Source organism: Rana temporaria, chromosome 5, assembly GCF_905171775.1.
Source record: "Rana temporaria chromosome 5, aRanTem1.1, whole genome shotgun sequence".
NCBI classification, from domain to species: Eukaryota; Metazoa; Chordata; class Amphibia; order Anura; family Ranidae; genus Rana; species Rana temporaria.
Genome location: NC_053493.1, coordinates 339,089,584 through 339,161,672, shown reverse-complemented (window position 1 = coordinate 339,161,672; position 72,089 = coordinate 339,089,584). Strand labels below are relative to the sequence as shown.

The 72,089-nt window shown below is 43.8% G+C and overlaps 2 protein-coding genes across 2 annotated transcripts in view; both read left to right on the top strand.

The window, feature by feature from the left end:
* RPL7 (ribosomal protein L7) overlaps positions 1-1,401 on the top strand; it is a 9,939-nt gene extending 8,538 nt beyond the window's left edge. Inside the window, exon 7 of the mRNA XM_040354420.1 lies at positions 1,347-1,401. The gene's annotated coding sequence lies outside the window, so the exon portion shown is untranslated. The remainder of the gene's footprint in view (positions 1-1,346) is intronic.
* Positions 1,402-15,015: 13,614 nt separating this feature from the next.
* On the top strand, positions 15,016-42,963 carry LOC120941142. The gene is made up of 5 exons (XM_040354418.1): positions 15,016-15,401; positions 25,656-25,813; positions 32,135-32,273; positions 37,754-37,809; positions 42,015-42,963. The coding sequence occupies exons 1-5, from the start codon at positions 15,259-15,261 to the stop codon at positions 42,137-42,139; spliced, it is 621 nt and encodes a 206-aa protein (XP_040210352.1). The 5' UTR covers positions 15,016-15,258; the 3' UTR covers positions 42,140-42,963.
* The last annotated feature ends 29,126 nt before the right edge of the window (positions 42,964-72,089 follow it).

The following is a 72,089-nucleotide window of genomic DNA, read 5'->3' as shown; positions in this document are numbered from 1 at the left end:
CTGCTGTCTGCTATATAGTGCAAGCACCTAGAGGGCACATACTTGCAACCGTACACACGGGCCAGATATTGGCTGAAACTGGCCAACTTCTGTTCAAGCATGCTTGGCATCCCAGCAGCCCCTGTCGGAACACAATAGCACAGCGGGGAGAACGCTGTACTAACATTGCATAGTTGGCACAGAGACAACCCCCCCCCCCCCCAATAGATGGGTAGAGTTTTGAACGAAATTCTTAGTATGCTCTAAAAAAAAAAAGTTATTAATTTTTTCTAATCAGAAGTGGGTCAATTTGGCATTTTGTTTTCAAACGCAGTAATGAGAAAAAGGAGCAGGATAGAAAACTTTTGCATGGACATTGTATGGTTTTAGTTTCACATTTTCGGAGTATTTTTGTATGATTTTCTTTTTTTTTTTCCCCTAAGAATTTTCTGTGTGTGTGTGTGTGTGTGTGTGTGTGTGTGTGTGTTAGAAGCAGGCTGACCAAAACAAAGCATTCCTTAATCCACACATCCATGAGGTGGATGGGGGGAAAAAAATTCCCACCCCTGTCTGGACAATGTAATCTGACAGCGGGATACGCTGATCAGTAGCTGCAGCCAAAGATTTACCTTTCTCTCTCATTGCATTGATCTAAAGTCGACTTCTGTTTAAAAAGGGGATGGCTACATACACACTGATGGAGATTTGTCTGGTCCCTGCTGAACCATTCAAATTTAAATGCCCACACTTAATCCTGCTGATTTGGTAGATTCCATTTTTTCTAATCAACAGAGCTGCATGCAGCAATGCCTAGGCAAGCTGATAAATTCCCTAGATATTGGGACAGTGCATTGTGTGATGCAGTCATTTATTTCACTGTCGAAGTAAAGGTGTATATGCTCACTGCATATGCTGTTTTGCTATCCTCTACATGTTGCTACATTTAATACTTCTGTGCTTTACATGGGTTTGCTGGGACTTGTGTGTATGTGTTGTCGGTGTCAGAATGGATGGATAAAGCCAGTTTCTGTGCACACATACTAGAATTGGAACACGGATACATAGAAATGTACGATCAGTGAATAGCATTACTATCCAGTTAAATGGTATATGAATTATCCAAGTTGTTGGCTTGGCATGCTTTGTTGCCAGATGGCTACATCTGTAACATTACCGTGTGCGACAAACAAATGTCAGATTCGCTTCAGGTTATTTTCTGATTCCAATGCTTTTACCATAACATGCCAAACCCACTAACGTGTATGTATGTTCTCAACATAGTGATCTGGGGGGGGGGGTGCATTGTCATGTTGCATAAAAACCAAGTTTATGGCATATCTTTAACTGATTCCTTTCTGTATTTGCAGGTTTTCCATGGATGTTTCCCTTCCCAGTCTGTTAATAAAATCTACATACAAAGTCTTCAGAGTTGTGTTTTATTTTGTGCAGCATATGCAAGTTTAAATATTGTGCAATCATTTTGACTGTGTGGTTGGGTAAATGACAAACATGCCATACTTTCCTCCACTGTGCAGTTCGTTTTGCACAGAGTGGTCCGATTCTTGTCTTCTGGGGTCCCTCGGCAGCTGTCTCGGCTCCTCCCCGCAAGAGCTAACCCCCCCCTGTGGGGGTTGTTTTGCGGGCCTGATGCCAAGATAGCCATAGCCGCCGACTATCACTCAGCCCTGGCGTGCCGCATCATTGATTTAATTGACAGCAGTGGGAGCCAATGGCTGTGCTGCCAGCAATCATCCAATGAAGTGTCAAGCCAGTGTGTTCACGATGCAGGACTTTTGAGTAAGTAAACAGGGGGCTGTAAGTGTCGGATGTTTTTTCAGCTTAATGCATAGGATGCATTAAGCTGAAAAACCGTGAAGCTTTTTAACGCCTTTTTATTAGGCAAAATGTTTACTGCTGTCAGTTTGACTTTTTTTTTTTTTTTAAAGGGGTTGTAACAAAGGATTTTTTTTTTTTTTCTTTACCTTGGTGCAGTCCTCCTTCACTTACCTCATCCTTCAATTTTGCTTTTACATGTCCTTATTTCTTCTGAAAAATCCTCACTTCCTGTTCTGTCTAACTCCACACAGTAATGCAAGGATTCTCCCTAATGTGGAGTGTCGTGCTTCCCCCCTCCCTTGGACTACAGGAGTGTCGGGACGCTCTACGTTGCAGATAAAGGATCTGTGTTGGTGGGCGTCCTGACTCTTCTGTAGTCCAAGGGAGTGGGTGAGCACGACACTCCACACCAGGGAGAAAGCCTTGCATTACTGTGTGTAGTTACAGACAGAAGAACAGGAAGTGAGGATTTCTCAGAAGAAATAAGGACATTTAAAAGCAAAATCGAAGGATGAGGGAAGTGAAGGAGGACTGCACTAAGGTAATGGAAGCTATTAAGGGAAAGAAAAAAAATTGTACCTTTACAACCCCTTTTAGGTACAGAGTTGTCCTAAAGGAAGCCTGCAGTAAGGTTTTTATGTAGGATGCTTTTGTTGAACTCAGAAAAACATGTCATGACTTCTGGGTATGCAAACAGTTACAAAGAAGCATGTTAATGCCATACATTCTTGTAGCACATGAGGAAGTGGTAGGAGGTAAGGTTGTGATGACATGGAAGGTCATATGTTTGGTTCATGTGGCATGAGTGGTGCAAGGATGAGGTAGGAGTACCAGTGCTATAAGGTATTTTTGTGTGTAGACAGTAGGGTATACATGGGAGAAAGAACCTAATGAGACATTCCTGGAGTAGGGGGAGGGCTGAGAAAATGAATGTGAAAGGCATATGCCAGCTAGGTCACCCCAGTTATTTGCTTTACCATTGCAAAGCTACCCCACATTTTGTATTGAGGTCTCATGTACCCCCAACTGCTCCAGAACTCTCCTGTTATCTTAATCAGTACAAGTACACAGGGTTGTTTTATAGTATTTTCTAGGAAGGCTTTTTTTTTTTTTTTTTTTTTTTGGAAAGCAAAAAAATGTGTTCAGATGCTGGGTTTAGAGGCATTTCAAGCGCGGTAACCGTGTTTTGTTTATAGGTGTTGGTTAGCATTGTTTTTTGAAGTAGTTGCCTTTAACCACTTACCCCCCGGACCATATTGCTGCCCAAAGACCAGAGTACTTTTTGCGATTCGGGACTGCGTCGCTTTAACAGACAATTGCGCGGTCGTGCGACGTGGCTCCCAAACAAAATTGGCGTCCTTTTTTTCCCACAAATAGAGCTTTCTTTTGGTGGTATTTGATCACCTCTGCGTTTTTTTTTTTTTTGCGCTATAAACAAAAATAGAACGACAATTTTGAAAAAAATGAATATTTTTTACTTTTTGCTGTAATAAATATCCCCCAAAAATATATAAAAAAACATTTTTTTTCCTCAGTTTAGGCCGATACGTATTCTTCTACATATTTTTCGTAAAAAAAATCGCAATAAGCGTTTATTGATTGGTTTGCGCAAAAGTTATAGCGTTTACAAAATAGGGGGTATTTTTATGGCATTTTTATTAATATTTTTTTTACTAGTAATGGCGGCGATCGGCGATTTTTTTTTTCGGTATTGCGACATTATGGCGGACACTTCGGACATTTTTGACACATTTTTGGGACCATTGGCATTTTTATAGCGATCAGTGCTATAAAAATGCATTAGATTACTATAAAAATGCCACTGGCAGTGAAGGGGTTAACACTAGGGGGCGGGGAAGGGGTTAAGTATGCCTGGGTGTGTTCTTACTGTGGGGGGGGGGGTGGCCTCACTTGGGGAAACACTGATTTTCTGTTCATACATTGTATGAACAGAAAATCAGCATTTCCCCTGCTGACAGGAACGAGAGCTGTGTGTTTACACACACAGCTCCCGTTCCCCGCTCTGTACCGAGCGATCGCGTGTGCCCGGCGGCGCGCGTGCGCCCCTAGTGGCGGCTAAAGGGTAGGACGTCCATTTACGTGGTCTCGCCTAGGAGAGCCACCTTGTGGACGTAAAATGACGGTGCGGCGACGGCAAGTAGTTAACTAGAATAGATTTAATTGCAGATTATGGCTCAAAGGTGCCAGAAAATTGCAGGACCATTCACAAAGCGCAGTCTGCCATTTATCATTTCACGCTGGTCTGTTTTATGATGTGTGGCTCAGATATTTTTCTGCCACATTGAAGCTGGGATGGGATCCCATCCTGACCCAGCATTCACTGTGGAAAGGCCTCAACTGCACACAAGGTTGTGCAAAGTTGGAACCAACCACTCTCGGGTCAGAAGCTGTGCTAGGCAGCAAATTACCTACACCTTCCTGGGTTTCAGCCCAGCTGTTGGTGGTGAAGTAAGACCTGACCACACGAGAGCTCCAGTGAGGTTAACCATGGGTTCACACAACCACGACTAGCCATAACTAAACAACCTGAATGAAAGAAAAAAATAAGGAAATATCACATTTAAAGGGGTTTGTTTTTTATTTTCTAAATGGGTTACTTTTAAGCTTGTGCATTGTTGGTTCACTTACCTTTTTTTTTCTTCAATTTCCCTTCTAAATGTTTTTTCTTTGTCTGAATTTCTTACTTCCTGTTCTTCAGTAAGCTGTTCTAAATGAATTTCCACCGCTTGGATGATGGTGGAAAGCTACTGAGGAGAAACAGGAAGTGAGAAATTCAAACAAAGAATAAAACATTTAGACGTGAAATTGAAGGAAAAGGTAATTGAACCAACAATGCTCTAGCTTAAAGTAACTTTTACAACCCCTTTAAGGCTTCATGTACACTGCTGCTCCTAAATGGATGTTTAGGAGCAGTTGGGTGTTTTTTTTCCCTCAGCTGCCCCTGAACTCGTCTCAATTATCTTATCAGTACATAATTCACAAACGTTCACAGGGTCATTTCTAGGCAGTTGAGTTTTTGGAAAGCAAAAAATGCATTCAGGACAGATGTTCCAAGGCATTTGAAATGCCTGTACTGTAACAGCTTGTAAACATGGTAACTTGTGTTTTTACCGTGTTTCAACGTTTTAAATTTTTGCTCTTTTCTTTGTTTATCACGCAAAAAATAAAGACCGCAGAAGTGATCTAATGCCAGCAAAAGAAAGCGCTATTTGTGGGGGGAAGGGGATGCAAATTTTGTTTGGGTACAGCATTGCATGTCCACCCGTTAAAGCAGTGCCATATTGTAAAAAGTGCTCTGGCCATGAAGGGGTTAATCTGTGACTGAAGGGGTTAAATCATTCAGGAGAGGTTTTAAAACATCCCATGTACATTAAATGACATGCTAAAAATATTGAGACAGGACTTGAAAGCACTGCTGAGGTGCCTAAATTCAAATGTGGTTTTCTAGCTGTTAGAAAAAGGAAACAATTGATTCAAAATTGTTGGTGCCCCTGGACAAGTTGTCTATAAACGTTGGATCTGCCAGGGCCAACAATGCTACAGCTAAACTGGCCCTGAGACGTGGTTCTTCCATGGAGCCCAGATAAAGTCAAAACATTCCTGGGAAACCTTATAACAGGTGAAATTTTAATATCGTGCAAAAGTTCATTTATTTCACTAATGCAACTTAAAAGGTGAAATTAATATATGAGATAGACTCATTACATACAAAGCAAGATAGTTCAAGCCATGATTTGTCATGTGTGAGGATTATGGCTTGCAGCTCATGAAAACCCCATATACACAATCTCAAAAAAATTGAATATTACATGCAATCAATAAAACAAGGATTGTACATAGAACAATATCTGACCTGAAAAGTATAAGCATGCATATGTACTTGGTTTGGGCCCTATTTGCAGCAATTACTGCCTCAATGCGGCGTGGCATGGAAGCTATTAGCCTGTGGCACTGCTGAAGTGTTATGGAAGACCAGGATGCTTCAATAGCGGCCTTCAGTTCTGCATTGTTCGGTCTCGTCTTTCTCTTGGCAATGCCCCATAGATTCTCTGTGGGGTTTGGGTCAGGTGAGTTTTCTGGCCAATCAAGCAGTCGTTGAACCAGGTTTTGGTAGTGTGGGCAGGTGCCAAGTCCTGCTGTAAAATGAAGTTGACATACCCATAGAGCTTGTCTGCGGAAGGAAGCATGAAGTGCTCCAAAATCTCATGGTAGATGGCTGCCTTGATCCTGGACTTAATGAAGCACAGTGGACCAACACCAGCAGATGACATGGCTCCCCAAATCAACACAGACTGTGAAAACTTCACACTGGATTTCAAGCATCTTGCAGTGTGTGCCTCTCCATTCTTCCTCCATACTCTGGGTCCTTGGTTTTCAAATGAGATCCAAAATGTGCTTTTTATAAGAAGAGGACTTTGGACCACTGAGCAACAGACCGGGTCTGTTTTTCTTTAGCCCAGGTAAGACGCTTCTGACTTTGTTTGATGTTCAGGAGTGGCTTGACAAGAGGAATATGACATTTGAAGCCCACGTCCAGGATTCCGTCTGTGTGGTGGCTCTTGATGCATTGACTCCAGCCTCAGTCCACTCCTTGTGAAAGTCCCCAACACTTTTGAATGGTCTTTTCCTGACAATCCTCTCCAGGCTGCGGTCATCCCTGCTGCTTGCGCACCTTTTTCTTCCACACTTTTCCCTTCCACAAAACTTTTTAATAATGTGCTTTGATACAGCACTTTGGGAACATCCAACTTCTTTTGCAATTACCTTTTGAGGCTTTCCCTCCTTTATGGAGGGTGTCAATGATTGATGGTTTTCTGCACAACAGTCAGGTCACCAGTCTTTCCCGTGATTGTGATACCTACTGAACTAGACTGAGAGACCATTTAAAGGCTCAGGAACCCTTTGCAGGTGTTATGGCTTAATTGGCTGATTTGAGTGGGACACTTTGAGCCTAGAATATTACACCTTTTCACAATATTCAAATTTTCTGAGATTGTGGATTTGGCATTTTCATGAGCTGTAAGCCTTAATCATCACAATTATGACAAATAACATAATGAGTCTAACTCATATATTAGTTTCACTTTTTAAGTTGCATTCGTGAAATAAATGAACTTTTGCACGATATTTGAATTTTTCGAGTTTCACCTGTAGGTAGTGATTCACTCCTTTGCTTCCATAATCTCTGTCACCTTCCCAATCCAATCCTGTTCACTTGGTTCACTTTCCTCACTGTGTTATCTGAGTGCAGCAAAAGCTGAACACAAGCTTGTGGAACCACAGGTGCAAGCCCACCTACAGCAGTAAATGATTCCCCTGAAGAAGTCACGTGGAGTGTGACGTAACGCTGTAGGGAGATTGAGGCCGACAGCGCAGACCGGGAGTAGCGAAGGTCGCAGTAAGACAGTGTGATTACACTGCAATTATACCCTGCTTGCTTTATCTATTTTAATTGTAAGAGTCCACTTTTTTACAGTACATTAAAAGTTTACCGAAAATACTACACTATAGTAGTCTCCTCTCCTCCTTTTGGGTTTGGGCTGGAGCGATCCCCCACCGCCCCCCTCCCCGTATTTCAGCTACCAATTTTAGGACACCGGATCGTGGAGATCAGTGGACCATTCGTTTGGACACTCCACAGATGCAAGGAGGCTGACATTATTCTTATGTGCCTAATACACAGATCCGGGAGGTGAGAGTTTTGGGAGACAGGTGGAGGATCACCATTATGGTTCAATACTACAACTAAACCAGGGGTGGACCGGAAATTTGGACTGTCAGGAGGTTTTTTAGCCTCTCATCCATGGGAATAATCGCATATCTATTATCTTCACTTTTTTGCATTATTGAACCATTTCCATCACGGACATTGATGGTCAAGGAGGCACGTGTTGCACTTTTATATAGAGTCGTTGCATTCAGCAACAGTTCACGTTTTTTGTTTTAAGTCACTGGTTGACAGGAGCACTTTTACATTTGTTATTTATATTTATTTATGATGATATTAATATTTATCTATACACATTTGTATTATATTGCCTATTAGATTTATCAGCACCACGTCACATGGTGTTAGCACTATCTATATGTATGTATTGACTTTAGCGCTAATCATTTATGCATATTCATTTTTATGTTCGGTGAACGTTACTAGATTCAGCAGCTTTGGTTATTTATTGCAGTGTTTTTCAACTCCAGTCCTCAAGGCACACCAACAGGTCATGTTTTCAGGCTTTCCATTATTTTGCACAGGTGATTTGATCAGTTTCACTGCCTTAGTAATCACCACAGCCGTTTCATCTAAAGGAAATCCTGAAAACATAACCTGTTGGTGTGCCTTGAGGACTGGAGTTGAAAAACACTGATTTATTGTACCTCTACACATTTATCCACATACTCACAGTAGCGCAAGAGATTTACCTTATTCAGGCTTGCATAGTGAGCCTATAGGGTGGATCGACCCTGGCTGAAGAATCGAGGCCTGTCGGACTCTGTGATCTCTACCATGCTGCGGGCGCGTAAGTCTACTTCACGGAAGATTTACCATCGTACGTGGAAGGCTTAGGCCCCATACACACGATAGAATCTATCCGCAGATAAATCCCATCGAATGGGTTTCAGCGGATAGATTCTATGGTGTGTACACTCCGGCGGATATTTATCCGCGGATATTTCCGAATTCCAGCAGATAGATATTCTGTGCATGTCGACAAATATTTATCTGCTGGAATCGGATCCCACGGATGGATCCGCTCGTCTGTACAGACTCACCGGATCCATCCGTCCAAAGGGATTCCCCGCACGCGTCGTAATGATTTGACGCATGCGTGGAATTCCTTATATGACAGCGTCGCGCCCGTCCCCGCGTCATAATCACGGCGACGGCGCGACACGTCATCGCCAGAGGATTTCGGCGCGGATTTCAATGCGATGGTGTGTACACGCCATCGCATAGAAATCTGCTGAAATCCTCGAGAGGATTTATCTGCGGATACGGTCCGCTGGACCGTATCCGCGGATAAATCCTCTCGTGTGTATGGGGCCTAACATCTATGTGTGAGGAGATGAATTGGCACCCCCGTACATACCTGATGTCCTGGATTCTGCTGTTCTTACAGCGTGGAGTGGATCAGGCTCTCGCCTTAAGTACGATTAAGGGTCAGATTTCGGCCTTGGCTGTTTTCTTTCAGTGACCCTTTGCGGCGCACTCTGGTGCGTACGTTTGTGCAGGGGGTTCGGCATGTGGCCCCTCCTGTGCGTCCTCCACTGCCTCCATGGGACTTGAATTTAGTCCTCTCAGTGCTTCAACAGTCTCTGTTTGAGGACATTAGGGAAATCCCTTTATTGACTCTTTCCCAGAAGGTGGTTTTTCTGGTGGCAATTACATCGGTCAGATGGGTTTCTGAATTAGCGGCCTTGTCTTGCAAGGCCCCTTACTTGGTCATCCACAGGGATAAGGTGGTGCTGCGGCCGCAGCCGTCATTCCTTCCTAAGGTTGTTTCGGCCTTTCAAATGTGTCCTCGGCCGGCGAATTCAAAGGAGGCTGCGTTGTATTCGTTGGACGTGGTTCGAGCCCTATGGGTGTACCTGTCTGCTACGGCTCCGTTTCGGAGGTCGGATTCACTGTCCGTGTCGGTAACTGGTCCTAAGAAGGGTCTGGCGGTCTCGTCGGCCACCATTTCTAGGTGGATCAGGTGGGTCGGGCTTTAGGCCTATGTCCTAAAGGGGCGGGCGCCCCCCTTCCCTGTTACGGCGCATTCGACCAGGGCGATTGGTGCCTCTTGGGCTTTCCGCCATCAAGCGTCTGTTTTACAGGTGTGTAAGGCAGTGACCTGGTCGTCAGTCCACACCTTCTCAAAGTTTTACAAGGTGGATGTGAGTGCATCTTCAGATGCCTCCTTTGGCCGCAAGGTTTTGCAGGCAGCTGTTTAAAGTTCCTTCGTTGAGGAACTCTGGTTTGTTTGGGGTGAAGGTGGTTTGCTGTGTTTTCCCACCACTCAATTTTTGACACTGCTTGGGGACGTCCCTAAGGTCAATTGCTGCTGTTTCCGTCCATGAACGGAAGAGAAAATAGGATTTGTGTACTCACCATAAAATCTATTTCTCTGAGTTCATGGACGAACACAGCACACACCCCTCTTTTGTTTGTACTGCTTGTTTACGAACTGAGGCTGCAGAACCGAGAATGGGGGATGTACCCGGGGGAACCGCCCCCTGGGAGGTACTGTGCTGTGTGGAGTGTTTAACACTTAACATGCTGTTTTTCTGCCTAGTCAATCTCCTAAAAGGGAGGATAATACCCTAAGGTCAATTGCTGCTGTGTCCGTCCATGAACTCAGAGAAATGTTTTTTTACGGTGAATACAAAAATCCTATTTTTTTTACACAGTTGTTCATTCGAAGATATTTCTAACATAGCATGCACATAGCAAAAATTACACTCCAAAATACATGCATCTACTTCTGAGTATGGCAATACCACATGTGTGAGACTTTTATACAGCCTGGCCATATACAGAGGCCCAACATTCAGAGGGCACCTTTAGGTGCTCTAGGGACATAAAATTACAAATCTAATTTCCTGACAACCTATTACATGTTTGTAAGGCATTACAGGGCACTGTAGTGGCACTGATGTGACATGAAAGACCACGGATGAGGCCAGATGTGGCACAGATGAGCACTGATGTGGTGTGGATGAGGCACAGATGGGCATGAATGAGGCACAGATGGGCATGAATGAGGCATTATTAGGGCACAGATAAGCTAAAATGAGGCATGGGGTGAGTGCTGCTGCATTCTCCCTCTCCTTGCACGCTGTACCGATTGGTATGTACAGCGTGCGAGGAGAGAGCTGAACCGGATATGATGCCAGTTTGTTGACAAGTGATCGCTCCGTTATTGGCCCTTTACCGCGATCCGTGATGCGCTGGGTCTGGTGAACGCAGCGAGCATGGACACTTCCGTGTGCGTGCAGGAAGCGTGGGTCTGGGAGGACGTCATTGTATGCCCTACCAGAATTAGACGACTATGCTGTAGCTGTCATTCAGCTAAAGCCTGGTTGGCAAGTGGTTAAAGGGGTTGTAAAGGCAGAAGGTTTTTTATCTATGCATTAAGATACAAAGCCCTCTGTGTATGTAGGTAGATGTACCGGCGCAAAAGGGTTAAATTAAATTAAATATATATTTTGTGCTATACTGATCGATAGATTCACAGACAAGGGATACGAAAGAACTAGACTCGAGAAAACTAGAGATATAGTCGGACTAATGGACAGAAGTAACATTCTGGAGAATAAGTGACAGAGGGACAAAAAGAAGAAGAAGAAAGATCTATCCTTTATTTTTATTTTTTTTTTTTTTTTTTTAAGTGTATTTTGTGCGTGTACTCGAGAGAGGAGCCGGACTGCAGGAGTTGGGAGTAGGCAGGCCTCCCCCAGAGGCAATCTGCCACCTTTCTCCATGCCCCGGGTGGCAATGGCGGGTGTGTGAGGGGGTCCTCCCACACAGCCCACCCTACCTGCTCCGCTTTGAAGCCCAACGGGGCAGAGGGACTCCCTATAAGGGAGTGAGAGGATTAGCCCGCTCAACCAGCCCCGTTAGTCCTTCGCCTCTCTTTTAAGAGACCGCGTGGTCAAAGTGCGTGTGTGTTAACCCAATTTCGAGTGCGTGTGTAGGTGTGGTGGTTTTTGTGGGAGGGGGGTGGGCGTACTAAGCGCAGGCTTACCTCGCATAGCACACCCACCGGGAGTCGGGCTGAGACCACCAAACTCAATTCACATGTAGCCGAGACCGGGAACCGAACCCCTAGCTGGAAGAAAGAAAGATCTATCCTTTATAACAGGATTCAACACAGAATACAAAAAGCTGGAAGAAATTATACGAAAGTTTTGGCCAATAATACTTGAAGATCCACAATTGAGAGATATTGTACCCAACAAACCAAGGTTCCTGTACAGAAGGGCGAAAAGAATCAGAGACACTGTCGTAAGAAATGTCCCTGACCCCCCCAAAAAAGATTTTGACATTCTTAGACCAAAAAGTTTTTTTCAGATGTGGAAGGTGCAAACCTTGCCGCACAGTTAGTGGTCCTAGAAAAACCACAGAATTTAAATCAAACATAACCAATGAAAAATAAAAAATAAACAAACTAATAACCTGCAGCAGCACTCATGTAACATATGTGTTAGAGTGCAACTGTGGTTTACAGTATGTGGGTAGGACCACACGAAAGCTATCAATAAGACTGGGAGAGCATATTCGGAATATAAAAAAGGGATACAAATACCACAGTGTCTCCATGCACTTCAGGGAAAAGCACAACAGAGACCCAAGTAAATTAAAGATTTGCGCAATAGACCAAAAAGAAAAAAACTGGAGAAATAGTAATCTGACGAGAGATTTCAAAAAACAAAACTTATTGGATTTTTAAATTAGACACGATGAAACCAAAAGGTATGAACATAGAATTAGATATAAATTGCTTTTTGGAGAACTATTGAATACGCCACCTTGTACACGTGCACACCTGTGGAATAAAACCATTTATTTACTTATTTATTTATCCTAATTATTTTTATTTTTATTTTATTTTCATCTTTATTTTCATTTTATTTTTATTTATTTTTATTTTTATTTATATTAATTTAATTTCATTTTATATTTTTTTATTTATTTTCCATTTTCATTTTCATTTTATTTATATTTTATTTTTATTTATATATTTATATTTTCATATAGATATATATTTTTTTTTAATATTTTTAAACTTCCACAGATGGACATGTGCTTACACACATATTTATAAAAATATAGGGTATTTTTATATGAAAAAAGGGGGATATTTTTAAGTTTATGAATAAACACCTGTCAAACAGTACTACACCATATGAGCTTTTTTCTTTCTGGGAGTGAAAAAATCAACCACAGAAAGTAGGAGCACAGAGAGTCGGGAAACAGCAGTGGAAAACCGCACACCATATGGTTACATGCAGTTTATTTTCCTAAATCTGGTGAGAATATAGCGTAATAGGAGGTGGTGGTGACACTATAAGGTGGAAAAGTCACGAAAATTGTTCGCAGCAACGCACTAATTCTGGCACTAACTGAAGACACGCTTTTAGAGCTTCTTATTATTGCATGATTGCACTGGACTATTTTGTATTTTGCATATTCGTCACATTTTTATTTTTATTGTTTATATTTTCTATCAATTAGCGCATAGGCGCATTAGATTTTGTAAGGGCTAGGAGTTTATCCATCTTCACATATATATATTTTTCATATCTCAAATATATATATTTTTTTATTAATTTTTGTATTAATTTTGTAAAGTACATGGTATCTTTTTAGAGGTGGTGAGGAAATTATCACAATTTACATTATATATATTATTTTTGTAATTTTGTATATCACAAGGTCAGCGCGGGAGTACAATTTGTACGAACAACATTTCTTAATAAAGCCCTCTGTGTGCAGCAGCCCCGCTAACACTTACGTCACGTCACGCCCGGTACCCAGAAGTAAACAAAGCCGCAATCGCAGCTGTCGGTGTGAGATCGGTGAATGTTTTTTCACCGATTTCATGCTTGTAAAGCCTGGAGGAGAAATGTGGGGTCTTATTGAACCCACATCTCTCCATAAAGAGGACCTGTCACACTGATTCCTATAACAAGGGATGTTTACATTTTTTTTTTAAAACGCCCCTATCCCCGGTAGCTCGCGAGCAGAAGCGAACACGCATGCAAGTCCCACCCACATATGTAAATGCCGTTCAAACCCCACATGTGAGGTATCATCGCATGCGTTAGAGTGTGTGCAACAATTCTAGCACTAGACCTCCTCTGTAACTCGAAAATAGTAACCCATAATTTGTTTTAAAGCGTACCGAAGTTTGGCGCCATTCCATGAGTGTGCACAATTTTAAAGCATGACATGTTAGGTATCTATTTACTCGGCGTAACATCATCTTTCACATTATATAAAAAAATTGGACTAACTTTACTGTTTTGTTATTTTTTAATTCATGTTTTTCAAACACCAAAAAAAGGTGTTTGAAAAATTGTTGCACAAATACCGTGCGAGAAAAAAAAGTTGCAATGACCACCATTTTATTCCCTAGGGTGTCTGCTAAAAAAAAAAATATATATATATATATATATATATATATAATGTTTGGGGGTTCTGATTAATTTTCTAGCAAACAAATTTTGATTTTACATGAAGGAGAGAAGTGCCAAAATAGGCCCGGTTGTCAAGTGGTTAAAGTGGGAGTAAACTCCCATGCACGATTTGTACCTATACTATAGGTAAGCCTATAATAAGTATTATATCGCTATAAACTTGCACCGCTCAGCAGATATTTACTGTAGATACAGCCGGTGATGTCACCAGCACATGCACTCTGAAGCAACGGCATACTGTGGCAAATGGCAAACCCAAAAGGAAAATTGGGTGAAGATGGCAGCGGTTACAGCGCGCCTGATAATAGAATCACATCTGTGCAGGATAATTTTTACATCACTCACATAACCAAATAAACTATCAAATCTAACTTGCATTTCTAACGTCTAGCTGAAATTAAAAGAAAAAAGTGCATTGATGTTATTTACACCTACAGAGTTATTCAATAATATTATTATTATTATGCACGATTTATATCGCGCCAACAGTTTACGCATCGCTTTACAATGTATAGGGGGGACAACACATTTACAGTACAGTTCAATACAAAAGGTACAAGAGGGTCCTGCTAGTAGAGCTTACATTCTAAAGGGAGGGGGTGGTGGTACAAAAGGTAATAGCTACAGAGAATGATTTGATGGGGGTGGCTTGGGGGAATATTATGTATTCATGTGTAGGTGCAACCAATCAGAATGCCTCCTGTACTGGGTGAACATTGGTTGCTTTGGGTTACTGCACCTAATAGAAATCCTACCAAATAAAGCTGAAAATGACTGGACAGCACTGACCTGCCTAGTAACAGATGGCACCGTGCCAGGCTGCCTTTTCAGCTTGTACAACCAACCATTGCCAGCACATTGTGCTCACATTGTAATCCTAGCCAATGTGGTTTAGCTTGCTTTTGCAGTTTGTTTATTAGGTCACTAGGAGACAGCCAATGCCACTTTGGAACAAAGGACTTTATTCTTAGAAACAATCTCTCCGTTGCTATATTTCATATTTATTTTTCGCTTCTGTATTCTTCTGCAGCCATTTACATTGTAGAGGATGCTCAATGCTAGGTCATATTGTTATATCCTTCTATACCCCTTGCAGGGAATGGAAGAGGATTCTTTCAGGCAATGCAGGGGCATCACTGCAAATATCTACGTTGGATGTCTTGTTCCCCATGGACTCTAAATAATTATTTTCTGCTCAAACACATTGTGGTTTGAAGAAAAGATCTGTGAGCGTTATGTTGCATGCTGCTGCTTTGGAGTTCCTTGTCTCCTTGGTGTCTTGTAATGTTGTCTCTCCTACTGGAAGTGCCCAAATATGAGGAGGTGGAACAACTGGACGCAACAGCCCATGCATGGGAGGATGGGCTTTCACAGCATCTCTCAAGGTAAACTTTCCACTTATGCTTTGTACACATGATTGGAATTTCCAATGGAAAAAGTTAGATGGAATTCTTTCATCGGATATTCCGACCGTGTGTGTGCCCTATCAGACTTTTTTCCGTTGGAATTTAGAAAGAGAACACTGACGGAAAAAAATTCTAAAGAAATTAGTTTCGTCTGTAGGGAACTCCGACGGAGAAAAAAACACGCATGCTTAGAATCAAATCGACGCATGCTCGGAAGCATTGAACTTAATTTTTCTTGGCTCGTCGCAGTGTTGTACGTCACTGTGTTCTTGACGGTCAGAATTTGGTGTGACGGTGTGTATGCAAGACAGCTTGAACCGAATTCCGTCAGAAAAATCCGTCAGAGTTTATCCCAACGGAAAATCCGATCGTGTGTACAAGGCATAAGGTGCATTTATGGGGTAGACAGAACTTGGTAGGAATAGTGCCAACAGTTTTTAAAGGGGAGGTTCACCCTAAAAACGACTTTCTAGTATTACATTGGCCCCCCACATTACAATACAATTATGCCTATTATGTTTTTTTTATGCTGTACATACCTTGGTACAGCTAATTCACCCGTGGCTTCTGGGTTGCGAGTCCCGCGGGAGTGGGCGTTCCTAACATGCTGGTGATTGACGTGATGACAAAAAAAGAGCTCCCCCCGTCGCGTAAGCTGCGTCACGTTTGGCGAAAGGAGCCGAACGGTGAGTCGGCGCTATACTGCGCCTGCGCACCGCCATTCGGCTCCTTTCGGCAATCGTGACGCAGCTTACGCAACGGGGGGAGCTCGTTTTTGGTCATCACGTCAATCACCAGCATGTTAGGAACGCCCACTCCCGCGGGACTCGCAACCCGGAAGTCACGGGTGAATTAGCTATACCAAGGTATGTACAGCATAAAAAAAAACATAATAGGCATAATTGTATTGTAATGTGGGGGGCCAATGTAATACTAGAAAGACGTTTTTAGGGTGAACCTCCCCTTTAAATTGTATCTATACTAAACAAAACAAATAGTTACTATATCGCAGTCTACCAGTCCTTAGATGTAATGGCTACACTGGTTTCCTAATTTTCAGACTTTTCTCCCTTTATTTTTACCTGGGGAAGGCTGGCACTATTGGTTATAGAGAGCCGAGCCCCCAGCTGGTCACCTAGCAACAGTAATGCTGTATAACCTTCTCTGTTGACATGCTGATCGGGATGTGATCCAGGTGATGCTCCCAGTCAGATCTAATAAACACAGTATTTATTAGCATCAAGAGTACAGCCACATATATATAATGAACTGTATGCTCAGCAGCCATGTGGGCTCTATGCCTGTAAAGTGTGGGCTTTGATCAATAAAATCACTGATATTTAACACTAGGATTTGACTAGGAGCATCACCTGGATTGTATCCCGATCAGCATATCAGAGAAGCTCTACTGCTGCTAAGCAACCTGCAGGGAGCTCAACTGTCTACAACCAATAGAGATGGGCTTGGGTGTGTTTGGTATCCCACATGCCCGATCCCGCCAGGAAGCCGACACTCCACAGTGCTAATCACAGGCAGTGAGACATTTCCTGATCTGTGCAGCTGCGGACCGGGGGAATGTCTCTCTGCCTGTGATTAGCACTGTGCAGTGTGGGCCTCCTGGCAGGCTCTGGCATGTGGAGTTTTGAACATGCCCATCTCTAACAACAAATTGTGCTGGCCCTCCTGTACATCAGCCCCAGAAAGTAACCAACACTGAGTTCCAATGTGCTGCTGCCACTGCCATGGAGACACAGACCAGCCATGTGAATAGCCGGGTAAGGACAGCAACGATGGTTGTTCCAGCACTGGTCCACACTGGGAGGATTCCCCCAACCACCTATAACGGGGATAAGTAATTAGCGGACCTCCAGCTGTTGCCAAACTACAAGTCCCATCATGCCTCTGCCTCTGGGTGTCATGCTTGATGCTGTCAGAGTCTCGCTATGCCTCATGGGACTTGTAGTTTGGCAACATCTGGAGGTCCGCTAATTGCTTATCCCTGACCTATAATGTGTAGATGGGGGAATTGGATCATTTCTTTTTTTTTTCCATTCAACCTAATAGTTGAATGAAAAAAGTGATCAATGTATGGGCTGCCTAAGAGCTAACACTAGCCATAGACAGTTTATATCTCAGCTGGTTCAGCAGGAACTGGCTGAGATTTGAACCATTAATGGGCAGATTCTCTTATGATTATCACTAGTGGTTGCTATAGCCACTAGTGATAATCACTGTTTGTCGGGAGAATACAATTGCTGGGCAGGAGGGATAATCCCGTCACCACTGTCTGTGTTTATGGGGGAATCATGCAAGTTTCTTTCCTACAATCTGTGGATGCAGGAAAGAAATTTGCACCTTATATTATCTGCCTAACTGAAAGTGAAAGTAAATTGTAAATGTCTTGAAAGAACAGGAGAGGGGGAGGGAGACAGATGGGGGAGAGAAGGGACGGAGATAATGCAGTTCAGTGATTACAGTGTACTGCAGTCTGCAGTGCACACACTTACCCATGGTCCAGGCTAGAATCTCAGGCATCATTTACACACAGCCAGGAATGTTGCTGATTTTCATAATTTCCCACCCACACATCCCCTCTTTTCAGATACAGCACACTGGGATAGTGTGGGCGGGACTGAAAGGAGGAGGGGTGTCTTGACTATTTACAGGCTGGTTCTCCTGTCCTTGCCCCCCCACCCCCACAGTGCTCATGGAGTCCTTCCTGCAACTCGCTCTTCTCCGTGCCAATGAGGATGCAGGGGAAGGAGCAGATCGGGCGACTGTGGTTGTGTGAGCACTCGCATTATGCAGTGTCAGCGAGCAGAGGGAGGGGGGAGGAATCCCCCGAGGAGCTGACTGGGGATACTCTCCCTTTCAGGAGAGACTGTGTTACTCCAGCGGCGGCCCGAGCAAAATACAAAACAAAATACAAAAAATATATATATATATATATTTTGGGGGGCACATGTTGGGGCACAGCATAATGTTGGGGGGGGGGGGGGGGGGCGGGGCCCCCTCTGCCCCCCCCCCCTAGGGTCGCCATTGAGTATTAAACGTCAACAGCCAAGAAAAAGATTTTCCTGCTCCAAACAAGCAATCTGGGAAGAAGTTTTTCCATCCCTACAGGCAGAAGTAGAACAAAAAATGCAATCAGCAAGGCCAAAAGAAAGGCTAGCCTTTCAAAAAAAGGAAGGGAAAAAGGATTTTTTTTCAGCCCCAACAAAGAAAAGTCTCATTCCCAGTGACTCGAGCTGCCATTTGGAAGGAAGATTGGGGGCCTTCCTCCCGCAGTGGCAAAAAGCCACCCAAAACCCCCTTCATACTGGAAATTAAAAGAAATGACTACAGAATATAATTTACAGACGGTAAAGACCCCTCATTAAGATTCTTTGCTGAGGGGGCATGACCGGAAGCCGACCAAGACGGACGCTCAGCTTGAGAGCTCTCCTCCAGCCCGCTGCTATCGGCGGGCTGGAGTGATTTGCAGTGATTTGCAGCTTCCAGACACATCAGCCAGTTATGGTATATGCATAGTTACATTGGTTCCAGTCAGACCAGTGTGACTATGAATAAAATATCCATACCTGAAATAATTTTTTTCACTCCTTAGATGTGATGGCTGCAAGAGTTTTCCCAACTTCTTTCTATATTATTTGGCATCCCAGTTGGTGCACATCCACGATTGGCTGTGCCCGACTTCGGCCAATGCCTGTGCCTCCACGGAGGGAGCCATCGCATCTTCTCTGGAAACCCTACATAATATTATCTACAGAAGCCGTGTCCCCGATCGCCCCGGAACCTCCCTACTTGCCACTTCCCTTTCCACTTTTCGTTATACTGTCACAAAAGTATCCAGGCACACCTGGCTGAAATCTCCCAACAACCCTCTGTGGTTTAACCCTAATCTGCAGGAACTATACTCCCTTCCTGATCCCAATCGCTGGTACTCCAAGGGGGTTAAATATTTATGCCACCTGTACAATGCTCAGGGCTTTAAATCTTTTACTCAGCTACGTTTAGACTTCGATCTACCAAGATCGTACCTATATTTTATTACTACCAGCTCAGGCACGCTATCCGTGCCCAGTTTGGCTCCCTGGATTATCCCACTGACCTGCCCCCATTGGAAAAACTGCTCAGACAGCCAGATCCCACTAAACTTGTCACCACCTATTATGCAGCCCTAATGACTGACTTTAACCCAAGGTTTCACAAAGCTCAGATAAAATGGACCTCTCTGGACATCTCCCTGGTAGACGAGGACTGGTCAGAATTTTGTGATACGTATAAAATCTCTGTTATTGCTTCCTGGGACCGCATCATACAGGTCAAAATTTTCCATCAAACCCACCTCACTCCGGCTAGGTTACACAAGATGGGTCTCCTGCCCTCGGCTGCCTGTTTCCGCGGCTGTGGCCGGGAGGCCGATTTCTTACACTGCTTCTGGACATGCCCGGTAGTCCAGAACTTCTGGGAAGAAGTGGGTGCTTTCATCTCATCGGCGCTAGGCCTCCCAAAGATAATCCACCCCAATAACTGCCTATTGCACCTATCATCACACACCTAGAGACTGCTCCGTGTACATTTCTTCTATGTTAAAAAAGCTATTTTACTGTCCTGGAAGGGCGCACAGACCTCTCTGAAATCCCTCTGGTTGAAACCTATTAGAGATGTTATCCCACTGTATAAACTTACTTTTGAACTCCGGAAACGAAACAAAACCTTCCACAAAATTTGGGGTAGATGGTTGGCTAGTCCGCTAACCCTCTCCCAGCACTGATTGTACTACTGATTGTACTACTGATTGTACTACTCTTGCTTGACCATTGATGGGCCGTGACTCACGGATCTCTAATGTCTGGACCTCCGCTTTTGCTATATCCAGGTATTCTACCTGAGCCTTTTACCACTGTGCCTACTTTATATTTTGCACTGATGTCAGTTTATTTTCCTATGTTTGAGTGTATTGATTAATGTTTATGACCAGGTTGTCTGGTGGTATTGTTGTTGTTTTTTTTTGTATGTTTCTTTCTGTGTGTTGGTTTGTCTTACACCTAATAAAAATATCTTTAAAAAAAATAAATAAAAAGCTTAAGTAGCCAAAAGTAATAAATCAAATATAGTTCACCCAGCTCTGAATAGCTATGTGAGATATCAAATTATTGATAGCAGATATATATATACAGTAACAGATAAGGCCATAATATGTGCAGTCCATTAACATATGTGACAAATGTGCAAACCAGGCTAGTAGAAAGATCTCTAAAACCGCCCTACTGATGTCTCATATTGTACATATCCTAAAAAATAAGTTCATAAGTTCATAAGAATCCCAAAGGTCTCCAATTGCAGGTATAAATAATAAGTGCTGGAAGGCAAGTGGTCATAGACAGTTTGTGCAGTGATAAGGTGATCCATACTGACAGGGGTGAAATCCTGTGACTTTGGTGATCCCCTGTATGTGTGCCCACTCACCAGATGATGGCGCCCCAGTAGGGACAGACAGCGTATAAGGTATATCCTCAGCAAACTTCGGTACCGCCTACTGGTTGCTCACCCAAACTGTTCAGACCTTCTCTCCACCTCCGCAAAGGCAAAAAAAATGGGCAATAAAAGTTCCTCAAAGTAAACACAAATAGGCTCCCATGGTGTAGTAATTTAAAAAAGGGAAGTTTATTTCTAAAAAATTACAGCAATGAAGCCACTAAAAAACAGGTTAACAACTGCTGTTAAGTGTACAACAGATAGTACACGTGAATAGTCAAGCACTCCAATCTAATCTCTCAGATTTATGCCATCTTTTTCCAAAAATGCAAACCAAACTGGGACTCTGCAGAAGTTGCTTGAGCCAAAGACCTGGACTTGGCTTTATCCGAAGATGACTGGGAGCAAATTAACATGATTCTTCTCAAATCTTCCATTAATATAAACATACTGGAAAGGAATTAGAAACTCCACAGTCAGTGGTACTGCACCGCAACACGATTACACAGAATCTCTACAGCTATCCCTGATAACCGGTGGAGGTGCCAGCAACAAATCTGGTGGTCCTGTCCACAGATATGCCCATTTTGGACGCAAGTTCACCACCTGATCAGGCTATGACCTTCCCTTCCCGCCATTTTTACTACACAGAACAACTATGTCATGTAATACATATAAACGCTCTCTCCAATTTCACCTGCTTAATGCTGCAAAGACACTAATTCCCAGACTCTTGAGATCGATGAGAACACCTGAGAAAATAGATTGGTTTAGGACAATGGGCCATATTCTTAGAGATCTCCGGCGGCGTAACGTATGTCCTTTACGTTACTCCGCCGCAAGTTTAACTGGCAAGTGCCTGATTCCCAAACCACTTACCTGTAAACTTGTGGCGGCGTAGCGTAAAGTCCACCCGCGCAAGCACTCCTAATTCAAATGATCCTGGTAGGGGGCGTGGATCATTTAAATTAGGTGCGCTCCCGCGCCGATCGTAATGCGCATGCTCCGTCTGGTAAATTACCCGACGTGCATTGCGCTAAATGACGTCTCACGAACGTCATTTGTTTTGACGGTAACGTAAATGGCGTCCATTGCCATTCACGGACGACTTACGCAAACAACGTTAAATTTTCAAATTTCGACGCGGGAACGACGGCCATACTTAACATTGAGTACGCCACCTAGGGGGCATCTTTATCTTTACGCCACGTATCGCTTATGGAAACGACGTAAAATCACTACGACGGGCAAGCGTACGTTAGAGAATCGGCGTGACTAGTCATTTGCATATTCTATGCTGACCGCAAAGGAAACGTCACCTAGCGGTCAGTGTAGATATTGCAGCCTAAGATACAACGGCGCAGGCCGTCGTATCTTAGGCATGTTTAAGTGTATCTCAGTTTGAGAATACACTTAAACATAGGACGGCCTTAGAATCGGACTTACGTCGGCGTATCTCTGATACGCCGGCGTAAATTCTTTGAGAATATGGCCCAGTGTTTCTGAACTCCAGTCCTCAAGGCGCCCCAACAGGTCATGTTTTCAGGCTTTCCATTATTTTGCACAGGTGATTCGATCAGTTTCACTGCCTTAGTAATTACCACAGCTGTTTCAATTGAGGGAAATCCTGAAAACATGACCTGTTGGTGCGCCTTGAGGACTGGAGTTGAGAAACACTGGTTTAGGAGAATAGACCAGGTAGCTGAGATGGAGAAATTGGTACACATAAGCAAGGAAAAGATGACCTCGTACATCAAGACTTGGAGCAGCTGGATGCTTTTTAAACCTACAGATTTATATAAACACCCTGCTATCTATTTTCAATACATACAGTAGCTCTGCTTTTGCCATCATTGGAATTATCTTAATTCCAAATGAGGAGCACCTGCTTATGGTAGCTCATGGCGTTCCACTCTGGGAGGTCCCGCCCCCAATTTGTATCCTTGCTTTCTCCCCGTTACCTAACACCCTGCCCTAAACACCCATTTCCCTTCTTCCCCTCTTTTTTTTCTTTTATCCCCCTTCCACCTCCCTTTCCTAGGACTTTCCCTTTGACATGTTTCAACTCACCGCAGTGCTGCAGATAAATCTGACTCCAATTAAATATCCTTGTCTTGTGTCAAAGCATTTAACGGGGTTGTAAAGGAAAACATTTTTTTTCATAATAAGCATCCATTACCTGCAGACATTCCTCTTTTCACTTCCTCATTGTTCGTTTTTGCTCAGAAGTTGCTCTATTTCTTCTCTGTTCACTTCCTACTTGTCTGATTTTACTGACCACCGTGATGGGAGGCTTTACTGCGGTGGTCAGTAACATGCTCACCCCCTCCTGAGAACTACATCTGTGCGGCAGGACGCTCTCTATGTGTTAGAGACTTCAAGGAGGTGTGAATTACTGGACGTGCCGCAATGCATACTGGGAAATGTAGTTCTTACATGAACGAGCGCCGCAAACCAGGAAGTGAATGAGAGAACAGAAACTAGAATGCCGGAGGTGATATAGATGAAGGAATTTAATAGGTATTTACTCATTTTTTTAACAGAATCATTACACTATTCTGTCTGTCTACCTTGCAGACATTCATTTTAGGCAAAAAATGTTGTTCCCTATTTTTTCTCCCCACCCTAATCAGACCTAAATACTCGTGTTCCACAGATCCGCAGGTGACTCGTGGAGGCATTAAAGGCTCTCAGCTATTTTCTGTATCCTTACCTAGTTTGAAACAGATAAAACACTGTTTATTTAACTAGCGTTCACCTACCATCTGCATTTGACTGATAAGTAAATGTGCTTTTGAAACATTCTTCAGACACAACTGGTATACTAGATCTTATCTGTATGAGTGAAAGATTTGTACTCTTGCCTTTGATGTTTTCAATAAAACCACTTGTAACAAAAAGATCAATGGTGTTATAATTTTTTATATATATATTTACTGTTTTTTTTGTTCAGAACTGATCCTTTTTTTGAAATTAGTCTAGCCTAGGTTGCTGCATGTGTGCTTTTTGGTTAGTGGTTCAAAGTAATTAATTCCACTCAGGGCAGCCATCAGGAATTATGGGGCCCCTTACACAGCTTCAGGCATGGGCCCTCCTGGAGCAGAGAACCGGGGGGGGGGGGGGGGGGGTGCTGCAATATATAAAAAAAGGGGGGTTGCCATCCGGGACCTCTGGGCCCTTTAATAAAAAAAAAATATATAAACAAAAATAAACATTTATAAAAAAAAAAAAAGGGGGTTTGCCACATGGGGCCCTGGGGACCTCTGAGCCCTTTAATAAAACAAACAAAAAAAAAAAAAAAAAAAAATAAATAAAAAAGAAAAACAATTATAAAAAAAGGGGGGGTTGCCATCGGGGCCCTGGGGACCTCTGGGCCCTTTATTATTATTATTATATATATATATATATATATATATATATATATATATATATATATATATATATATATATATAAATAAAATATATATAAAAAAATATATAAAACATAAATAAAAAAAGGGGGTTGCCATCCGGGCCCCTTACAAGTGTACTGCCTGTACCCCCCTGATGGCGGCCCTGATTCCACTGCAAACAAGCCTTCACCTTTGAGACCATAGCAGCAATAGGTGTGGGCAGCCTATTGCATTAGGGTATGCCCCCCAAAGCTCAAACACACATGTCTTTCTCTGCAGCCTCAGCTGCACTGGACAGTGAATTAATGGGAAGTGCTGAGCAGTTTTCTGTTCATTCACAAACTGAAGCATAATAAAAACAGTTTACTATGCTTCTGTTAAGAATGAACACAATGAGTGAGTGTGCTCACTGTGTTCATTTAGAAAAGGAAGAGGAAGGCAAATGAAATATTTACTAGCCCTTTCCCCTGCTCTCCATTCTCAAACGTCCCCTGCAGCAGCCAAGAGGTGGGAGAGGAGAGGAGGAAACCAGCAGCACTGCTGGGGGTAAAAGGTGCAACAAGGGGGAAGCCAGGTCAGTAGGGAGAATTAGCACGTAGTGATTAGGGTGTGCCCAGGCACACGCCTATGCATAGCATTATACTGTAGGTACTCATAATGCTGCTCAAAACCTTCAAGAGGTCATCTAAGGTAGAACTTTATTAAAGTGGAGTTCCACCCATAAATATAACATTACATCAGTAGTTTTAAAAAAATGTCATTAGTCCTTTACAAATTTTTTTTTTTTTTTCGTTGATGCCTTCAAATTGTTGTTGCTAGGCAGAATAGTTAATCTTCCCACTTCCTGCACCTAGGTGCTTAATGCTTCCTAACCTACACCGCACAGACTCCTGGGAATGTAGTGGGTGTAACTTTCCAGGAGTCTGTGCACTCCCCAGTCTCAAAGAATCATGTGACTTGGACAGCACAGGTGCTGAAACCTGATCTGACACTGCTTGTGCAGCACTGAGCATGTGCGAGATCTTCAAGGCTGAAATCCAGGAAGTCATACAGTCTGGCTTCATGATGCCCACACTTAAGATGGCCCCAGTTAATTTCTATTTTATAAAGTGTCTAAATGCTGTAACAACCTAACAAAATGGACCTTAGTTTACAGACTAACTTTACTAGAATCCATTAAGCTTGTGTATTACAGGGGTATTTATATATAAAAAGTGAAATTGTGGCCGGAACTCCGCTTTAAGTACATATGTGCAAACAAATGACTTGATTTTGTTATTTACTTACTGTTAGCAAATTCTTGCTAAGCAATGTACTGTATTGCTCATTACTCTTTTTTTTATTTTTTATGTATGGCTAGGTTCAAACTATCTGGCCATCCATTAAATTATGGACATGACATTCCAAGAGTTCTCCCTAGACTCCAGTGTCAGCTTATGACTATTTCACCACACTGTGCCAACTCTTGCGTTCGCAAGCTCAGCTGGAGTAGTACTCTGTCAGCAATTCAGAGTAATGGTAAGTACCTGCTATGAAATGTAGTTGTTACTTTTAAAATGAAGTAGATTTTGGATACTATTGATTGGGGCTGGGTTTTATTGTAGCTTATGTGATGCAATAGAACTGAAACAATGTGTATGTTCTATGTATAACATATGTAGCACACCCCCTAGGGAGCCACAAGTAGATTGGGATTCCCCACCCTGCACAGCCAGGCACACCACATCTTCACAGGCAATCCAAGTCAGAGAACAGTCCAGTGCTTTGTTTTTGTTATTTATTGAGGGATTGGATAGGGATTTGGAAATTATGGAATGCCCATTTGACTTCAGAACAACTTAGGAGCAACTTTCCTATACACAGGCCCAGATTCAGCATAGTTTTGCTCCAAATTTGCGCAGGCACAGGGCAACGATTTTGCCCTGCGCCCGCGCAAATTTGCGCCGCTGCCCTCGATTCACGGAGCAGTAGCTCCGTAACTTGCGAGGGCGCACCGGCAAAATTGCCCCGGGTAAGCGCGCGCAATTTAAATGATCCCGCCGGGGGCGGGAATCATTTAAATTAGGCGCGCTGCCGAGCGTAGAGCGCATGCTCCGTCGGGAAACTTTCCGGACGTGCATTGCGGCAAATGACGTCGGAAGGACGTCATTTGCTTCAAAGTGAACGTGAATGGCGTCCAGCGCCATTCACGAAGCACTTACGCAAACAACGTAACATTTGAACGTCGCGACGCGGGAAGGGCGGTATACTTTAGCATAGGCTGCCCCTACTATTAGAAGGGGCAGACTTATGCTAAAGTTGTCGTACGGAAACTCCGTACTTTGCTTGCGCCGGGCCCGCGTAAGGTTGTGAATCAGTGGTAGTATGCAATTTGCATACTACACGCTGATCACAATGGGAGCGCCCCCTAGCGGCAAGCGCAAGAATGCAGCCTAAAATCTGCGTGGCATAAGTGCCTTATGCCGCGCAGATTTTAGGCTGCAGTCGGTGTAACAAGGTTCCTGAATCAGGAGCATTCGTTACACCGGAGCAAGTAAGCAATTGCGCCGTGTAACTTATGGTTACACGGGCGCAATTGCTTCTTGAATCTGGGCCACAGTCTATATACACTCCTCTGCTTCCTCCAGTACTAACTTCCATCTACTGATCCCAGCACCACCTCTTCAGGCACCGCCAAGCTGACCCTTTCACTAGCCCTCCTGGCAAACTTCCCCACAGTCCTCTCTAGACTGAACTGCATTTTCATTTTTTTTCCACATTTTCCAAAACCTTCTGGAAAAAAATGAACCATTCAAAGACTCATAATGCTTCATAGATTATACGTTGGGGTGTGCGCTTTCCAAAATGGGGTCATTTTGTGGACAATTCCATTGTCCTGGTGCTCCAGGGCCTTCAAAAGTGTAATTGGTGGTTCAGAAAGGATATGTGCAATTTATGCTTGTAGAACGCCTGAAAGTGCTACTTCAATGTTGGGCCTCTGTATGTGGCCAGGCTGTGTAAAAGTCCCACACATTTGGTATCGCCATACTCAGGAGGAGTAGCGGAATGTATTTTGGGGTGTAGTTGCAACTATGCATATGCTGTGCGAGAGAAATAACCTGTTAATATGACCAGTTTGTGTAAAAAAAAAAAAAAAAAAATCGTAATTTTCCTAAGAATTGTAGGAAAAAAATACAACTTCAAAAAACTCACCATGCCTCTTCGTAAATACCTTGGACTGTCTTCTTTCCAAAAAGGGGTAATTTGGGGGTATTTGTACTTTCCTGGCTTGTTATTGTCTCAAGTTTGTTGTAGTTTGTAGACTCTATAACTTTCACAAAGACCAAATAATATACACTAATTTGGGTTATTTTTACCAAAGATATGTAGCAGTATAAATGTTGGCACAAATTTATGAAGAAAAATTACTTATTTGCAAAATTTCACAATATAAACTAAAAAAAAGTTTAGTTTTTTTACATTTTCGCAGTTTTTTTGCTTATAGCGCAAACAATAAAAAACCCAGTGGCGATTAAATACCACCAAAAGAAAGCTCTATTTGTAAGAATAAAATTATAAAAATTTGGTTTGGATACAGTGTAGCATGACTGAATAATTGTCATTCAAAGTGTGAGGCCGCGTACAGACGAGCGGACCTGTCCGATGAAAACGGTCCGCGGACCGTTTTCATCGGACATGTCCGCTCGGAGATTTTGGTCTGATGGTTGTACACACCATCAAACCAAAATCCCCGTGGACAGAGAACGTGGTGATGTATACGACACCAACGTTCTCTGACGCGGAAATTCAAAGCTTCCACGCATGCGTCGAATCAATTCGACTTCATGCGCGGGTTCTCGGGCCAGCGGACATGCCTGATGAGTCATACTGACCATCGGACATGGTTCCAGCGGACATGTTTCTTAGCATGCTAAGAAACAGTTGTCTGCTGGAAACCTGTTCGACCCGCCGGAAAATTGTCCGATCGGCCCTACACACGATCGAACATGTCCGCGGAAACTGGTCCGCGGACCAGTTTCAGCAGACATGTTCGGTCGTGTGTACGAGGCCTGAGAGCACCGAAAGTTGAAAATTGGTCTGGGCGAGAAGGTGCATAAGTGCCTGGTATGGAAGTGGTTAAACAATCATCATGATGGCAGTCAGTAAACTGCTACATTAGGAATGGAGGAGACTGCTGGAAACATCTGGAAGGACACTGGAGAAGCTAAAATGGTAGGGCTTGCTGGAACCCATTTATATCTAACTTTGTGTGTACATTATGTATTTCTGCTTAAGTCTAAGCTGTCACTTGTGGGTGGAATTGGCTTTTAATTCTGTCATATTACTTCAAATAACAGACGGTTTTAACGTATTTATCTGATAGGAACTTCTATTATTTGTATGACAAGTACATTATACTCTTTCTTCTGGCTTTAAAAACAGACAGTCTGGCCCCATTGGATTATAAATTCTTTCTTCAGTTAGATAATAAAAATTTCTAATTACCTCATAGTCCCAAAAGAAAAACAAAATGCCACATACTGATATAACAACGTCATATAACATCTCAGCGTGGTGTCAGAGTACTGACGTCTTCTTATACAATCTCTGGTCTCCTGAGGGTTCTTCTGTCCAGCGAACCCTCCCATAGACTTGGCTCTACCACCCTATTGTCTACTTCATATTTCAGAGATTGCAATATCAGTACTTGTGCAATAAAATGGTTTAGCGATAGGCTGTCCTTAACATTTTGTGTAGTCATTTGTGTCTAATTCAGCAAACCTCTATTAAACATTTAGAGCTTGTTTACACCACAATTCCTGTGTTCATTGTGTCGTTCCGCATGTGCATTTACATGCATTTGTATGGTGTTTATAGTGTGTTTGTGGTGTTTTCTTGCATTATTTATGATCCTTTTTTTTATGACTTTCATTATATGTGTTTGCAGTGTGTTCACATGTGCTCTGGTATGTTTATGTGCAAAAAATAAATAAAAAAATGCAGTGCGCTGTACTGTTCAAATGCACATGAATTACTGCAATGGTGTAAAGTATGCTCATTGAAATATAGTACATACATTTTTTTTGTATCGCTCTTAAAAATGAATATAGCTGATGGAAATGAGCCCTTAAAGGTGCACTCCAGGCAATTAAAAAAGACACACAATAATACAGTTCTGTATTCAGTAATACATTCTTAAATGTATTTTTTCAATGTAAGCAGTGCAAGTACCTGCATTTGACTTGCAAACCCTGAACAGCAGGGTTCAGACTGGGTGGGGAGATGAACAGGGCTGTCTTTACCGCAGGGCAAACGGAGCAGCTGCCCAGGGCCCTGTCACTGTTAGGGGCCCAAAGCAGAGCCGCCCGTTAAGCTCGCGTGCTGCCCGCAAATCGGTGCTGAAAATCCCCAAACAGACAGACAGTCTGTCACTGTCATCAGCGGCGCGCAGCCAGTGCCAGTTGTGCATTTTTTTTTAGATCGAGGAGCGGGCCATGGGTGGGCGGGGCCTTGAGCTCCACTTACGCTCTGGCCTACCCCTTGCTATGCGTGCAGAGTGTTCAGTGTACCTGATCCGAGGAGTGGAAGAGCGGGGGAGGAGTGAGACCACAGAGTGGAATGCTGCCTGGTTCCTGCTTAGTCAAGTGAAACTAGGCTAGCAGTGTTTGTGGACTGTGGAGAATTGATCAGTGGCTGGAGCTGAGCTTGCCAGGACAAGGTAAGGTCTTCTTTCTCCTCTCCTGGCTCCCGCTCCCTATCCCCATGCCATGCCATGTGTAAAATAGAAGGTTTGGTCAGTGTTTTAAAAAGTTCTTCTATTTTACACATGGCATGCAGGTCTGGTCAGTGTTTTAAAAAGTTCCATGTGTAAAATAGAAGAACTTTTTAAAACACTGAACAGACCTGCAGTCCAGGCTGAGTGAGGCCTCAGAGGACACAGCATAATTTACAGCACATGGCATTACTGTATGTATTTAATAGCTTGATGGGCTTTTTTTGGGCCTGGCTGGTTTACATGTGTGTGTTTTGGTAGCCCACATTTGCGCAGGCACAGCAGCCCATTCATTTGAATCAGCTGCCATGCCTGTGTTTCCTGCAAAAAAAAAGTGCATGCATCATGTAATAGGCTGCACACACCTATGCCCATCAAACAATGAAATACAACACTGTCTGTCCATTCTGCTTTTGCACCATGTGACTTATCTGCAGTTCCTGCACCGGCAAACTTGCTGCATTTTTAGATGTTTAGGTCACGCTTTTAAAAACACAGGGCCAGATCCACAGTGAGAGTACGCCGGCGTATCTACTACGTCACCACGGATGTATTCCATGCGGATTTCGATCTGATGGTGTGTACAGCCATCAGATCCAAATCCGCCAGAGGATTTATCCGCTGGAAACGGTCCGGCGGACCGTTTTCAGCGGATATCCTCTCATGTGTACGGGGCCTTACGCCCGTCTACCATCCAAAAAAACTTTTTCCCCCATCCATCTGGGTGGATCGGAGGGCCTATAGAGTAGCCGTGACTGTCGTCCGTCTGCGCCGCTGATTGTGGCCCGTGACTGGTTACCAAGTTGCTTAAGTGGCCCTCGCTCTTTAAAAGGTTGGGCACCCCTGGTTTAAAGGATAAGATTCCCCCTTTTCCTGTTAAAGCCCACTTCTTTATGGCTGTGAGTTCTTTTACTATTTCTGTACTAGTCCCCTCTTTCTCAGGTCTGTAATGTTCTGACTTGGTCTTCTGTACTAATTTTTTAAAAATGTTTAAAGGTGGATACTTCATCCTCAGCTGATGCCAGTATTTATATTCAGTGTTTATATGTATATTCCCTGGGCTAGATTCAGGTAGGGGCGTGCATAGTTACAGCGGCGCAGCGTATCGTATTTACGCTACGCCGCCGTAAGTTAGAGAGGCAAGTGCTGTATTCACAAAGCACTTGCCTTCTAAGTTACAGCGGCGTAGCATAAATGGCGTAGCGTAAATGGGGCCGGCGCAAGGGCGCGTAATTCAAATGTGGATGAGGGGGCGTGTTTTATGTTAATTCTTGGTGACCCAACGTGATTGACGTTTTTTTCCCGAACGGCGCATGCGCCGTCCGTGGAATTTCCCAGTGTGCATTGCTCCAAAGTACGCCGCAAGGACAACATTGTTTTCGACGTGAACGTAAATTACGTCCAGCCCTATTCGCGAACGACTTACGCAAACGACGTAAAAAATTCAACGCAGGAACGACGGCCATACTTAACATTGCGTGCGCCTCCTAATAGCAGGAGTAACCTTACGCCGAAAAAGCCTAACATAAACGACCTAAAAAAATAGCGCCAGGCGTCCGTAAATTTGTGAATCGGCGTATCTAGGTCATTTGCATATTCTACGCCAAAAACGACGGAAGCGCCACCTAGCGGCTAGCCTAAATATGCACCCTAAGATACGACGGTGTAAGAGACTTACGCCAGTCGCATCTTAGGCTAATGTCGGCGTATTTTGCTTTCTGAATACAGAAAGAAGATACGCCGGCGCAGATTTGAATTTACGCGGCGTATCTATAGATACGCCGGCGTAAATTCTCTCTGAATCTAGCCCCTTGTGTGGGAGAAAACCTACAACCTGGCAAATATGTGAACAATGAGCAAGAGAACTCTGCACCACACATTTATCCCAGCATTTGCATTCACTATCATAAGTTCCTTATTAGCTTATTGAGGTGTTACTTGGAAACAGCATGATAATACAGAGTGCCATACTTGTGTTGCTGGGTTACAATGAATGCTAAATCCGCCTTTCTATGAAGTGTATACTAGTAGATAATCTGTTGTGAAAAGTGGAGATCTTGTTTATTTAATGATTATGTCCTATTTAGGATTATATTCTGTCATGAGTAACCAGGACTCAAACACAACTGATCTCAGCTGCAGAGTTCCAGGCACCAAAATGAATCGGTTCCCTCATTTACGAGACTACAGAGGATATATGATGTGTTCCCATCTCAACACTAGCAGGTAATTGAGGCATAGGCTTTTTACAGTTCAGGAGTCTCTTATTCAGTGTATACAGTATATTTGAACTAAGTTGCTGCTGTGTGAATACTTGACTTGGTTATTACATGTATATGGGCCGCCAACAACTCTCGACTAGACGGTCATCTTTTCATAAATAATTTGGATGGCATGGAATACATCCAGCATGCTAAACTTCCAAGTTATACTAGACAACAAGTCACTGTCCTATCAGAGGCCTAACTATAGGGGTTGCAGGGGTCACACATGTGACCCTGCCCCATGCTTCAGGATATGAGGGGTGGCCGGGGTGGGAATTGATGCCCTCCAATTTCCTCCTGCAGCTGTGAAAGCCAGTTTCTCCCCCTCTCCCTCTTGCCAGCATTCAGCAAAAATGGAGAGGATCAGTTCCTCTATATGCCCCCCTCCTATCCAGGTTACCTGTTTTCTGCTGCTTCTGAGTCCCTGTGTGCTCCCCTGCATCCCGCCCCCCCCCCCTCCCCACGCCTGCCGGCTTTTCCCCTCCCCTCTCCTGCCAGATGCTGCAGGGGATGCTTTCAAGATGGAGAGTAGGAAAAGGGGCTGGTACATATATCATTTGTCTCTTCTATTTCTAAATGGACACAGTGAGTAATCGGTACCGATCTGTAAATCTTTTTTTTTGGTCTTAAAATCCATAACAGGCCCGATTGAATTTGTGCTCAAAACTGATGAGATGTTTGTTCCAGACGGGAAACGTTGGAGATGTACTCTCCCCTAGCCCACGATTTAAAGGAGTCCCATAGCACAGTTGGAGTGGCACTATCCTGGTTGTCAGTCCAGTAGTTGCAAATAGAGGCAGTCGTTTGTCATTTGCCTAAAATCTGGACAGCCCCATAGCTTAGACTCAGAGGGAACGGTCAGAGCAAGGGAAAGACTCAGTGGGGCGTGATCAGAAATGCCCCTAGGAAGCACAGACACATCCCGGACATAGACCATATCATTGTCAAATTGAACCATAAGTTGCATAATGTGATGGAGAATAGGAATGAGCTGAACACCCCCGCGTTCGGTTCGCACCAGAACCTTCAAACGGACCGAACGTTCGCGCAAACATTTAGAACCCCATTGACGTGAATGGGACTCGAACGTTCGAATTCAAAAGTGCTCATTTTAAAGCCCCATATGCAAGTTATTGTCGGAAAACGTCTTTGAGAACCCAGGTCTTGTCCCAGGGAACATGTATCAATGGAAAAAGGTTTTAAAAACAGTAGTTTTTTCTGGAGCAGTGATTTTAATGAGGCAGCATCATTAAAAACACTGCTCCAGAAAAAACTACCATTTAAAAAAAAATATTCCATTGATATATGTTCCCTGGGGCAAGACCCGGGTTCTCAAAGACGTTTTCACAGGCATAATATAGACACCCAGCAGGTACAATATTTAAAGGAATTTTTCATTTATTTTTATTTTTTTTCTTTAAGCATCATGATGCTTAAATAAAAAAATAAAAATAATGAAAAATTCCTTTAAATATTGTACCTGCTGGGTGTCTATAGTATGCCTGTGTAGCTTTATGGTGCACACTGCAGAGGACACAGGCAGTACACCACTTGAGAATACTGCAGCTAGCACAATCAACTACCTGCCAGTAAATTAGGAAGAACTGATAAGCTATACAGTGTATAAATATGTACAACACCTGGGATGTATATATATTCTCTACACACTGTAACATTAACTGACTAACCTGCCTGCCTGCCTGCTCTATCTACCTAGAAAAAATTATACTCTCTCTCTCTCTCTGACTGATCTCTAACCAGCGCCGGAACACACTATACAAGGCCGACCTGCAGGCGGCCTTTTATAGTGTGGGGCGTGTACTAAACCCCCTGAGCCATAATTGGCCAAAGCCACTCTGGCTTTGGCCAATTACGGCTCTCTGTACTGACGGCGCTGTGATTGGCCAAGCATGCTTGGCCAATCATCAGCACGCAATGCCGCAGTGAATTATGGGCCGTGGTGCGTCATTCGAATTTAGCGCGAACGACCCGTTTTGTTCGTATTTCGATGAACGATCGAACATACGATGTTCGAGACGAACATACGCTCGACTCTAACACGAAGCTCATCCCTAATGGAGAACCTGGACCGAGGCCGGCGGCAGGACATAGACCCCCACAGCACCACAGTTTTTCATACATATGAGCGTAAATGATTACATATCTACCATCTGGGTCCGTTCTAACTTCAATTAGCTGAAACGGCAAGGTTTTTCTCATTAGGATGCTGACCTCATGAGCATATGTGGAAAAAGTGGCATGATAGTGTAGGCCCACCCATGACTTTTTTAGACAGATAGTTTTAGAGCTCTAGAGGTGCGTCTCCTGTAGAACACAGACGTGCAGGTGGTGCTTTTGAAGAAAACGGAACACCAGGGACCTCTTGATGGCAGAGTTCAGGCCCCTGACATTCCAGGAAATCTCTGTGAATTGAGACATCGGCTGAGTAAAGCATCAATACAGAGTGAGAGACCCACACGCAGGGTTAGCATCCCAGCCAGTACACAGTACACAAGCATAATGCATAACAGCACATCGATAAAGACTATAGATAATCTAGTGACATACAGAGCACCACAGGGACAAAACAAAGCACCTTTAGAATCAATAAACATAACTCCACACAGAACCTGAAACAATTCCACCCCCCACCCCACATCCCCCACCCCAACCAAGGAATGCTTGTTCCCAAAACCATGTAAAACCCAATGATGAGAGGTGTAGACCAGTGGGTGCAGTTCGTAGTGAATTTAGTCCGCCAGCTGAAACAAGAAAAAGTGGATACTCCCTTGTATTAGGATCATGCAATAATAAAAGAGAGAAACGGGCATTTCCTGTGTGAAAAATAAAAAAAATGTTAGTCATATACAATAAACACATTCGGAAGGATAGCACTGTTCCGGGTAAAGGTACAGTTCCCCTGGAGATAGGAACACACAGCGCACAGATCTTCAGTATGTTGCATGAACAAAACGTAGAGCAGGGTAAACACAACAGGTGCAGACCCACAACTTGTTGAAATTAGCAAGAACTGGTAATGGCACATCAACATGACGGTGAATACCAGTGATGGGGTCAGGTCCTCAGCGGTATGTAGATAGTGACTCCAGTCAGGCAGATGCATCTCTTGGTGAAGAAAAGAATCTGGTGGTTTCTCTGTCTTGGACCCTCAACCGGGCCGGGAAAAGAACACTGTACCGGATACCACAGGTGCGCATTGTCGCCTTAACCTGGTCAAACGATCGTCTCAGCTTCTGCGTTTCAACCGAGTAGTCAGTAGTTTGGTATTCTGGAAGGCTAGATCCTTCTGGAGCTGTGCAGCACGAAGTACCTCATCCCTATCCCTAAAGTTGAGGAATTTGAGGATAAAGGTGCAAGGTGGAGTTCCAGGGGGCCCAGGTTTAGGAAGGAATGCAGTGAGCTCTTTCTACTGCATAGAATGGTGAGAATTGAGCTCCAGGCAGAAGGGTACGCAGCAGCTGCTCCACAAATTCAGTCGGCCGGGGTCCCTCCACCCCCCCCCCGCCAGACCTACTGTGCGGAGATTATTTCTCCTGTTGCAATTCTCGGCATCCTCAGCCTTGTACTCCAAAACTCTTATCTTGGGGCCGGATTCACAAAGACTTACGCCGACGTATCTACTGATACGCCGTCGTAAGTCCAAATGTGCCCCGTCGTATCTATGCGCTGATTCTCTAAATAAGATACGCCTAAATTGTGGCAAGATACGACCGACGTAAGTCTCCTACGCCGTTGTATATTGGGTGCATATTTACGCTGGCCGCTAGGGGCGCTTCCGTTGATTTACGCGTTGAATATGTAAATGAGCGAGATACGCCGATTCACGAACGTACTTGCGCCCGTCGCTGTAATCTACGTCGTTTACGTAAGGCGTTTTTCCGGCGTAAAGTTAAACCGCCAAAAAGCTGGTCTAAGTCGTTTAGGGTATGGACGTCGGAACTGCCGTCGGATTTTACGCCGTTTACGTAAGTCGTACGTGAATGGGGCTGGGCGTAAGTTACGTTCACGTCATACGCATTGAGCCGCCGTATCTTAGGGAGTATATGCAAGGTGATTCTGAGCATGCGCGCGCATGCACCGTTCGTACGGCCATGCATTCACATGGGGTAGATTCATTTTAATACAACACGCCCACTACCTGCCTACTTTGAATTAGGCGGGCTTATGCCGGCCTATTTACGTTACGCTAGCGTATATATGGGAGCAAGTGCTTTGTGAATACTCAGCTTGCCTCTCAATGTTACGTTGGCGTAGCGCATATGAGATGCGCTACGCCGGCACAAAGATACGCAAATGTACCTGAATCTGGCCCTTAGTGTGTAGGGAGTGGAGACTGTTGGTGTGCTCGCCCCCGGTGTCCTCAGTATGGCCCAGACGCTGCTCTGCAGAGGACAGCCGGGACCTCACTTTGTCCATGTCCTGCCTGAACAGACACATGTCCAGCTGGACGGCATCGACTTTGGTCATTAGCGTGGCAATGGAGGTCTGACAGTTGGCAATATCAGCTAGGCCCGGCTGGGCAGAGGGGGCCTGCCCTCTCCGCTCGGTCTGCGACACCATATTGGCTGTGGAGCGTGTACGGGTCCTCACGCGGTCAGCAGAGGCCAGGGAAATCTCTGGTAAAGGGGGAAAATGGATCTTCTTACCCAGTCCTTTATTTAGGACCCGCGGCACATGTGGATGACAGCAGCCTCCGGATGGCAATTGTGTAAGCCAGATTGCAGGGGATTAACCCGGTTCAATAGCGGAGCTCCAGCTTAGACATCCACTCAGTTCGCCATCTTGGCCACACCCTCACAACGACTAAAACTTACTTACCTTTGCAAACCCAGAGATTATATTTGTACAGATTTGACATTGCCACTGTGCTACACATTATTACTGCATAGATTCTGAAGAAATACACACCAAGATTCAAGTAGGAATCTCCTATTGTATTTAGACAATATTTAATTATTCCAGGGTTCAGCTTTATGATTGTATTTGGTTTTATTTAAAAAAAATGGATACAAATGTAAAACAAATAATTACACCATATAAATAATAATCTTTTCTTACATTGTTTTTACTGATTTTATTTCTAAATTGTATAATTGTATCCTACAGTTACAGTATTAAACAGAGGAACACTATCTTTCTTGGGCTGCAGTTGCCCTTGCAGGCTCGCTGTTTTTTTTTTTTTTTTTATGAATTTCCAGCCTGCATGTGATCATAGCTGACATAATGATCACATGCAGATTGTTACCGAGGACTGGATTTTCCAATGACTGACCGCTAGCTGCGGAGCACAAATTATTTTAAGATTGGATATTTATTTTTTAAAATAAATTAAATGGGGAGATAACTGTATGCATTTTACCTGCCATCTTTATGTTATCTGAATGTTAATGGTTCTATAATTATATAATTTCTGTGATCTAGAACACAAGTGTCCAGTGATGCCTCCAAGTCACGGTCTTTTCAGCGGGAGCAGACAAGTATGTTTTATTTATTATGTAATATGTATTCTGTAACCGTAAGGGGCATATAATCCAAACAGGAGGTTTTTAATTGTTTAAAAGAGAAGTATGAGCTATGGGGAAAAGAAACTCCATTATACTCTCCTACATGAATGTATCATCGACCCAATGCTGCATCCTTTCCCCTCTGTCTCTCCCCAGATTACTGAGTGATAAAACACCATGATTGCTCAGTTCTGCCCTTCCGCTCTAAGCAGAGAACTGTGACTGTCAATCACTGTCTTTCTGCTCTGCCCCTCCAGAGCTCACTGGAGCGTTGGGCGGTGGAGGGAGCGGCTGGCTCAGGCTCTTGGCGGATCGCTGAGAGGCTGAGCCAGGTGCCGGTACAGGCTTCTAGGCATATTCTGACCATACTGTTGGTATTTTTTCGAAGCCTGGACTGGTTCTGTGACATCAGCTGACAGCGGGCTTCAGCTGAAAACAGGTTTACAGGAGTGAAGAACAAACTGCACCCCTGTGACCCATAGGAGCAGCATATACAAAATATATCACTGGTAGCACACTAGCGGATGCAAAACATGGGCTCGGTCCATTTCCCAGCAGAACATTGTCCAAAGCTTTACACTGCCTCCGCCAGGTTTCTTTCTCCCATTGTGCATCCTAGCACCATCTCTTCCCCAGGTAACTGATACACACAAGCGGTCATCCACATGATGTAAAAGAAAAAGTGATACATCAGACCAGGCCACCTTCTTCTATTGCTCTGTGGTCCAGTTCTGTTGCTCACATGCCCATTATAGACACTTTTGGCTGTGGACATGGGTAAGCATGGGCACCCTGACTGGTCTGAGTGTACACAGCCCCATACACAACAACCTGTGATGCACTGTGTGCTCTTGCACTTTTCTACTGGAAGCAGCATTAACTTTTCTAGAAATTTGAACTACAGTAGTGCTTCTATTGGATCAGACTAGAGGAGCCAGCCTTCACTATCATCGTGCTTCCGTAAGCCTTGGTCTTGCCACCTGTCCGGGATTCACCGGACTGTCCTGGTTTTTATACATGTGTCTGGGTTTCCGGCAGACTGAAACCCAGACACATTATTTAGACCGGGCTGTGGCTCCCCAAGTAACCAAGATAGTCACACACAAATCTGTTGCCGTCCGGCATCACTCGGGGGGCAGGACGATGATGTCACCAAGAGCAATTTGACCACAACCACTGTTCGCTGCGGGCGGCATGCTATGCACACCGCATTACTACTCCTTGGGGCACCAAAAGTATTTGGGTTTGGCTTGAAGAAAAGGTGGCAACCCTACTTGGTCTTTCATGACCCTGTTGCCAGTTTGCTATCTTTAGTTACTACCAAATCTGTCCCATGCACTTTCAGATTCCATTGTAACAATATAATCAATGTTATTTGCTTTACCTGCCAGTGATCATGATGTTATGGTTGATTGGTGTATATCCCTGCCATGGAAGGGCCAATTGGTTGTGTTTATCCCCAAGCTTTAGGTTCCAAGTCCTCCCCTGGTGTGAGCTACATTTTGGTGTTCAAACAGTGAATGGAGCTCAGTGAAAACATACTTTTGTCAGGGAATAATATATGAAAGAGCTTTTTGAATATTGCCAACCATCATGTGCATGTACGATCCAAAATCTGCTGTGTGCGAATTATAAAGCTTTGACTGAAATCTGTGCTCGTCTCTTGATATATATACAGTAATTCATTTATATATTTTGTTCATCTATTGCCACCTGTTGGTTAAAGCATAGTACTTCTGGTCAAAATAAAATAATTTCAAAGGGCATTTGTCTTTTTTCAACCTAACAATGTAACTGAGATTAACTGCTATTAAAAACCATAGGAAGCCTTTAAGGCAAACTGTTTATGAAAGGCCAGCTTGCTCTATTGAGCCATTAAAGTCTGGGCAAAGTAAAATATATATACAAAATATATAAGGGCTGCAGAAATTAGCGATTTATTCCTTGATTAATCGTAACATTTTTTGATCGTTCAAAATAAATTTGGTCGGTACTCCCCTCTCAATCCGCAGATCACGTAGTGTGCTGAATTTGCGGATTGAGCCCATAGGAAAGCCCGCGGCTTCGGCCTAGCTCCGGAAAGGCGGCCATCTTGGTACACTCGTCGGTGGCCTAGGTGAGCAACGCGCTGACGTCATCATCACCCAAACTCAACTGCTCGTGGATCTGCCTGCTTGTGTAGTGGTAAGCAAGCAGACAATCGTATATACAGTGGGGGGAGATGTGGATATTACAGTGGGGGAGATGTGGGGAGATGTGGACATTACAGTAGGGGGAGATGTGGACATTCCAGTGGGGGGAGATGTGGATATTACAGTGGGGGAGATGTGAATATTACAGTGAAGAGATGTGGATATTACAGTGAAGAGATGTGGATATTACAGTGGGGGAGATGACGACATTACAGTTATAATTAATCAAAATTAGTAGATTAAAAAAAATGATTAATCGAACACGAAAATTTTAGTCAGTAACAGCCCTAATATATATATATATATATATATATATATATATATATATTTAGTATACCTCTCCAATACATGCACATTTCCTTATATTTTCGCTCTTTAAAGACACAGCAAGTATAGGAAAATATCTGTTGACCCTGACAGAAATCGAGTGTGAACCTCGTACTGAACTTCCTTTGTAAATTGATTGTGCTGCACTGAAATGCCAACCAATGTTATCAGCATTTCCCAGTTTACTTCTATGACCTACAGAGCACTTCCCCCTTATGTTATAGAGAGGGGGAGGTGTTCTGTGGTCCCAACAAGCTCCCTTTCCTAGGATGTCATTGTGTTTCTCCATTAATACAGTATACTAAGTGAGCATTTGCAACCTAGGGCAGGAAGTGTGTTACGGGCAGCACCACGAGGGTAAAAGAGCCTGACAAAAGAAAACGAATGCAGCCACATCATCTGAGAACTGAAAATCATCAATCAGTGGCGTCGTTAGGGGGGTGTGGGGGTGACAGCATCCTGAGAGTGACAAAAGGCCTGGCTCCCTTTTGCAGTTTTAATTTCAGCCGGAAACCCTCCACCAGTGCCGCGCCCTGGCCTGTGTTCTCCTCCTCTCTGTCTCTCACTCCTGCGCTGCTGACCAAGCCTGTCATGATCGATTTTCCACCCGGGAGGCGTGGCTTCACACATCTTCTCCTCTCCAGCTGCTGCCCGATTGTTCCATGTACCTGAGCCATGGGTCTTTACTAATGGAGGAGGGTGCTTTGTCCTGGGGGGGTCTGTACTAATGGAGGGGGTACTTTGTCCTGGGGGGTTCTGTACTAATAGAGGGGGTGCTATGTCCTGGGGGGTCTTTACTAATGGAGGGGGGGTGCTTTGTCCTGGGGAGGTCTGTACTAATGGAGGGGGTGCTTTGTCCTGGGGGTCTTTACTAATGGAGTGGGTGCTTTGTCCTGGGGGTCTGTGCTAATGGATGGGGTGCTATGTCCTGGGGGGTCTTTACTAATGGAGGGGGTGCTTTGTCCTGGGGGGGTCTGTGCTAATGAAGGGGGGTGCTTTGTCCTGGGGGGGTCTGTGCTAATGGAGGGGGGTTCTTTGTCCTGGGGGGTCTTTACTAATGGAGGGGGGTGCTTTGTCTTGGGAGGGGTCTGTACTAATGGAGGGGGGTGATTTGTCCTGGGGGAGGTCTATATTTCGAAGGGGGTCTGTACTGATGAAAGGGGATCTATACTCAGTGAAGGGGGGTCTACTGAAGGAGAGAGGTCTGTACTGATGGAGGGGGAGGTCTATACATAGTGGAGGGCGGTCTACTGAAGGAGAGGTGTCTGTACTAATGGAGGGGGTCTATACTTAGTGGAGGGGGGTCTACTGAAGGAGGGGGGTCTGTACATAGGGGCAACTATAGATGGTGGAGGGGGGGTGACACCATGTTTTAGGGCACCAGGTGACACCAACCCTAGTGACGCCACTGTCATCAATAAATCACATTTTTGCTCTTGGGCTTAAATACACTTCAAAGACATGTCCTAGTGTTTTCTCATTTTGACCAGAAGTTCTACCTATTGACTATGCGGCCAATGCAAGACCCCCCCTTATCTGTAATAGAGACCGAATACAGGACAATCCCCAGGTTTTTACCTAATTCATGGATGTTGTGTACTGACAGTCTTGCAGAGTATATTGCAGCTCATACAAATATGTTTCTTCTTTTGTGCCTAGGCTGTTCTAGATATCCAGACCCTATCATCAGAGCTCCCATACAATACTTGCAGAGACTTTCAGAAATGACCAGCTTGGAAACTGATACTATACGTCAGGAAAACACGAAAAAACAAACTCATTAAATTTAATGGCGATGACACCAGAAATTCATGAATTATCTCCAACTGAAACGGCCTTTCACTTTACTTTGGCTTTACTATATTCAGTTACTGAAGATTATTTTTCTATACTTCGGGTTATAAGATATTGGTGACTGATTTTTGATTGACATAAAAGGAATACGCTTGGAATAAATTAAAAGTTATTTTTTTAATACTCAATCTAAAAAATACAATGCTTAAAAAATATCTTTAGTTTTCATTTTAAAGTGAACCTGTATTTAAAATGCTATTCACTTTCTTGTTAAAATGTAGCTGCAATTCCTCAGACTGCCAGCAGGTGGAGATATATACTTAAAGACAGTTTTGAGCTATTTCCAGATAAGAACTTATAACTGAGATTCAAAAGAAACTTCCAGCCGTAGCCAAAAGTTTTGTGAATGACACATATTAGTTTTTACAAAGTCTGCTGCTTCAGTGTTTTTAGATCTTTTTGTCAGAAGTTACTATGTTATACTGAAGTATAATTACAAGCATTTTGTAAGTGCCAAAGGCTTTTATTGACAATTACATGAAGTTTATGCAAAGAATCAATATTTGCCGTGTTGACCCTTTCAAGACCTCTGCAATTCGCCCTGGCATGCTTGTCAATCAACTTCTGGACCGCATCCTGACTGACGGCAGCCTATTCTTGCATAATCAATGCTTGGAGTTTGTCAGAATTTGTGGGATTTGTTTTGTTCACACGCCTCTTGAGGACTGACCACAAGTTCTCAATGGGATTAGGTCTAGGGATGGCCATGGACCCATAATCTCAATGTTTTGTTTGCCAAGCCACTTAGTTATCACTTTTGCCTTATGGCAAGGTGCTCCATCATGCTGGAAAAGTCATTGTTCATCACCAAACTGTTCTTGGATGGTTGGGAGAAGTTGCTCTCAGGCCTCGTACACACAACCGAGTTTCTCGGCAAAAACCAGCAAGAAACTTGCTGGGATTTTTTTTTTGCCGAGGAAACCGGTCGTGTGTACATTTTTCGATGAGGAAACTGTTGAGGATCCCGTCGAGCCAAAAAGAGAGCATGTCTTCTTTTTCCTCGACGGGAATGGAGAAACTTGCCTTGTCGAGTTTCTCGACAGCCTAACAAGGAACTCGAAGGAGGAAAACGATGTGTTTCGCCCGTCGAGTTCCTCGGTCGTGTGTACGAGGCTTCACAGGTTGTTTTTTTTTGTACCATTCTTTATTCATGGCTGTATTCTTAGGCAAAGAAGCAACCCCACATAACACAGGACTGATGGTAGCGCTCACCGTTTCTAATCTGGGCAAGGTTTTTTCTGGATGCCCCAAACAATCGCAAAGTGGATTCATCAGAGAAAATTTCTTTACCTCAGTCCTCAGCAGTCCAATCTCTGTACCTTTTGCAGAATATCAGTCTGTCCTTGATGTCTTTCCTGGAGAGAAGTGGCTTTTATGCTGCCTTTCTTGACACCAGACCATCTTCCAAAAGTCTTCTCCTCACTGTGCTTGGCAGATGTACTCACGCCTGTCTGCTGCCATTCCTGAGCAAGCTCTGCACTGGGGGTGCCCCGATCCCACAGCTGAATCAACTGTAGGAGACAGTCCTGGTGCTTGCGGGACTTTCATGTGTGCCCTGAAGCCTTTTTCACAACAATTGAACCTCTCTTTTAAGTTCTTGATGATCTGATAAATGGTTGATTTAGGCACAATCTTAGTAGCAGCAATATCCTTGCCTGTGAATCCCTTTTTGTGCAAAGCATTGATGACTACATGTGTTTCCTTGCCGGTAACCATGGTTAACAGAGGAAGAACAATGGTTTCAAGCACCATCCTCCTTTTAAAGCTTTCAGTCTGTTTTTCTAACTTAATCAGCATTAGAGAGTGATTTCAAGCCTTGTCCTCATTAACACTGACAACAAGGCCACCTTACATCATAGTGTGTCACACAGAAGAGAAGTCACTTTGCACTTTATATTTCTTCTATATGTCACCTTGCACATTGCATTTCTTTGCACAATAAGAAGGAAAATTCACTGCATTTATCACCCCCCCCCCCCAAGACTTTTAATTTAATTCATTTAAGGGAATTGGACGTTGTGCATGCTGTTATCCCTTTGCACTTAGCACCTTATTGTATGTTTTCCTTCACCATAATGAATTATGTAGTGCACAGTCACTTTTGTATTTAATTATTTATCAACTATGGATTTTATTGCATAGTAAATAGCGTAATATTATTTATTTTAATTGATTATCTATTGGTTAGCTAATATATATAACAGCGCAGCACTACTCACTATACATTTATTCCTCTTTGTGGTTATGGATTAACCCTTCAGTGCTTCGCATAGTCAATCTGTTGAGTAGCACGGGAATATCTATTGTGTTTTAATTCTAGGAAAATACCTCCTCTGTAACTCAAAACTGGTAACCTGTAGACATTTTTATTCGTTGCCTATGGAGATTTTTAAGGGTCAAAGTTTGTCGCCATTCCATGAGCGGGCGCAATTTTGAAGCATGACATGTTGGGTATCAATTTACTCGGCATAACATTATCTTTCACAGTATAAAAAAATAGAGATAACTATACAGTTGTATTTTTTTTTTTATTCAAAAAGTGTATTTTTCCCCACAAAATTGTGCTTGTAAGACCGATGCCCAAATACGTTGTGTGACATAAAGTATTGCAACGACTGCCATTTTATTCTCTCGGGTGTCTGAAAAAAATAATAATGTTGGGGGTTCTAAGTAGCAAAGAAAAAAAACAGATATTAACTTGTAAATAACAAGTTTGAAAAATAGGCCTGATCCTTAAGTGGTTATAAATGTATGTGTATCCTAGTGATCACTCTTCTTTCATTGATTTCCAGTTTGAAATAGTTTTTTGCTAATTTTTATCAATTCTGACTGGTTTTGTTCAAGTCCAGATACTGAGAAGGGCAGATTCATAAAGACAGTAGATACGCCGTCGTAAGTCCGAATCCGCGCCGTCGCAACTTTAAGCGTATGCTCAAACTGAGATACGCTTAAATGTTGCTAAAATACGGCCGGCGTAAGTCTCCTACGCCGTTGTATCTTAACTGCATATTTACGCTGGCCGCTAGGGGCGTGTACGCTGATTTACGCCTAGAATATGTAAATCAGCTAGATACGCCTATTCACGATCGTACGCCCGGCCGTCGCAGTAAAGATACGCCGTTTACGTAAGGGGTTTTCAGGCGTAAAGATAAACCACCAAAAACATGGCGCAGCCAATGTTAAGTATGGACGTCGGAACCGCGTCGAATTTTTCTAATTTTACGTTGTTTGCATAACTCATCCGTGAATGGGGCTGGCCGTAATTTACGTTCACGTCGAAAGCATGACGATTTGCCGACGTAATTTGTGGGGTCACAGTTAATATACATAAAACACGCCCACAGCTTCAACATTTGAATTAGGCGGGCTTACGCCGGCCCTAATATGCTACGCCGCAACTTCGGTGGCAAAATCTGAAAATACCATACTCGCCTCTCAAAGTTACGGCGGCTTAGCGTAGAGGAGATACGCTACGCCCGCCTAAAGGTACGTGAATCTACGCCATACTGTCCAAAACTGTCAGCTCCAGGGACTTAGCAATACATTAAAAATAAAAAGCAAAAGGACCGGAGCTGCAACAAAGAGGAACCAATCAGATTTTACTGTTTATTTTGGGGAAACGGTAAACAAGACTTCTGATAAGCTTTGGGATACAGCTGCAATTGTGTGCTGGTTTTCTTCTGTTCTGTTTTAATAGTTTTAATGAATCAACCCTATAGCTTCTTATGATATAACAAGTTATGGATTTAAAGTGTATCTATATCCCAAACTTTTTCTTTGTTATGGGAAGAGTGGGGGAGGTTTAGAAAAGGGGTCAGCAAGAGGTAGATCATGGCCATGTTGGGGCATGGAGGGTTTGGAAAAATGTATTGTGCCCTGGTCTCCCTAAGGCCTTGTACACATGACCGAACATGTCTGCTGAAACTGGTTTGCAGACCAGTTTCAGCAGACATGTTTGGTCGTGTGTACGGCCGACCGGACAGGTTTCAAGCGGACATTTGTCCAGCCGACTGTTTTGCAGCGGACAAATGTTTCTTAGCATGCGAAGAAACATGTCCACTGGAAGCCTGTCCGTCGGACATGTTCGGTCGTCTGTACAGACTCACCGTACATGTCCGATCGGCCGCCATCCCTCGAATGCATCGAAGTGATTCGACGCATGCGTGGAAGCATTGACCTTCCAGCGTCGCGCACGTCATCGTCGCGGCGACGGCACGGACACGTCACCACGCTGTCTGTCCGCGCGGATTTCGGTTTGATGGTGTGTACAACCATCAGACCGAAATCTCCCAGCGGACATGTCTGATGAAAACGGTCCGGCGGACCGTTTTCATCGGACTGTCCGCTGGTGTGTACAAGGCCTAAGTTTGAGAACGGATGTAGAGTAAAACATTTTCCAGATAAATGTTACTTTTACAATAAAGCATGAACATTTGCTGAATATTTACACTTTCCTTAGATGGTCCTGGCAAGAACAGGAAATCCCAGGCCGTTATCAAGGTATGATAATGGAGATCCATTTTCTTTTAGATGCCTGTAAAGAGTGGCAGAAGTAGGACATGACACCTAATGGACTTGAGATAATGCCTTCTTACTTTTATCAAGATGATTCTAGCAGGTACGGTATGTTATCGAAAAAAGCTCTGAAAAAGAATCAGCATTCTTATAACAGGGGAAGTGAATGCAAATTTGATCCAGTTTCTAAACACAACAGCCTCATTGATGGAAGCTGCTGCTATGCACTGTACACAGTCTCAAAGGAAGCTCAATTAATAGCTGGGAAGGATCCAGGGATGTTGAAACCCAGCATAGTAACGTGTGTGTGTGCGCACACTCTGCTGATCCCACCAAAGTTGCTGGAACGGAAAGATATTTTGTGACATGCCATCAGCATTTAATTAAAGCCAGCGCAAATTTCTGTGTAACCTCAGGCTAACGTTCTTATTAAACTACTCAACTTAAAACTAGAAGAAATGAGCGAAGGTTGGCATGTGCAGGATGTCCATGGCTTTTCCACTCAAAATCTGGATTTGTCAATGGGCTAGTTGATGATTCCATCCTTCTTCCTTTAATCTTGGCAAGTGTAAATCCTATTACCAGTTTAGGTGAAATGTTCCCATACTTACTGTTTCTACAGGCTATGCATATCAGCAAACATAATGTATTAGTAAAATGAACACTTCCAGGGCTGGTGTAAGGACACATACTAAAAATATTAAAGCACTAGTAGTTTTTTCCTATACTTTATACACTATGGCCCGGAATCAGAAAGCACTTACGCCGACGTATCTTTATATACGCCGCGTAAGTGCACGGATGCGCCGTCGTATCTATGCGCCTGATTCTTAAAGCTAGATACGCCTGAATTTTGGCTCCATCCAACCGACGTAAGTCTCCTACGCCATTGTATCTTGGGCGCATATTTACGCTGGCCACAAGGGGCGCTTCCATTGTTTTACGCGTTGAATATGTAAATGAGCGAGATACGCCGATTCACGAACGTACTTACGCCCGTCGCAGTAATCTACGCCGTTTACATAAGGCGTACGTCTGGCGTAAAGTTAAGCCTCATAAAGCAGGTGTAAGTCATGTTAGGGTATAGACGACGGAACAGCCGTCGAATTTTACGTCGTTTACGTAGGACTACGTGAATAGGGCTGGGCGTAGCTTACGTCACATCGTAGGCAGCGATTCGACGTATCTTATGGAGTATTTTAGATGTGATTCTGAGCATGCGCACTGGGATGCGTCCACGGTATGGCGCATGTGCCGTTCATCGGACCATCATTTGCATGGGGTCACGGTTCATTTTAATCGATCACGCCCACTACCTTCATACTTTGAATTAGGCGGGCTTATGCCGGCCAATTTACGTTACGCCGGCACAACAAAGGGAGCAAGTGCTTTGTGAATACTGTTCTTGCCTCTCTATGTTACGTCGGCGTAGCGCATATGAGATGCGCTACGCCGCTCTAAAGATGCGCCAATCTACGTGAATCCGGACCTATATGACCAAAAAGAACCCTCCAAAATATTAAGTTCAGGTTACAAAGTCAAGTCCACAAAGATGTGGGTTAATAAGTCTGGTGTAGCTCAACTACCGTGGCCTGCAGCTGGCTCTGACCTCAACCCCACTTACCACCTTTGGGATGAATTAGAATGCTGACTGAGAGCCAGGTTTTCTCAACCTGACTTTGCAAATGCTTTTTTTTTGGCAGAATGGGCCCAAATTCCAACTGATTTGCACCAAATTCTTGTTGAAAGTATTACAAAAAGAGTGGAGGGTGTTCAAGTGGATGTAAATCCAATTCATGAAATTTGAGCTGGGCACATATATCTGCAGTATTTTGTTATCTCTCTTCAAAAAGCATAGGCCCCCAACTCTCCCCTGACCCATTCCTCTGGCTGATAACTCCTGACAAATTCTCTGACACATCAGATAAAAGCACCCTGAAATTTCTGTCTGGGGAGGTTGTTATAATAGATTAGCAGAGAGTAGGTCCTGTTACAAAACACCTCTGAGAGTGTCTGCCTATGATGAGAGGGGGTGTGTGCCTTTCCTCCAATCAGCAATTTTATCTATCTTGGCTGTATGACCAGACATCAAACTCTGTGTTAAACAAGAAGAGAAGATTTCCAAACACGATCTGAACTTTCTAAACAGTACATAAATGTGAAGACAGCAGATATACATGTACAACCTATGTAGGGAGATTTGGTTCATCTCTGTGTATCATCTGAGGCTGTTCATTTCACTGGGTATATGGAGGGTTTACATCCACTTTAAAGCCTCAAAGAAGGGAGGCAAAACCATATAGTGTCAAGCTCAGATAGGTGTGATTTCCAGATGTTCACAAACAGTTTGTCCTACAGTGTGCATTAGAAAGCAGGGGTTGGGTTTTAAAGCCTTTTTTTTTTTAACGACAAAAAGCAAGATGAAAAAGAAAGCTTTTTCTGTTCTTTGATTTTAAATAAATGGAAAAAACTCATGTAAAACGTATGCGTTTGATAGAAAGCCCAATAAAACATATATGTAATGTGTGCTTAGTAATATTTATAATTTTACTGTCAAAAAACACCTATTACACCAAGAATCCCCAACATTTCCATAATAAAGGAAAGTATAGGACCTTTTAGAGTCCCTTTGCCTTGAAATGTAAATCTATTGCACATAAAATCATTCAGACATTTCCCAACATGTTTTTTAATACCCATAAAAAAGTTAAATTTAAAGCATTATTCGCCTTTAAAAAAACCATTAACCCCTTCCATACAGGGAATTTTCACCCCCTTCCTGCCCAGACCAATTTTTAGTCTTCAGCGCTGTTGCACTTTGAATGACAATTGCATGGTCATGCAACACTGTAACCAAATTAAATATTTATATATTTTTCCCCCACATATAGAGCTTTCATTTGGTGGTATTTATCATCTCTGCGGTTTTTATTTTTTGCGCTATAAGCAAAAGAAGAGCGACAATAAAAAAAAAAAACACAATATTTTTTACTTTTTTTATTTAATAAATATCACTATTTAAAAAAAAAAAACAACATTTTTTTCCTCAGTTTAGTTCGATACGTATTCTTCTACATATTTTTGGTAAAAAAAATCGCAATAATCGCTTATTGATTGGTTTGCGCAAAAGTTCTAGCGTCTACAAAATAGGTGATAGATTTATGTCATTTTAATTTATTAATTTTTTTACTAGTAATGGCAGCGATCTGCGATTTTTTTTTTGTGACCGTGACATTGCGGTGCACACATCAGACACTTTTGACCCGTTTTTGGGACCATTCACATTTATACAGTGATTAGTGCTATAAATATGCACAGATTACTGTGTAAATGTGACTGGCAGGGAGGGGGTTAACGCTAGGGGGCGCTGAAGGGGTTAAAATTTTCCCTAAAGTGTGTTATAACTGTAGGGGGAGGGGGACTCACAAGGGGAGGAGACCGATGTGTGTTCCTCTGTACTGGGAACACAGCATCGGTCTCCTCACCTCTGACAGGAGGTGGATCTGTGTGTTTACACACACAGATCCACACTCCTGCCGTGATCACCAGCAATTGCGGGTGCCCGGAGGCAATCGCGCCCTCCGGGTCGCAAGCGATGCTGCGGGCATGCGCGCGCTCCCTAGATCACTGGGAACAAAGGACGTCATATGACGTCCACCCAGATGGAGGGAGGGTTCCTGCCAGCGTCATTTTACAATGGCCCGGTAAAGGAAGGGGTTAAATAGGCTATCTATATCTTTATGAAAGATAACTGGTAACCATTATAACTGGTTATACATGTAAGTTGTTTATTAACGATCTTTTCTAGAGACCACTATCCACCTGGTCACACCTGAGTTATGAAAATCAAATTCTTATGGTCAAAATGTACTATTTAAATATACCAATAAGTGCTATAAGCAGATGATTCTTGCAAAAATTTGAGCCAGACTTGACCCTTCATGAAAATATATTGCTGACAATGATTGTTGCCTAAAATCCATGAAATGGAAGTTATTTATAAACTATAAGCCAGTGGTCGCCAACCCTTCAGACCTCACAGACCACTATACTAAACTCACAATTTTGAATTCCGTGGTCCACTAAAATGAATTTTACATTCCTAATACACACAATGCTTTGGATCTCTGTCCCCCTCCCCCTGGATCACACTGCGGCCTTATAAACACAATGCTCCAGCTTTCTGTCCCCCTCCCCCTGGATCACACTGCGGCCTTATAAATACAATGCTCTGGATCTCTGTCCCCCTCCCCCTGGATCACACTGCGGCCTTATAAACACAATGCTCCAGCTTTCTGTCCCCCTCCCCCTGGATCACACTGCGGCCTTATAAATACAATGCTCTGGATCTCTGTCCCCCTCCCCCTGGATCACACTGCTGCCTTATAAACACAATGCTCCAGCTTTCTGTCCCCCTCCCCCTGGATCACACTGCGGCCTTATAAACACAATGCTCAAGCTCTCTGTCCCCTGTACCCTGCATCACACTGCGGCCTTACACAGACTCGTCATTGTATATCAGCTCCTTATCCAGTCACGTGCTTAAGCTCCATGCACCTTCCCACAGTCTGTAATCAACACTGCCATTGGAAGTCCCCTCCTTCTTCACCTCCCACCATCTGTGCTACTTCCAGTGCCTCCCTCTGAGTTCACAAGAGCCGGAGCTACAGAGGAGGCATGAGGTATCACTGAAAAAAACTAGGGCTGTGGAAATTAACTATTAATTCCTCGATTAATCGTAAAAAAATGTAATCGATCAAAATTATTTTGATTGGTACTCACCTCTCCGCCGGCTTCCGGGTCTTCAGGGAGTTCCGTCGGAGATCTGGTGACGTCACGGACACCGGCGGGGCTTGCCGTGTCCATCTGAAGGGCTCCTTTGCTGTGCCTTCATATCTGCATGCCGGCGGGACCTTACTATCTGCCACACGCAAGGGCTGTTACACTTCCCTCTATCACTTCCCTCTATCAACCTGGGATTCTACAGCCATCCACTGGGAGTTGTGATAGCTCCCTTCACGGGACATCTACATGCCGACAGACTGATGTTAACCCCTCCCCATCTGGATTCAGTAGTGGTATCGTTGTACACATTTTTATACCAGTATCATACCTAGCTACATGTTTTTATGACTGCTTTTGCTACTATTTGGTATTACTCGCACCATTTTTACAGTTTATGTAGCTACATCAATTTTATCTCCAGTGCAATATTTATTTTGTTACCTACTCGAAGACTATAAAAGTTTTAATGCTATTCCCATCGAGCGCTGCCTTTGTGTGTTTTTGTATCCTGCTATCCATTTTCCAGTGGTTGGTAGCTGCACTGGGAATCAGCCTGCAAGGAGATCAGCTAAACATGGTTTGGATCTGTATGTGCATTATAATTAATCGAAATTAAGAAATGAATAGATTAAAAAAAACGATTAATTGAACACAAACATTTTAATCAGTAACAGCCCTAGAAAAAACATTGGGTGGTATACATCTGCCATGATGTTGATTTGCAGCAGAACCCCTGGGGACAACCAAAAATTTCTTGTGGTTCATGTACCACTGGTTGGCGACCGCTGCTGTAAGCATTCTATATGCTGTAAAATAACAGCATTTGTGCAGACAAAAGAGCAACTGTATGTGCTGCAGTAAGGCGTGTGTACAGTAATATGCAAACCACAGTGTGTTGCAGTGCCATTCATATTGGAAGACTATTACAGTAGCGGACAACTTTAAAAAATATGGGTCAGGTCCATTTTGTAGTGAGTAACATACACTGCAAGCCCATTCATTTTGAGTGCACAGTTTGGATGGGCCCTTGAATTCCTTTTTTTGTAGAATCTCCAGCTGGGTGAAGCCACCTTGTGGTGCTAAATATGATGGGCTAGATTCAGCAAAGAATTACGCCGGCGTATCCATAGATACGCTGCGTAAATTCAAAGCTGCGCCGGCGTATCTACTTTCTGTATTCAGAAAGCTAGATACGCCGACATTAGCCTAAGATACGACTGGCATAATTCTCTTACGCCGTCGTATCTTAGGGTGCATTCTCACGCTGGCCGCTAGGTGGCGCTTCCGTCGTTTTCGGCGCAGAGTATGCAAATTACCTAGATACGCCGATTCACAAACGTACGTGCGCCCGGCGTTCGTTTTTTACGTCGTTTGCGTAAGGCTTTTTCGGCGTAACGTTGTGCCTGCTTCTATGAGGCGCACTCAATGTTAAGTATGGACGTCGTTCCCGCTTTGATTCTTGAATTTTTTACGTTGTTTGCGTAACTCGTTCGCGAATAGGGCTGGATGTAATTTACGTTCAAGTCGAAACCAATGACGTCCTTGCGACGTCATTTGGAGCAATGCACACTGGGATATGTACACGGACGGCGCATGCACCGTTCGTACAAAACGTCAATCACGTCAGGTCATCACACACAGGTCATCACACATTAACATAAAACACGCCCCCCTTACACATTTGAATTACGCGCGCTTATGCCGGCCCCATTTACGCTACGCCGCCACAACTTACGGAGCAAGTGCTTTGTGAATACTGCACTTGCTCCTGTAAGTTGCGGCGGCGTATCGTAAATACGGTACGCTGCGCCGCCGTAAGATCAGGCGCAGCTACCTGAATCTTGGCATTCCACATCGATTACTTTTACAAACACAAGTTTGCTTTATTTATTTCTCATTTCTTTTTGATAGCAATCAAGTGGCTAATTGTAATGATTACAGATGATGCAGCTAAATTTTCAGTGCCTTACAGGTAACATTAAAGTACAGGATATGTCAGGGACATATCATGAACAGGCAAACAGGGTTTATTCCCTTCTTCAGGACACTTACCTATAGAAATCCAGTTGATAAAACGTAAATAATTCAGTACAGGTGAATACCCTCAAGGCTCCAGTGGAGCAACAACTTCCTCTCTTGGCTTCTAGCTGAAGGATAGCTGGCAGCCGTAGAGCTGGGAGTGTGATGTATCTCACACAACAGCTGTAGAGTCTCACACTTATCATACCTATGTCCTTTCTTTCAGATTAGAAGGGGTTGTTTCACATTTGCCATCCAACATGGAATTTTTAAAAATCATATAATATCCATTTTCCTTTCATGTGCATTGTATTTCTATTGACGGTTTATAATAGTAAAGCCACCTCCCAATATTCTTGATCTAATCATTGGCATGCATTTTAAGTAAGGCTAGCTTTTTTGATCAGATGGGGGTCTGATTGAGAAAAAAAAAAAAGAAAAAAGATTCCTCATTCATGGATGGAGGAATCCTCTCTGCTGTGCTATTGTATTCTGACCACGTGAACTCTGCTGTCAGAATACACTGATCAGTGCTACAGTCGATTGGCTGCAGGCGCTGATTGAATGAACGTTTTCCAACAGTGCCATTCAAGAGAAGTCCATCATTAGATTGAATTCTCTCGAGCGGGAACAGCTAGCCAAATTTCGATCCATCCATGGCCAGCATTATTTTTATTGTTAACTTGCTGACAATAGTTGCCTGGCCATTATGCTGACCCCCTCTTTCAATATGTTTACAGTCACTGGCCAAGGATCAAGTATGCAGATTGGGAAAGTCAGAGAGAGAATCAGTCTTTGTATTTTTATCCTAGGCCAGTGACTTAAAGGAAAAGTATGGGAATCCATTATTTCTCCCCCATTATACTTACCTAGGTGGATGCAGCGTCACTGAGAGGCCGAGACAGCCATCAGTCCAGGCACCTGGCGGGTCCAGACTTCATTGTTGTGATGATGCGGTGCCTGGACTGATCTGTGTGACGTCAGCGGAGAGCGGACTTCAGACTGCTCTCTGCTGAAAACGGGTCACAGGAGTGCAAAACGAATTGCCGTGACCCATAGGAAAAGCCCAGCCTAACTAGCTCAGGCTGGACTTTTTCTTTAAAGATAACGTCCCGGATTCACAAAGCACTTGCGCCTACGTATCTCGAGATACGCCGCGTAAGTGCAAATATGTGCCGTCGTATCTATGCGCCTGACTCAGAAACTAAGATACGCCTGAAAATAGGCTTCATCCGACCGACGTAACTTGCCTACGCCGGCGTAGAGTGGGCGCATATTTACGCTGGACGTATTTGGCGCTCCCATTGATTTTCTATTCACATATGCAAATGAGGGAGATACGCCGGCACAGTGCGCGTAAAGTCATACGTCCGGCGTAGAGTTATGCCCCATAAAGGAGGTGTAACTCAGCAGCATCCATGCAAAGGGCTGCACCAGGGAATAAAAGGCGACGTATTTTACGTAGTTTACGTAGGACGTGAATATGACTAGGCGTAGGTGACGTTCACGCCGTAGGCAGTGATCTGACGTATCTTAGGCAGTTGTTCCGACATGATTGTGAGCATGCGCACTGAGATGCGCCCACGGGACGGCGCATGCGCAGTTGGCGATACGTATCTGTCTGGCGCTCGGCCCATCATTTGCATGGGGTCACGCCTCATTAGCATGGCTCACGCCCACTTCCACTTACGCCGACTTATGCCTGAGAAACCCAGCGCAGATTTGGGAGGAAGTGCTTTGTGAATTCAGTGCTTGCCTGTCTGCGCTGCCTCGGCGTAGCGTAAAGGAGATACGCTACGGCAGCATAAACGTGCACCAGCGGCTGTGAATCTGGGCCAACATGTGCTGAGGAAAAGAACCAGGTTAATTTTTAATGCCTGCCTCCCCAGCAGACAACACAAGGCTCACTATCTCCCCATCCCCATGTGACGTCATTGAGCCAATCATCAACACACAAGCGCTGTCCCATGAAGTGAGTCTCAAGCTCCTCCATAGATGGAAGTAATTACTATTTGTTAGTCCTGGAGGATTGGTGGAGAAATGAAGGAAAGGTGAGCATGTGCTGCAGGGGAGGGGAGACTTGCAGCAAGCCTGCTGTTTTTCCTTGTATAGGCACTGGTTTGCTTTAAAGCGTTCCTAAACCCAGGACCCTGCATTCACTATATCTGGTCTCCCACAGTACACAGAACATGGAAATGCAATTATTTTAGTAAATATAATCTGCTAAATACCTTTGCTCATCAGCTGTAGGAGCAGTCTTGTGACTTCTAGCAGTGTCTGGCCAAGCACTGGTTAAAGCTTGTAGGAAGAATTTTCTGACTGCCATATGAGACTGCAAGACCCCCGACTCTCCGTCTGGACAGTGCTGATTGGACCTGTGCTGATAACATGCACTTTCCCAAGGAAAAAAAACCTCTCTAGCAATACACACCAAACTTAGCATGTGCAGCCTGACTCCATAGACTCTGTGTTATCAGGAAATTATTAGGGGACAGTGGGAGAAGGGGAGTATCTGTGCATACAAGATCAAACAGCCTTTTTACACAATGTAGAGGATAAACTCCTTAGGTTCCACAGTGAGTATAACAAGCAGGTTTTACTCCATATACAGATTGATTTTACTGTTGTGGGTTTAGTAACGCTTTAAGCTGAACCTACACTATACAATCAGATTGTACAATCTCCTTTAGATCTACCATAAACTTTGTTGTGCACGATCAAAAGGAATTGTTTATGGTTGTCTCTATATTCTGTAGTTTTGCTAACATTAAAGGAAATTGTACAGTGGTTGTTCATTCAGAGTAAAGCGTATGGCCAGGTTTAAAACACTGAAGCCAGAGAACCTGTATAATGCCAAAGCCTAATTGTAGACCCAAAGGTCTACACACACTTATAGGTAGATTCAGGTACAATGGAATAAAGTTACGGCGGCGTAGCTTAGCGTGTTTAGGCCGTAAGTTAGCTAGGCAAGTAATGATTCTCAATGTACTTGCCTGCTAATATACGGCGGCGTAGCCTAAAGCGGGCGAGCGTAAGGGCGCCAAATTCAAATCTGTGTTAGGGGGCGTGTTTAATGGTAATAAGGCTTGACCTTACGTTTTTGAAATTTTTTTGTTACTGCGCATGCGCCGGGCGCCTACATTTCCCAGTGTGCATTGCGCCTAAGTACGCCGCACGGGCCTATTGATTTCGACATGGACGTAAACAACGTAAATCCTGATTTGCAGACGACTTACGCAAACGACGTAAAAATTTCGAATTTCGCGGCGGGAACAGCGGCCATACCTAACATTACTATTCCACTAGGGCCTAGCTCTAACTTTACACGGCCTATCTCTTACGCAAACAGCGTAAAAGTACTGCGTCGGCCGGGCGTACGTTCGTGAGTCGGCGTATCCCCTCATTTACATATTCTACGCCAACCGCAATGGAATCGCCACCTAGCAGCCATCCAAAATATTGCAATCTAAGATAGGACGGCGCAAGCCGTCCTATCTTAGATATGTTTAAGCGTATCTCTGTTTGAGCATACGCTTGAACATAAGTCGGCGTAGATTCTGAGTTGGGTCGACTTATCTACTGATAAGTCGGCCTAACTCTACCTGAATCTACCTATTAGGCTTTAGCTATATCTGATGGGTTCCGCTGTGGGTTCAGGCTGGATAAAGAGCCCCGTCCTGACTCTGTACAGTCTGTAGGAAAAGAAAAGGCATCCTGATTGCCACACACCATGCAAGCCTGTCCATCACACAAGTAATAGCAGCCTCATACCAGCTCCATCTAAGCTACGCCTCTGACGTGTTTCGCTCTGCCTACAAGGCTTAGTCATGGAGACTGAGGAGAACGAGTCAACATGCCAGGTGATTCCAGTTTTTACAATGAATGGAAACCTTCATGTTTATGGGGTTAAAATCCTAGTTAGTTCTCTCTGAATATAGCCAATACAGCTAAAACTTTTGATTGGTTGATTCAATTCTGGAGTTCACTTGGATTAACCATCTCCAAAATTATCTTCTTCTGCTTGTGTCAAAAAGCTAAAGTGATTCATTCATCCTTGTTAGAATTATTTTCATCCATCTTATTATTGGCTTCCCTACTAAATGCAGCAATTACCAAAATAATGGGTTTTTCAAAGATATCTGTTAATCCCATCAGGTCTACTAAGTGATGCTGCTAACACCATAATGAAAAATTATCGACTCTGTTCTTGTCTTGCTGCTTCTAAATATTGCTTTAAATGATGTGTAGATTATAAGGAGAAAACATATTATGAGCAATCCTTTTCTTTGTCTTTTGAAAATCTTTAAGGCCATCGTTACAACTCTACCAATCGTACTACAGGCTACACCTACAACTGAAATTTCACTTTTGGGTAGTCAGACACTTTAAAGCACAGGTGCACTTTTTTACATCTACCACCTACCCTCTTTTTCTGGTAAACTACAACTATACTAATACCACTAATCAGTAAATCTTTCCCATAGCAGCTTCAGAAATGCTAAGTATAGTGGTTTGTAGAACAGACGAACTCCTTGCCCAGCCTCAGGTTGCAGAATCAGGGCTCTGGGATCTGTTGATCGAAGGCGAGTACTATTAAACACATGGCTCCTCTGGTCGGCAAGGTGAGATCTTGGGGCTGTCCTTTAACCATTGACCTGACCCAAACACTTAATCTAACCTCCCCAAAGCACATTAACTGTTAACCACTACCCTAACACATGATCTAGATCCTTAATCTCTCCTTATCGGCTTACTGACTTTGATTGACAGCCGCTGGAGCCAATGACACCACTGTTGTGTCTCAGACAATCAGGAGGGAGAGTCTCGGATGGCCAAGGGACTTGTGGACATTGCTGGAGAGAGAGGGGGCTCAGATAAGTATTAGGGAGTGCTAGGGAGGCTGCTACACACAGAAGGATTTTTTATCTGAATGCATAAAATGCATTCAGATAAAAACCTTCTGCCTTTACAACTCCTTTAACTTCTTGCTGACCAGCTGATGCAGATATACTGTGGCAGGTTGGCAGCATTGCGCGAATCGCCGTACCTGCATGCTGCTGGAGTGGAGTACAGAGGCAAAACAGGGATCTGCCAGTGTAAACAAGGCAGATCCCCGTTCTGACAGGGGACATGTCAGAAATCTTCTTTTCCCAGTGATCAAAAGAGGCAACAGGTATCTAGAGAGGATACAATACAATACTGCCCCTAGAGGCCAATACGGTAGGATGGACAGTAATATAATCTATTGAGGCAGACTGCCCCGTAAATACGTTGATTCGTCCAAAAGCCGAGATGGGCTAGCAATGAGGTGGGTCTGGACAGTGGGTAACAGAGCTCTCTCTTTTGCCATCCTGAGCCCAGCTGACGAAACAATATCTCAAGGAAAGCATTGTGATAAGTATCTTTGATGTTCTGTTGTTATATGCTCTGTATACTTTCCTTTAGTGTTTCATGTTAGCAGTTCCTTTTTTTCGTGGGAAATAAATAAGATATTGTTTTACTAACCAGTGTGATTATTTTCATAGCTAACCTTATATCATTGTGTTTATCGGAGTCTTATTAGACTAGCTAACTGTAGGAATCGACAATTAATACATATATGCAATAAATACAGGGAATCCGTAACCACCATCGGAATAATATTTATTGCAGTATTTACTTCACAAGTTTTCCTGACATCAAGAGAAAAATGGTGACAGGAGAGGGACCTCCAGCAGATTGACAGCCTCAGCTCTGTTCCTGTGAGCTGTGTGAATGGGTCTTTTCCTTCCAATCAGCTCTCAGAGCTCTCCTCACTGAGCTATGCAGTGTGTAATTTCAGTTCTCCGCCCCTTTTTTCTGACAGCCCAGACAGGCTTTATAAATTCAGCACTTTGAATGGATGTAGAGGAGAGAACACAGCAGATAAAGAGGCAGAATTTACAGTATGTAGGAGGATTTGTTTAATCTCTGAGAATCACCTAAGGCCAGTCACTTGACTGGTTATATGCAAGGGTTTACAACCAGTTTAAGGCCCCTTTCACACTTGTGCGACCTGAAAGTTGTGCGATTTTGCCGCAACTTTGACACGACTTTGACAATGCCTGTGTAATATTGAGGTCTATGGACCTCAAGTCACATCAAGTCGCACAAATATGAATGGTACTCATTGGAAATCATAGGGTACGATTTGTCATGTGACTTTGCAGTCCCAAGGCGCAGTACAAGTTGCACAAGTGTGAAGGGGCCTAAGAGTTTATTCACAGTAGGCGTGTTGAGCTGCACAGATCTACATTGATCAACGCATGCTTAACGCACAAACACTTAGAAAACAAAATCTGGCCCATAGGCATCTAGAAGATAGGGGCCCCACACAATTAGGAATCCCCCCATCCAAGATGAAGGAGGCGAGACCACTGCTGCACAATGAGATCCGGCCCAAGCAAGGGGCTAACCCCAGCGGCGGAAAACACCACCTGAGCTAAGCAGGTGCGCAGGGATCCATGTACTAATTCCCAAAGAAGAAATACAAGGGAAGAGAAACTAAATAACAAAAAACAAAAAAAACAAACAAAAAACAAAAAAAACAAAAGACAGACAGACCAACAAAGAAACACACAATCCACAGACAGACAGACGGACGGACAGACAACAACGGGGGATAGGAAAGTGGAAAGTCCAGAAAAAGAAAGAAGAGAAGAAGAAATAGGGAGATATGGTGGCCTCCACCCAGCGTGCTCCACGTTGTCCCATGGCTCTGCCAATCTGAAAAAATGCTGTTAGGGCGCAACACAGCATACAAACTCCTACATCTCCTGCACCCACCTCCTGGGCCTACGATACAGCACCCCCTCTCCCCCTAAGTGAGGGCTCCGCAAGTTCCAGTAAAGCAAGGTCTAGACTAGAGGGGACAAACCCCACCCCTGGAGCATGCTGCAGCCAAGCATCCCAAATGGACCTAAAGCGTTCACCTGAGCCCTTGCAGTTCGCCACCCACTCCTCCGCCTCCTTAATCTCCCGCACCTTCTTGAACCAGTCCTCGAGGCCAGGAACAGAAGCTTGCTTCCAAAAGATGGGAATCAGGCGCCTGGCAGCATTCAGGAGGTGCGGTAGAGCACACCTCCCGTATCGACGGATCGGCATAGAGGGGACATGGAGAAGAAAGTGCAAGGGCTGAAACGGGACATCCACATCCAATATGGCCTTAATTTGTGCCCGAATCGCTTCCCAGAAAGGGCGGATCCTCGGGCACTCCCACCATATGTGGAGTAGGGTGCCACGAAGGCCACAACCCCTCCAGCAACGATCGGACACAGCGGGGTAAATGCGTGAGAGGGCAGCCGGCACCCTATACCACCTTGATAGTAACTTGTAATTTGTTTCTTGTATTCTAGACTCTATGGAGCTAGAGTGAGTCAGGCGGTACAGGGAATCCAGCTGTGCCTCCGAGAGCTCCCGTCCCAGGTCTCGCTCCCACTCCCTAATATAGGCCGGCTTGGTTTCCACCACGGACGAGCCCAGTAGCTGATAGAGCTCGGATACCATATGGGGAATGGGGTCCTCCGCAATGAAAAGAAGCTCAAAGGGTGTGAGTTGCGAGGGGGCACGAATAGGGGTGACCTGAGCGTCAAAAAAATGTTTAAGCTGCGCGTGTCGCCAAAAATCCATTGGGAAAGAGCCATGTCGAGCCCTAAGGGACTCCAGCGCGGGGAGAACCCCACCCTCCAACAGCTTACCACAGGGAGCATTAGGGTCATCCACCCAATTCCTAAAGAAGGCCCTCTGTTCACCCGGGAGGAACCAGCAATAGCCCCCCAGCGGAGCCAATGGGGACCCAGGGGGTGCCAAAGAGTACACAGTATTTATCCTGTCCCAAACCCGAAGGACCTGCCTCGTAAGGGGAGAGGTCGCATCAGATAGCCCTCTATGCTCCTTCGTCAGCCATGGGGCATAGGCCAAGTCCCTACCTGCCATGCTCTTCTCCAGAGGAACCCAAAGTCTAGAGCGGGCGTGAAACCTCCAGTTCAGAATCCTCTGGAGAACAACGGCCCTGTAATACCACCGGACATCCGGAATCCCCAGACCCCCTGCCCTTTTAGCTCGCTTCAACACCCTCATAGCTATTCTAGGCTTCTTGGCACTCCACACAAAGTCTATGAGCATGCCATCAAGTTTAGTAAAGAAGGCACCTGGCAAGGGAACTGGCAGCATCTGCAGGTAGAACAGGACCCTAGGAAGCACATTCATCTTGAGAATGTTCACTCGCCCAAGCCAAGTAAAGGCCGTTTTAGTCCAATGAGAGAGGTCAGTTTTAATGGTCGTCAGTAGGGAGGGGTAATTGGCATGATATAAAGTCTCGTAACGGTCGGTCAGCTGGATACCCAAGTACTTGATTGAGGGCACTACACGTTATAATGTTAAAATAACGTGATTGTAAATCATCACCTTGTAAAACAACCCATTATATTTAAAGTGGAAGTTCGGGCAAAACCTGACTAATCCTAAACCTCTATCACATTCTAATCCTGTAAAGCAAAAATCGCAGTACTTACCTATTATGCCCTTATCCGGTCCGGTCCCAGCATCAGCTGTCAGCGGCGGCTTCATTGTGGAGGTGGGTGCAGGAGAGGTTCTCAGCTGCATAAGTGCTGGGGGGAGGAGAAGCTGCAGTACGCTGATCTTCCCAGTGAATGGCTGTGCAGGGGGGGGGGCGTGTCAGGACAAGTCTGATCATTGGAGGAGAGCATACTGAGTAGCCAGCACAGCTAGAGAACTGACCACAGTGTGTCCTGCTGCTTAGTGTGGTCAGTTTTTAACAGGAAAGCAGAGGGACCGACAGGAACATCGAGGATGTCACATAAAGGAAGCAATACAAAGAGAACAGGATACGTTTTCATACAAGTACATAGTACAGCAGGCACATATCAAGAATATAAAATGTTGGGGTAACTTTAAGTGTTTTTTTTTTTCAAGTCTTTTTTAGTAAAGTAAAAAAAAAAATGACATAAAGCATTGCAACTCCCTCCACAACATACACGCGTGCGTGCGCTTAATGACGCACATGTGGGACCTTAATATAGCCCTACTTCAAATAGCTTGACTTCTCCAGTTTGCTTTTTTTGTTTTTATGCCATAAAAAATATTCAAAGCAATAAAATATCATAGATATGAAAATAAAGGAGAAATAGTAGTTAAAATTCCTAACATGATAATAGTTTTTAGCTGAAGCGTTTCATGCCTCAGTTCATTATGCTGGTATATTACTGCAGTGAAGTGGGAAATCCAAATAAGATTAAGTTTAGTAGACTGGAAAGTTCAGTATATCTATATAAGGAGAAGGAAGCTTCAAGGATCTTCCCTACCAACAGAATGCGATTAAATAACAGCGAGAGATTCTTATATATGGGCTGGTTCCCCTTTGGGGATGTTATTATCAGGCTCATTCTGGGCAATGTGTAAAGTACAACAACGGATAGAAACAACCCAGAAATCATCCTTCCTTGTACTGGCTGCAGTATGATAAAGCATTACATGGAGTTTAGGATTACTGAACCTTTCACGTTACTTTGTACTCCTTTATTGAAAACTGTCAGAAGTAGGATTCACAGAGGACGTGGTTTTGCAAGAACTTTTATTTAATATTTCAGACCTAAAAAGAAACACCAAAGCCCTGTACACCCGATCGGTTTGTCCGATATAAACAGACCAATGGACCGTTTTCATCGGACAAACCGATCGTGTATGTGGGCCCCATCGGTTTGTTTTCCATCGGTGAAAAAAAATAGAACATGTTTTAAAATTTTCCTATGGATAAAAAAACGATAGAAAAAAACAATCGTCTGTGTGGAAGTCCATCGGTCAAAAATCCACGCATGCTCAGAATCCAGTTGACGCATGCTCGGAAGCATTGAACTTCTTTTTTCTCAGCACGTCGTAGTGTTTTACGTCACCGCGTTGGACACAGTCAGATTTTTGACTGATGGTGTGTAGGCAAGACTGATGAAAGTCAGTTTCATCGGATATCCGACGAAAAAATCCTTCGGATCAGATTCCATCAGATATCCGATCGTGTGTACAGGGCATCAGACCCCTTTAACATCAGTACATGGGCATTGCAGTGCTTATGGTTAATACAGATGTGTACATGTGAATGGGGCTCATAGGGGGAATGGGGCTCAAATTATAGTTTGTTTGTTTTTGTAGATATGGGGGGATTTCTACTTGAAATGCTTTTCCATGAAGTAAAATTCATATATTTTACTACAAGAGGAAATGAAGGCCGTTAAACTCCAGGCCTGTGTTGAAGCTTATAATGCCGCGTACACACCATCACTTTATGTGATGAAAAAAAACGAAATTTTTTGTGAAGTAAAAAAACAACGTTTTTGAAACTTGATTTTCAAAAACGACGTTGCCTACACACAATCGTTTTTTCAAAATGCTCTAGCAAAGCGCGGTTAAGTTCAGCACTCTTTTACATTGAAGCCTGCTTCATAACTTGCTTCTGAGCATGCACGGGTTTAACCACTTCCAAACCGCTGTACGACTATATACGGCCTCATTTTAAAGATGGATATCTCGGTAACGGCAGCAGCTGCTGCCACAACCGAGGTATCCATCTTTAGTGTGAGCAGTTCTGCTAAAGATAACGGCGGTCTCCGCGGCGGATTCGCCGCAAGAACGCCGTTATCGGCGGCGGGAGAGGGCCCCCCTCCCGCCGCTCTCCCGCGCCCTCCGCCGCTTACCGGAGCCGTCGGTAGCGGCGGAGGAGATCGGGTGTGCTCGGCTGCTGACTGGGGAAGCGAGTGAGGGAAAAAATCACCCCCATAGCTCTGCTGGGCGAAAGTGACGTCAAAACGTCAGTCCCGCCCAGCGTCTTAAAGAAACATTTTTTTTTTTGCATTTTAGTCTAAATATGAGATCTGAGGTCTTTTTGACCCCAGATTTCATATTTAAGAGGACCTGTCATGCTTTTTTCTATTACAAGGGATGTTTACATTCCTTGTAATAGGAATAAAAGTGATCATTTATTTATTTAATTTTTTTCCAGTGTAAAAAATAATAAAATAAATAAGAAAAAAAAAAAAAAATGTTAAAGCGCCCCGTCCCGACGAGCTTGCACGCAGAAGCGAACGCATACGTGAGTAGCGCCTGCATATGAAAACGGTGTTCAAACCACACAAGTGAGGTATCGCCGCGATCGTTAGAGCGAGAGCAATAATTATAGCCCTAAAAATGCAACCTATAGATTTTTTTAAATGTCGCCTATCGAGATTTTTAAGAGTAAAAGTTTGACGCCATGCCACGAGCGGGCGCAATTTGTAAGCGTGACATGTTGGGTATCATTTTACTCGGCGTAACATTATCTTTCACAATATATAAAAAAATTGGGCCAAATTTATTGCTGTCTTATTTTTTTTCCAAAAAAAGTGCGCTTGTAGGACCGCTGCGCAAATATGATGTGACAAAAAGTATTGCAATGATCGCCATTTTATTCTCTAGGGTATTAGAAAAAAAAATATATAATGTTTGTGGGTTTTAAGTAATTTTCTAGCGAAAAAAACTGTTTTAGTCTTGTAAACACCAAATCTGAAAAACACCCACGGTACTGAAGTGGTTAAAAACGTAGTTTTAAACGTCGTTTTAGCCTACACACGGTGATTTTTTTGTGACACAAAAAACGACACAAAAAATTAAAGCATGCTTCAATTTTTTTTTTGTCGTTTTTCACAAGACATAAAACAACGTTTTCCCCCACACACGGTCATTTTAATTGACGTTTTTAAAAACCTTGTTTTTTTTCATCACATAAAGTGATGGTGTGTACGCGGCATAAGGTGTCGAGGAGTCTCCCTGATGCCATGTTCAGAGGCGGCTCTTTAACCACTTCGATACTGGGCATTTTCACCCCCTTCCTGCCCAGGCCAACTTTTAGTTTTTAGTGCTGTCGCACTTTGAATGACAATTGAGCGGTCACGCAACACTGTACCCAAAAGATCTTTTTCCCCACAAATAGAGCTTTCTTTTGGTGGTATTTGATCACCTCTGCGGTTCTTATTTTTTGCACTATAGTTTTTTTTTTTTACTAGTAATGGCGGCGATCTGTGATTTTTATCATGACTGTGATGTTGTGGTGGACATATTGGACACTTTTGACACTATTTTGGGACTATTCACACTTATACAGCGATCAGTGCTATAAAAATGCACTGATTACTGTGTAAATGTCACTGACAGGGAAGGGGTAAAACTAGGGGGCGATCAAGGGGTTAAATGTGTTGCCTAGGGAGTGATTCTAACTGTAGGGGGAGGGGACTCACAAGGGGAAGAGACCGATCGGTGTTCGTCTGTACTGGGAACACACCATTGGTCTCCTCTCACCTGACAGGACGTGCCTCTGTGTGTTTAGACACAGATACACGTCCCTGGCTCTATTACTGGCAATCGTGGGTGCCCAGCAGACATTGTGGCCTCCAGGCACGCGCACAGGCCCCCAAGTGACGCAGCTACAAATACTGCAGATTTTGGGGTTGGTTGTCGGGTGGTGCTGCCGCTATCTTTACTAAGGGTTCCCTACTGTGCATGCGGGAAGCGCACTGCACTTTCTAATTGGCCCGGCAGTGGGGGAAGGAGGAGGGGGGCCCAGCTTCTGAGGGACTGCGCCATGGCTGCCCAATTAGTAATCGACCGAGTTCAGCTCTGGCTTGGCGGGGATTGGCTTGGGCAGGGATTGCCTTGAGTGGGAGGAGCGTGGTTGGCCCACCTGCTGGTCAGTAGTCCGCTGGTCAAGTGCACAGTGACATCATGGTACTTGACACCTTTCCAGAGAATTTGAAAGCATCTGCAAGGAGGAGGCATGGGGGAGAGGAGGACCAAAGCCTGCAGGCAATTAAAAATTAGTGTGTGACACAGTCAGTCACTCTATCGGGGGTCACAGATGTAAGGGACGAGTGGAGTCCATAAGGTAAGGGGGGGGACACTGATATAAAGGTCCCCCATCTTACATCAGTGAACCCCTTTACCTTATTATATTCACCCTGCAGACGTTTCTTTAAAATTGTATCTGGACCTCGTGACATTGGGGTGGCGCTTCAATTTCAGTTTTTGTTACATTACACTGCAAGCCAAGGAGACTTTGGATATGTGGGGTGTATAAGCTGCCTGCCTAGGAACCAGATCATTTACATCAAAATGAATACTTTAAGATATCAATACCAGGGAGATAACCCTATGGGTTCAGCGCTATTTTTATATTTTCCTCACTTGCCAATGTGAGGGCATCTTGGGTAAGAGGGCCCTGTATATATACTGTATAGTCTGGCGGGAGTCTGACTGGGTTTTTGGTGGTTATGGAAAGGATCAGGTCAAGGCAAAGATCTAAAGATATATGTTGATGTATATGTTGTTTGGCAATTTTTTTTCTGCTTACTGCTGATGTTGCCTTGTCCAGAGTCAGCCCTAAGGAGGAGGCTGTTTTAATTTTGCCGTAGGAGAGTCTGAGATGTCCATTTTGTAGTGCCCTTGGCTTAGTCCTCTTAGGGCGCGTACACACGATCGGTCAAAACCAATGAAAACGGACTGAAGGTCCTTTTTCTTCGGTCCAGACCGATCGTGTGACGGCCCCATCGGTCAGTTGTCCTTCGGTCAAAAAAATGAGAACTTGCTTTAAAATTTAACCGATGGACGCCTAACCGATAGGTCAAAACCGATCGTTAGTTTGCAAAGGCATCGGTTAAAAACCAGTGCATGCTCAGAAACAAGTTGACGCATGCTTGGAAGCATTGAACTTAATTTTCAGCACGTCGTTGTGTTTTACATCACCGCGTTCTGACACGATCGTTTTTTTAACCTATGGTGTGTAGGCACATCAGACCATCAGTCAGCTTCATCAGACCGTTCTCATTGGATGGACTGATCGTGTGTACGCGGCCTAAGAAGGGTTCTAGGGGTTTAGGCCCCATGTTTCTTAATTTTTCTAGGGGTTACACCCCTGTGCTTTTGAATGATTTTCTTTGGGCTTAGGCCCCTAATACCGTCTTGAGTGGTTCTCGGTAGAGGGACATACCATATTTTCTCATGTGGAGGGGTTATGGGGTATTGCTTTTATATATATATATGGTAAATAGAAAGAACTTACTAAAGCTGGCAAAAAACACAAACAGATTCCTACATCCCTTCAAATGAGGTGGAAGGAGAAACCCCCCCCCCTGCCGGGATGTTGCATACTGACAGCAGGACCTGACGCTGGCAGAATAGACTGACAAAAATCAATTTAACAGTCAACTTTGGTCGAACAGGGACCATTACACACTGATCAAAACTTGGCCAGTCCCTGCTTAACCTCCCTGGCGGTATGATTCTTTCAGAAAAAAGGTGCTGAAAGCGGTACCATTATTTGAAAGGAAATTTGGCGTTTTATACTGTAGGCCTGTAATTTTTAGAAATAACTCACTTAAATCTGACCAAACAAGAGTCTAATAGGCATCCCGGGTATGAATTTTTTTTAAAAACAAAATTATAAATGATAATATAATAAATAATTATAACAAGTAATAACATAATTATAATAAAAATGATTCAATAATGTAATCAAATCAAAATCACTGAAATTTGCCCAGTTGCAGAATTGTCGCTGTCATTATTTTTTTTTTTTTATGACGAATTTCCCCACAAATCGCTATCGCACAATTCTGCAAGTGATTATAATTTATTATCGCTGTTTTTTAGCTGCTCTAAAAACTATTTTTGACATAAAGTGACACTTTTAGTGGCTATGGACAATCTACAGTTTACAGGCAGAAAAAAAAAGTTTTTATAATATAAAAGTACATGTAGGGCACTGGGCAGACCACTAGGGACAAGGGGGGTGTTATGAACTGGAACGTACCTTGTAGCCAGAGCCTAGTGTGCAGGAGGAGGCCTCTCTTACAGCCCCGGCTCTGGAGCTGCTGGAGTTGGGACAGCAAGCTCGGGAGCACGGCGAGGTAGGAGTGCCTGGTGATGATAGCAGCTCGGCACCAGTGGTGGTCCTTCGGGACGGTGGTTGTAGGAGACAGCGCCTCTGGAGCTGGCACAGGCACTGGATAGCAGGAGCTGGTGAAGCAAAACCGGGTTAGCAGATAATCAGGTGGGTTAGGCAAGCGTAGTCAGATTCAGGCACAGGGTCTGGTAACGATGGGCAGGAGAGCAGAGCGGAGTCAGAGCAGGCCAGGGGTCGGAGTGGAGAGGGTCGGATGGTCAGACGGAGCCGGGTCGGTTTGAGGTAACAGGTTACAACAGGTCACAAGTTTCACAGATACAATGCTGCAGATCAGACAGCAAAGTGTCACTGCAGCTGCTTGCTTTTTAAAGGCTGAGTGGCGCCAATCGCGCATTAACGTGCACGCGCGCGTTCCCGCCATCGTGCGCGTGTAGTAGGCGCATGCGCGCGCATACGAGCGCGCACATTTGACGCACAGATGCGCGCATTTGGCTCATATCCGTGTGCATGTGGGACGCGCCTGCGCACATGAATAGGCGATTGATGCTGATTCTGACCATCAGTAAGTGTGCGCATGCGTGCACGCCGGAGCCTATTGGCAGGTCCCTGACAGGGGGTGTGTATTTTTTACATACAGTACTGTAATCTATAAGATAACAGTATACTGTATGTAATGTGTTTGTTTACATTTTTGAATTTGGCGCCGTTCTCCGCTCCCGTGCGTCGTAACGTCGCAGGGAACAGAGATCGGCGTCACACAGAGGCACTGTGTGAATCGAGCGAGGACCCGCTCGCTCACACAGAGCGGTGGCATCGCTGGATCCAGGGACAAGGTAAGTAAACACTCCCTGTGGATCCAGCGAGGCGATCCCGAGTCTGACTCGGGGTTACCGCTCGCAGCAGGAAAATCTAACCCCGAGTCAGACTCGGGAATACCGCCAGGCAGGTTAACCGGCTGAATTTAAATCCATCTTTGGCCACTCTGGGGCAGATCCACAAAGAAAGTACGCCGGCGTATCTACTGATACGCCGGCGTAATTTCAAATTTCCCACGTCAAATCTTTGTTTTGAATCCTCAAAACAAGATACGACGGCATCTGGGTTAGATCCGACAGGCGTACGTCTTCGTACGCCTTCGGATCTTAGATGCAATTCTTCGGCGTCCGCTGGGTGGCGTTCCCGTCGTATTCTGCTTTGAGTATGCAAATTATCTATTTCCGACGATCCACGAACGTACGAGCGGCCGTCGCATTCTTTTACGTTGTTTCCGTTCGGCTTTTTTCGGCGTATAGTTAAAGCTGCTATTTGGTGGCGTACGCAATGTTAAATATGGCCGTCGTTCCCGCGTCAAATCTTTTTTTTTTTAATTTTGTTTGCGTAAGTTGTCCGTGAATGGGGCTGGACGTAATTTACGTCCATGTCAAAACCAATGACGTCCTTGCGACGTCATTTACCGCAATGCGCGGCGGTAAATTTAGGGACGGCGCATGCGCAGTTCATTCGGCGCGGGGACGCGATTCATTTAAATTAAACACGCCCCCTACTCGCCGCATTTGAATTCCGCGCCCTTACACCGCGAGAGATACACTACGCCACCGTAACTTACGGCGCAAATTCTTTCAGGATTCAAACCAAAGCCAGGTAAGTTACAGCGGCGTAGCGTATCTCAGATACGCTGCGCGGGTGCAGATCTTTGTGAATCTGCCCCCTTCAGTGCATTGTTGTTGACACTCAGTAATAATAATCCCCAACTATGTAAATGAAGTTTCACATATACTGTACCTATCCAGCATTACCAAAAATTGAAATGTCTGTTTTGGATGGGCCGACCCTCTAACCCTCTGTTACGCTGTGTATTGTGCATATCTTTATTTGTAGACAGTCTATGTACATTCCCAGGCTTTCACCTGACATGCTAATGCTTCGCAACGCGACCTTTAATATAATCCCTTTTTAAAGTATCAAGTTCAATCATCTGCGCTAATGGTGATAAAAGCAGACCTCTTTTGACCCCGCAGAGCGATGGTGCTTTTAATTAGACTTACTTTTTATCATCCAAAATAAATTTGACATAATAAAATTTTGAAACAGATAAAACGACCATAAAGCAACCAAGCATGGTGTACTTTGCCTGCTAGATTTTGAGTCGGCTCCGATTCAGTTTATCTCTGGTCTGCGCTCATTATATATATATATATATATATATATATATATATATATATATATATATATATTGCCCCTTTATAATTAAACAAGTGGCAGCATGCAACACAAAGTTATAAATATAATTGTTCACGTCTTTGATCTTTTTCCAGGTGGAAATGATCCATTGTTAGCCCCCCCCCCCCTCTATGCTTATTGCTGTAGCATTATTAAATCCAAAAGCAAACATTTATTATATTGCAGTTTATAAATTCTTAGATATGCTGGCTGTATTAGTTTCCTTGTTTGGGCTTTCTTCTATTTTCATCTGGTGATCCAGGCTGTAAGTCTGTTGTTTTTCAAAAGAACAAGCTATCTTTCAGTTACAGGGATGAGGCAAACTATTAACAACTGACAGGGGTGATAACAATCAGCTTTTATTTATTTATATTAAATCTTAACCCCCCCCCAAAATAAAATCTGTTTGTTGTAACTGCGTATAACATATTAGCTGGGGTTCCCCTTCAATTTGTCAGTGTATTTAAATATGCTAGTACATCTAACATCCCCCTCCCCACCACTGACAATGCTGCTGTCCAAATCTGCCCCTGTGCTAGTTCCTCCAGAGCGTAGGCATTCTAATGCAGGAGGGGTATTGCTGGCCAGATCACAACTGGAAAGCAGAGGGGAAAAAGCTAAAAAAAAAGAAAGAAAAAGAATGCAGCCACCACATCTAATAATTGGTAAACTGCAATATATTCAATTTTTGAAGATATTTTTTTTTTTTTAAGGAAACATGTTATAAGAGACCTACAGGTATTGCCTTCTTCTGAAAATACAGGCTGTCTTCGGCTTGAATACTTTCTGCAAGTGTCAATAAACCCAAAAAATGTCTTTGTGTATATTTCTTTAACATGCGTGTTATGCCTGTGTGCATTGGTGTGCGCAGCCTATTGCATTTTTGCATTAGGTGTGCACCCCAGAGCACAAACACACACATTCATGTATATCAGCAGAGATTGGTGTCAGTAGGGCAGTTTATAGCCTCAGTAGTTCACTTTTGTTATTATTTTTATTTTTTTATATATTTTTTATAATAATATTATTATTATTTTTTAATTTAGGAGCCCTGTTGGGGGGCTTTGGTGAAATATCAGGCATCTAAACAGTACCCTGATGTCTCATTTTTGAGACATAGAAAGGGTCTGAGGACAGAGATTCCCCAGTCCCTTTCTCTGAAGCCACAGCTGCACTGGACAGTGAATTATTGGGAAGTGCTAATATTGAGAGGGAAGCTGGTAGCACTACAGGGGGAGATGGCGGCACCAGAAAGCAGGGGAATCTGCACTTCATTGGGTGATTAGGGTGTGCCCAGGCAAATCTGGCACACCCTCTGTGCAGTGCGCCTATGCCTGTGTGCAGAAACTTGCTATCATTCATCTGTTTTTTGCAAATACGTG

What these genes read in the sequence shown, in the direction of transcription:
- LOC120941142 (XM_040354418.1), top strand. Translation starts at nt 15,259, where the DNA reads ATGCTGCTGCTTTGGAGTTCCTTGTCTCCTTGGTGTCTTGTAATGTTG. An exon ending in GTCAGCAATTCAGAGTAATG is followed by an intron (nt 25,814 to 32,134) that starts GTAAGTACCTGC and finishes TGTCCTATTTAG; the next exon opens with GATTATATTCTGTCATGAGT. An exon ending in TCCCATCTCAACACTAGCAG is followed by an intron (nt 32,274 to 37,753) that starts GTAATTGAGGCA and finishes TCTGTGATCTAG; the next exon opens with AACACAAGTGTCCAGTGATG.